This window comes from Lithobates pipiens, unplaced genomic scaffold, assembly GCF_037356315.1.
Source record: "Lithobates pipiens isolate NorthernLeopardFrog02 unplaced genomic scaffold, aLitPip1_a1.2 Scaffold_22, whole genome shotgun sequence".
In the NCBI taxonomy this organism is placed as follows: domain Eukaryota; kingdom Metazoa; phylum Chordata; class Amphibia; order Anura; family Ranidae; genus Lithobates; species Lithobates pipiens.
The window spans coordinates 1,243,976-1,315,585 of NW_027507784.1; the positions used below are offsets into that span (position 1 = coordinate 1,243,976).

Genomic DNA, 71,610 nt, shown 5'->3' on the forward strand with positions numbered 1-71,610 from the left:
TATTCTGTATGTATGGACTCTGCACAGTACTACTTCTCTTGTCCTGTATGTCGGGTGTAATTCTCGGTATCTCTTCTTATCCTGTATGTATGGACTCTGCACAGTACTACTTCTCTTGTCCTGTATGTCGGGTGTAATTCTCGGTATCTGTTCTTATTCTGTATGTATGGACTCTGCACAGTACCACTTCTCTTGTCCTGTATGTTGGTGTAATTCTCGGTATCTCTTCTTATTCTGTATGTATGGACTCTGCACAGTACTACTTCTCTTGTCCTGTATGTCGGGTGTAATTCTCGGTATCTGTTCTTATTCTGTATGTATGGACTCTGCACAGTACTACTTCTCTTGTCCTGTATGTCGGGTGTAATTCTCGGTATCTGTTCTTATTCTGTATGTATGGACTCTGCACAGTACTACTTCTCTTGTCCTGTATGTCGGGTGTAATTCTCGGTATCTGTTCTTATTCTGTATGTATGGACTCTGCACAGTACCACTTCTCTTGTCCTGTATGTCGGGTGTAATTCTCGGTATCTCTTCTTATTCTGTATGTATGGACTCTGCACAGTACCACTTCTCTTGTCCTGTATGTCGGGTGTAATTCTCGGTATCTGTTCTTATTCTGTATGTATGGACTCTGCACAGTACTACTTCTCTTGTCCTGTATGTCGGGTGTAATTCTCGGTATCTGTTCTTATTCTGTATGTATGGACTCTGCACAGTACTACTTCTCTTGTCCTGTATGTCGGGTGTAATTCTCGGTATCTCTTCTTATTCTGTATGTATGGACTCTGCACAGTACCACTTCTCTTGTCCTGTATGTCGGGTGTAATTCTCGGTATCTGTTCTTATTCTGTATGTATGGACTCTGCACAGTACTACTTCTCTTGTCCTGTATGTCGGGTGTAATTCTCGGTATCTGTTCTTATTCTGTATGTATGGACTCTGCACAGTACCACTTCTCTTGTCCTGTATGTCGGGTGTAATTCTCGGTATCTCTTCTTATTCTGTATGTATGGACTCTGCACAGTACTACTTCTCTGTCCTGTATGTCGGGTGTAATTCTCGGTATCTCTTCTTATTCTGTATGTATGGACTCTGCACAGTACTACTTCTCTTGTCCTGTATGTCGGGTGTAATTCTCGGTATCTCTTCTTATTCTGTATGTATGGACTCTGCACAGTACCACTTCTCTTGTCCTGTATGTCGGGTGTAATTCTCGGTATCTGTTCTTATTCTGTATGTATGGACTCTGCACAGTACTACTTCTCTTGTCCTGTATGTCGGGTGTAATTCTCGGTATCTGTTCTTATTCTGTATGTATGGACTCTGCACAGTACTACTTCTCTTGTCCTGTATGTCGGGTGTAATTCTCGGTATCTCTTCTTATTCTGTATGTATGGACTCTGCACAGTACCACTTCTCTTGTCCTGTATGTCGGGTGTAATTCTCGGTATCTGTTCTTATTCTGTATGTATGGACTCTGCACAGTACCACTTCTCTTGTCCTGTATGTCGGGTGTAATTCTCGGTATCTGTTCTTATTCTGTATGTATGGACTCTGCACAGTACCACTTCTCTTGTCCTGTATGTCGGGTGTAATTCTCGGTATCTCTTCTTATTCTGTATGTATGGACTCTGCACAGTACCACTTCTCTTGTCCTGTATGTCGGGTGTAATTCTCGGTATCTCTTCTTATTCTGTATGTATGGACTCTGCACAGTACCACTTCTCTTGTCCTGTATGTCGGGTGTAATTCTCGGTATCTCTTCTTATTCTGTATGTATGGACTCTGCACAGTACTACTTCTCTTGTCCTGTATGTCGGGTGTAATTCTCGGTATCTGTCCTTATTCTGTATGTATGGACTCTGCACAGTACTACTTCTCTTGTCCTGTATGTCGGGTGTAATTCTCGGTATCTGTTCTTATTCTGTATGTATGGACTCTGCACAGTACCACTTCTCTTGTCCTGTATGTCGGGTGTAATTCTCGGTATCTCTTCTTATTCTGTATGTATGGACTCTGCACAGTACTACTTCTCTTGTCCTGTATGTCGGGTGTAATTCTCGGTATCTGTTCTTATTCTGTATGTATGGACTCTGCACAGTACTACTTCTCTTGTCCTGTATGTCGGGTGTAATTCTCGGTATCTGTCCTTATTCTGTATGTATGGACTCTGCACAGTACCACTTCTCTTGTCCTGTATGTCGGGTGTAATTCTCGGTATCTCTTCTTATTCTGTATGTATGGACTCTGCACAGTACTACTTCTCTTGTCCTGTATGTCGGGTGTAATTCTCGGTATCTGTTCTTATTCTGTATGTATGGACTCTGCACAGTACCACTTCTCTTGTCCTGTATGTCGGGTGTAATTCTCGGTATCTCTTCTTATTCTGTATGTATGGACTCTGCACAGTACTACTTCTCTTGTCCTGTATGTCGGGTGTAATTCTCGGTATCTCTTCTTATTCTGTATGTATGGACTCTGCACAGTACCACTTCTCTTGTCCTGTATGTCGGGTGTAATTCTCGGTATCTGTCCTTATTCTGTATGTATGGACTCTGCACAGTACCACTTCTCTTGTCCTGTATGTCGGGTGTAATTCTCGGTATCTCTTCTTATTCTGTATGTATGGACTCTGCACAGTACTACTTCTCTTGTCCTGTATGTCGGGTGTAATTCTCGGTATCTCTTCTTATTCTGTATGTATGGACTCTGCACAGTACTACTTCTCTTGTCCTGTATGTCGGGTGTAATTCTCGGTATCTCTTCTTATTCTGTATGTATGGACTCTGCACAGTACTACTTCTCTTGTCCTGTATGTCGGGTGTAATTCTCGGTATCTGTCCTTATTCTGTATGTATGGACTCTGCACAGTACTACTTCTCTTGTCCTGTATGTCGGGTGTAATTCTCGGTATCTGTTCTTATTCTGTATGTATGGACTCTGCACAGTACCACTTCTCTTGTCCTGTATGTCGGGTGTAATTCTCGGTATCTGTTCTTATTCTGTATGTATGGACTCTGCACAGTACTACTTCTCTTGTCCTGTATGTCGGGTGTAATTCTCGGTATCTGTTCTTATTCTGTATGTATGGACTCTGCACAGTACCACTTCTCTTGTCCTGTATGTCGGGTGTAATTCTCGGTATCTCTTCTTATTCTGTATGTATGGACTCTGCACAGTACTACTTCTCTTGTCCTGTATGTCGGGTGTAATTCTCGGTATCTGTTCTTATTCTGTATGTATGGACTCTGCACAGTACTACTTCTCTTGTCCTGTATGTCGGGTGTAATTCTCGGTATCTGCTCTTATTCTGTATGTATGGACTCTGCACAGTACTACTTCTCTTGTCCTGTATGTCGGGTGTAATTCTCGGTATCTGTCCTTATTCTGTATGTATGGACTCTGCACAGTACTACTTCTCTTGTCCTGTATGTCGGGTGTAATTCTCGGTATCTCTTCTTATTCTGTATGTATGGACTCTGCACAGTACCACTTCTCTTGTCCTGTATGTTGGGTGTAATTCTCGGTATCTCTTCTTATTCTGTATGTATGGACTCTGCACAGTACCACTTCTCTTGTCCTGTATGTCGGGTGTAATTCTCGGTATCTGTTCTTATTCTGTATGTATGGACTCTGCACAGTACCACTTCTCTTGTCCTGTATGTCGGGTGTAATTCTCGGTATCTGTTCTTATTCTGTATGTATGGACTCTGCACAGTACTACTTCTCTTGTCCTGTATGTCGGGTGTAATTCTCGGTATCTCTTCTTATTCTGTATGTATGGACTCTGCACAGTACTACTTCTCTTGTCCTGTATGTCGGGTGTAATTCTCGGTATCTGTTCTTATTCTGTATGTATGGACTCTGCACAGTACCACTTCTCTTGTCCTGTATGTCAGGTGTAATTCTCGGTATCTCTTCTTATTCTGTATGTATGGGCTCTGCACAGTACTACTTCTCTTGTCCTGTATGTCGGGTGTAATTCTCGGTATCTCTTCTTATTCTGTATGTATGGACTCTGCACAGTAACACTTCTCTTGTCCTGTATGTCGGGTGTAATTCTCGGTATCTCTTCTTATTCTGTATGTATGGGCTCTGCACAGTACTACTTCTCTTGTCCTGTATGTCGGGTGTAATTCTCGGTATCTCTTCTTATTCTGTATGTATGGACTCTGCACAGTACTACTTCTCTTGTCCTGTATGTCGGGTGTAATTCTCGGTATCTCTTCTTATTCTGTATGTATGGACTCTGCACAGTACCACTTCTCTTGTCCTGTATGTCGGGTGTAATTCTCGGTATCTGTTCTTATCCTGTATGTATGGACTCTGCACAGTACTACTTCTCTTGTCCTGTATGTCGGGTGTAATTCTCGGTATCTCTTCTTATTCTGTATGTATGGACTCTGCACAGTACTACTTCTCTTGTCCTGTATGTCGGGTGTAATTCTCGGTATCTCTTCTTATTCTGTATGTATGGACTCTGCATAGTACCACTTCTCTTGTCCTGTATGTCGGGTGTAATTCTCGGTATCTCTTCTTATTCTGTATGTATGGACTCTGCACAGTACCACTTCTCTTGTCCTGTATGTCGGGTGTAATTCTCGGTATCTCTTCTTATTCTGTATGTATGGACTCTGCACAGTACTACTTCTCTTGTCCTGTATGTCGGGTGTAATTCTCGGTATCTGTCCTTATTCTGTATGTATGGACTCTGCACAGTACCACTTCTCTTGTCCTGTATGTCGGGTGTAATTCTCGGTATCTCTTCTTATTCTGTATGTATGGACTCTGCACAGTACTACTTCTCTTGTCCTGTATGTCGGGTGTAATTCTCGGTATCTGTTCTTATTCTGTATGTATGGACTCTGCACAGTACTACTTCTCTTGTCCTGTATGTCGGGTGTAATTCTCGGTATCTCTTCTTATTCTGTATGTATGGACTCTGCACAGTACTACTTCTCTTGTCCTGTATGTCGGGTGTAATTCTCGGTATCTGTTCTTATTCTGTATGTATGGACTCTGCACAGTACTACTTCTCTTGTCCTGTATGTCGGGTGTAATTCTCGGTATCTCTTCTTATCCTGTATGTATGGTCTCTGCACAGTACCACTTCTCTTGTCCTGTATGTCGGGTGTAATTCTCGGTATCTCTTCTTATTCTGTATGTATGGTCTCTGCACAGTACTACTTCTCTTGTCCTGTATGTCGGGTGTAATTCTCGGTATCTCTTCTTATTCTGTATGTATGGACTCTGCACAGTACTACTTCTCTTGTCCTGTATGTCGGGTGTAATTCTCGGTATCTCTTCTTATTCTGTATGTATGGACTCTGCACAGTACTACTTCTCTTGTCCTGTATGTCGGGTGTAATTCTCGGTATCTGTTCTTATTCTGTATGTATGGACTCTGCACAGTACCACTTCTCTTGTCCTGTATGTCGGGTGTAATTCTCGGTATCTGTCCTTATTCTGTATGTATGGACTCTGCACAGTACTACTTCTCTTGTCCTGTATGTCGGGTGTAATTCTCGGTATCTCTTCTTATTCTGTATGTATGGACTCTGCACAGTACTACTTCTCTTGTCCTGTATGTCGGGTGTAATTCTCGGTATCTCTTCTTATTCTGTATGTATGGACTCTGCACAGTACTACTTCTCTTGTCCTGTATGTCGGGTGTAATTCTCGGTATCTCTTCTTATTCTGTATGTATGGACTCTGCACAGTACTACTTCTCTTGTCCTGTATGTCGGGTGTAATTCTCGGTATCTCTTCTTATTCTGTATGTATGGACTCTGCACAGTACTACTTCTCTTGTCCTGTATGTCGGGTGTAATTCTCGGTATCTGTCCTTATTCTGTATGTATGGACTCTGCACAGTACTACTTCTCTTGTCCTGTATGTCGGGTGTAATTCTCGGTATCTGTTCTTATTCTGTATGTATGGGCTCTGCACAGTACCACTTCTCTTGTCCTGTATGTCGGGTGTAATTCTCGGTATCTCTTCTTATTCTGTATGAATGGACTCTGCACAGTACCACTTCTCTTGTCCTGTATGTCGGGTGTAATTCTCGGTATCTGTTCTTATTCTGTATGTATGGACTCTGCACAGTACTACTTCTCTTGTCCTGTATGTCGGGTGTAATTCTCGGTATCTCTTCTTATTCTGTATGAATGGACTCTGCACAGTACCACTTCTCTTGTCCTGTATGTCGGGTGTAATTCTCGGTATCTCTTCTTATTCTGTATGTATGGACTCTGCACAGTACTACTTCTCTTGTCCTGTATGTCGGGTGTAATTCTCGGTATCTGTTCTTATTCTGTATGTATGGACTCTGCACAGTACCACTTCTCTTGTCCTGTATGTCGGGTGTAATTCTCGGTATCTCTTCTTATTCTGTATGTATGGACTCTGCACAGTACCACTTCTCTTGTCCTGTATGTCGGGTGTAATTCTCGGTATCTCTTCTTATTCTGTATGTATGGACTCTGCACAGTACCACTTCTCTTGTCCTGTATGTCGGGTGTAATTCTCGGTATCTGTTCTTATTCTGTATGTATGGACTCTGCATAGTACCACTTCTCTTGTCCTGTATGTCGGGTGTAATTCTCAGTATCTGTTCTTATTCTGTATGTATGGACTCTGCACAGTACTACTTCTCTTGTCCTGTATGTCGGGTGTAATTCTCGGTATCTGTTCTTATTCTGTATGTATGGACTCTGCATAGTACCACTTCTCTTGTCCTGTATGTCGGGTGTAATTCTCAGTATCTGTTCTTATTCTGTATGTATGGACTCTGCACAGTACTACTTCTCTTGTCCTGTATGTCGGGTGTAATTCTCGGTATCTGTTCTTATTCTGTATGTATGGACTCTGCACAGTACTACTTCTCTTGTCCTGTATGTCGGGTGTAATTCTCGGTATCTGTTCTTATTCTGTATGTATGGACTCTGCACAGTACTACTTCTCTTGTCCTGTATGTCGGGTGTAATTCTCGGTATCTCTTCTTATTCTGTATGTGTGGACTCTGCACAGTACCACTTCTCTTGTCCTGTATGTCGGGTGTAATTCTCGGTATCTCTTCTTATTCTGTATGTATGGACTCTGCACAGTACCACTTCTCTTGTCCTGTATGTCGGGTGTAATTCTCGGTATCTGTTCTTATTCTGTTTGTATGGGCTCTGCACAGTACCACTTCTCTTGTCCTGTATGTCGGGTGTAATTCTCGGTATCTCTTCTTATCCTGTATGTATGGACTCTGCACAGTACTACTTCTCTTGTCCTGTATGTCGGGTGTAATTCTCGGTATCTGTTCTTATCCTGTATGTATGGACTCTGCACAGTACCACTTCTCTTGTCCTGTATGTCGGGTGTAATTCTCGGTATCTGTTCTTATCCTGTATGTATGGACTCTGCACAGTACCACTTCTCTTGTCCTGTATGTCGGGTGTAATTCTCGGTATCTGTTCTTATTCTGTATGTATGGACTCTGCACAGTACTACTTCTCTTGTCCTGTATGTCGGGTGTAATTCTCGGTATCTCTTCTTATTCTGTATGTATGGACTCTGCACAGTACTACTTCTCTTGTCCTGTATGTCGGGAGTAATTCTCGGTATCTGTTCTTATTCTGTATGTATGGGCTCTGCACAGTATGACATATATTTATATTTGATATCTGGATGACAATGACAGATTTTTACACACAGAAGTTCTCTAATCTGAGTTTATTGAATGCTATTTCATTACATTGGTGACATTGATGTCTGTCTCCTCCTGGTGGTGCTCTCAGGCATTGCACAGGGACTTCTGGCAGCACTCTACTGTGACTTTGAGTTTTCTCTTCATGTTCGTCTCTTTTTCTTTCTCACATTTTGCTTTGGTGCTGCAACCACGTCCCCAGACTGGAGGAAAGAGATCAGGGGGTCAGTAGGTGATGGTCTGGGTATGGGGGTACAGAGTGTGTGTGTGGGTTGGGGTAGGGAGGAGATCGGGGGGGTCAGTAGGTGATGGTCTGGGTATGGGGGTACAGAGTGTGTGTGTGGGTTGGGGTAGGGAGGAGATCGGGGGGGTCGGTAAGTGATGGTCTGGGTATGGGGGTACAGAGTGTGTGGGTTGAGGTAGGGAGGAGGAGATCAGGGGGTCAGTAGGTGATGGTCTGCGTATGGGGGTACAGAGTGTGTGTGTGGGTTGGGGTAGGGAGGAGATCGGGGGGGTCAGTAGGTGATGGTCTGGGTATGGGGGTACAGAGTGTGTGGGTTGGGGTAGGGGTGAGGAGATCAGGGGGTCGGTAAGTGATGGTCTGGGTATGGGGTACAGAGTGTGTGGGTTGGGGTAGGGAGGAGGAGATTGGGGGGGTCATTAAGTGATGGTCTGGGTATGGGGGTACAGAGTGTGTGGGTTAGGGTAGGGAGGAGGAGATCGGGGGGTTCATTAAGTGATGGTCTGGGTATGGGGGTACAGAGTGTGTGTGTGGGTTGGGGTAGGGAGGAGGAGATCAGGGGGTCAGTAGGTGATGGTCTGGGTATAAGGGTACAGAGTGTGTGGGTTGGGGTAGGGAGGAGGAGATCGGGGGGGTCAGTAGGTGATGGTCTGGGTATGGGGGGTACAGAGTGTGTGGGTTGAGGTAGGTAGGAGGAGATCGGGGGGGTCAGTAGGTGATGGTCTGGGTATGGGGGTACAGAGTGTGTGGGTTGGGGTAGGGAGGAGGAGATCAGGGGGTCAGTAGGTGATGGTCTGGGTATGGGGGTACAGAGTGTGTGGGTTGGGGTAGGGAGGAGGAGATCAGGGGGTCGGTAAGTGATGGTCTGGTTATGGGGGTACAGAGTGTGTGTGTGGGTTGGGGTAGGGAGGAGGAGATCGGGGGGGTCAGTAGGTGATGGTCTGGGTATGGGGGTACAGAGTGTGTGGGTTGAGGTAGGGAGGAGGAGATCAGGGGGTCGGTAAGTGATGGTCTGGTTATGGGGGTACAGTGTGTGTGGGTTGGGGTAGGGAGGAGGAGATCAGGGGGTCGGTAAGTGATGGTCTGGTTATGGGGGTACAGAGTGTGTGTGTGGGTTGGGGTAGGGAGGAGGAGATCGGGGGGTCAGTAGGTGATGGTCTGGGTATGGGGGTACAGAGTGTGTGGGTTGGGGTAGGGGTGAGGAGATCAGGGGGTCGGTAAGTGATGGTCTGGGTATGGGGTACAGAGTGTGTGGGTTGGGGTAGGGAGGAGGAGATTGGGGGGGTCATTAAGTGATGGTCTGGGTATGGGGGTACAGAGTGTGTGGGTTGGGGTAGGGAGGAGGAGATCAGGGGGTCAGTAGGTGATGGTCTGGGTATGGGGGTACAGAGTGTGTGGGTTGGGGTAGGGGTGAGGAGATCAGGGGGTCAGTAGGCGATGGTCTGGGGGTACTGAGTGTGTGTGTGGGTTGGGGTAGGGAGGAGGAGATCGGGGGGTAAGTAGGTGATGGTCTGGGTATGGGGGTACAGAGTGTGTGGGTTGAGGTAGGGAGGAGGAGATCGGCGGGTCAGTAGGTGATGGTCTGCGTATGGGGGTACAGAGTGTGTGTGTGGGTTGGGGTAGGGAGGAGGAGATCGGGGGGGTCAGTAGGTGATGGTCTGGGTATGGGGTACAGAGTGTGTGGGTTGGGGTAGGGAGGAGGAGATTGGGGGGGTCATTAAGTGATGGTCTGGGTATGGGGGTACAGAGTGTGTGTGTGGGTTGAGGTAGGGAGGAGGAGATCGGGGGGTCAGTAGGTGATGGTCTGCGTATGGGGGTACAGAGTGTGTGTGTGGGTTGGGGTAGGGAGGAGGAGATCGGGGGGGGTCAGTAGGTGATGGTCTGGGTATGGGGGTACAGAGTGTGTGGGTTGGGGTAGGGGGAGGAGATCAGGGGGTTGGTAAGTGATGGTCTGGGTATGGGGGTACAGAGTGTGTGGGTTGGGGTAGGGAGGAGGAGATCAGGGGGGGTCAGTAGGTGATGGTCTGGGTATGGGGGTACAGAGTGTGTGGGTTGGGGTAGGGAGGAGGAGATCAGGGGGGGTCGGTAAGTGATGGTCTGGGTATGGGGGTACAGAGTGTGTGGGTTGAGGTAGGGAGGAGGACATCGGGGGGGGCAGTAGGTGAAAGTCTGGGTATGGGGGTACAGAGTGTGTGTGTGGGTTGGGGTAGGGAGGAGATCGGGGGGTCAGTAGGTGATGGTCTGGGTATGGGGGTACAGAGTGTGTGGGTTGAGGTAGGGAGGAGGAGATCGGGGGGGGCAGTAGGTGAAAGTCTGGGTATGGGGGTACAGAGTGTGTGTGTGGGTTGGGGTAGGGAGGAGATCGGGGGGTCAGTAGGTGATGGTCTGGGTATGGGGGTACAGTGTGTGTGGGTTGGGGTAGGGGGGAGGAGATCGGGGGGGTCAGTAGGTGATGGTCTGGGTATGGGGGTACAGTGTGTGTGGGTTGGGGTAGGGGGAGGAGATCAGGGGGTCGGTAAGTGATGGTCTGGGTATGGGGGTACAGAGTGTGTGGGTTGAGGTAGGGAGGAGGAGATCGGGGGGGGCAGTAGGTGATGGTCTGGGTATGGGGGTACAGAGTGTGTGGGTTGGGGTAGGGAGGAGGAGATCGGGGGGGTCAGTAGGTGATGGTCTGGGTATGGGGGTACAGAGTGTGTGGGTTGGGGTAGGGAGGAGTTTAGGGGTGTGGTAGAGTGGGGGTTGGGATTTTTGAAAGGGGGGATGTAATGGGGTCGGGGTGTTTTGGTGGGGGTGTAATGGAGGCTGCTTACCCATAATGCCCTTGGCGTACTCGGCGTAGTAGTTGTACTTGTTCTCGGTCCCGCTGGGGTCTTGGATGGGTCGGTGGATCTTCACACAGGTGTCCTCGTTCCTCGCACAGTTCACCTCCTTGTGGCGTTTGCACCCCTCCGGCATCTCACAGAAATGACATCTCAGTGCTGAGGATGGAGAGAGAATTAGGAGACTCCGCCTCCATTATACATCACTGTATATAGAGGTACAATTCAGAATCGGGGAGGAGGTGAGGCCAAAAGAAGAGGGAGGCTGGGGTGAAGGGTGAGAAAAGTAGAGTGGAGGCTGGGGTGAAGGGTGAGCGAAGTAGAGTGGAGGCTGGGGTGAAGGGTGAGCGAAGTAGAGTAGAGGCTGGGGTGAAGGGTGAGCGAAGTAGAGTAGAGGCTGGGGTGAAGGGTGAGAAAAGTAGAGTGGAGGCTGAGGTGAAGGGTGAGCGAAGTAGAGTGGAGGCTGGGGTGAAGGGTGAGAAAAGTAGAGTGGAGGCTGGGGTGAAGGGTGAGAAAAGTAGAGTGGAGGCTGGGGTGAAGGGTGAGCAAAGTAGAGTGGAGGCTGGGGTGAAGGGTGAGAAAAGTAGAGTGGAGGCTGGGGTGAAGGGTGAGCAAAGTAGAGTAGAGGCTGGGGTGAAGGGTGAGCAAAGTAGAGTGGAGGCTGGGGTGAAGGGTGAGAAAAGTAGAGTGGAGGCTGAGGTGAAGGGTGAGCGAAGTAGAGTGGAGGCTGGGGTGAAGGGTGAGAAAAGTAGAGTGGAGGCTGGGGTGAAGGGTGAGCAAAGTAGAGTGGAGGCTGGGGTGAAGGGTGAGCGAAGTAGAGTGGAGGCTGGGGTGAAGGGTGAGCGAAGTAGAGTGGAGGCTGGGGTGAAGGGTGAGAAAAGTAGAGTGGAGGCTGGGGTGAAGGGTGAGCAAAGTAGAGTAGAGGCTGGGGTGAAGGGTGAGCAAAGTAGAGTGGAGGCTGGGGTGAAGGGTGAGAAAAGTAGAGTGGAGGCTGGGGTGAAGGGTGAGCAAAGTAGAGTAGAGGCTGGGGTGAAGGGTGAGCAAAGTAGAGTGGAGGCTGGGGTGAAGGGTGAGAAAAGTAGAGTGGAGGCTGGGGTGAAGGGTGAGCAAAGTAGAGTAGAGGCTGGGGTGAAGGGTGAGCAAAGTAGAGTGGAGGCTGGGGTGAAGGGTGAGAAAAGTAGAGTGGAGGCTGGGGTGAAGGGTGAGCGAAGTAGAGTGGAGGCTGGGGTGAAGGGTGAGAAAAGTAGAGTGGAGGCTGGGGTGAAGGGTGAGCAAAGTAGAGTGGAGGCTGGGGTGAAGGGTGAGCGAAGTAGAGTGGAGGCTGGGGTGAAGGGTGAGCGAAGTAGAGTGGAGGCTGGGGTGAAGGGTGAGAAAAGTAGAGTGGAGGCTGGGGTGAAGGGTGAGAAAAGTAGAGAGCGGAGGATAAGATGAATTTTGGGGTGACAGTGGAAGCTAGAATGGAAGTGGGAGGAAAGTGTGGAGGCTGGGATGGAAGTTGGAGGAGGCATTAGAATGGCAGTGTGAGGAATCGGGGGAGGCTGGGGTGAAAGTAGGAAGAGGCAGCAGACTCTGGAAAGGTGATGGGAGGAAGCAGTGGACGCTGGGGTGGAGGTGAGAGGAAATGGTGAAGGCTGGTATGAAAGTACGAGGAGGCTGTGAAAGCTGTCCTGGCAAGGGGTGGAAGTAGTAGAGACTGGAAATGTGGTGGGAGGAAGCAGAGGAAGCTGGAATGGAGGTTGGAGGAAGCCGTAGAGACTGGAATGGTAATAGGAGGAAGCAGTGGAGGCTGGAATGGTAATAGGAGGAAGCAGTGGAGGCTGGAATGGTAATAGGAGGAAGCAGTGGAGGCAGGGTAGTAGTGAAGTTGGAGGAGGCAGCAGAAGCTGGGATGGTGGTGGGAGGAGACAATGGAGGCTAGGATGGAAGTATGAGGAGGCAGTAGAGGTTGGAAAGGTGGGATGGGGAAGTAGTGGAGGCTGGAATAGAAGTAGGAGAGACCGTAGAGGATGGAATGATGGTAGGAAGAAGAGGAGGCTTAATTGGAAGTTGGAGGAGGCGGCAGAGGCTGGAATTGCAATAGGGGGAAGCAGTGGAGGTGAGAAGAAACAGCAGAGGCTGGTGGTAGAGTAGGAGGAGGCAATGAAAGCTGGGATGGAAGTTGGAGGGAGGCAGCAGAAGCTGAAAACGGCAAGGGATGAAAGTAGTGGAGACTGGAATTGTGGTGAGTGGAAGCAAGAATGGAGAGGAGGAAGTGGTGGAGGCTGGAATGAAAGTAGGAGGAAATAATAGAGGCTGGAATAGTGATCGGAGCAAGCAGTAGAGGCTGGGATGGAGGAAGCAGTGGAGACTGTGATGGGGGGAAGGGGTGGAGACTGGGATGGAAGTTGGAGGAATGGTGATGGGAGCAAGCAGTGGAGGCTGGGATGGCGATGAGTGTAAGCAATGGAGGTTGGGATGGGGGGAAGGGGTGGAGACTGTGATGGGGGGAAGGGGTGGAGGCTGGGATGGGGGGAAGGGGTGGAGGCTGGGATGGAAGAAGCAGTAGAGGCTGGGATGGAAGAAGCAGTAGAGGCTGGGATGGAAGAAGCAGTAGAGGCTGGGATGGAAGAAGCAGTAGAGGCTGGGATGGAAGAAGCAGTAGAGGCTGGGATGGAAGAAGCAGTAGAGGCTGGGATGGAAGAAGCAGTAGAGGCTGCGATGGAAGAAGCAGTAGAGGCTGCGATGGAAGAAGCAGTAGAGGCTGCGATGGAAGAAGCAGTGGAGGCTGGGATGGAGGAAGCAGTGGAGGCTGGGATGGAGGAAGCAGTAGAGGCTGGAATGGAAGAAGCAGTGGAGGCTGGGATGGAGGAAGCAGTGGAGGCTGGGATGGAGGAAGCAGTGGAGACTGTGATGGGGGGAAGGGGTGGAGGCTGGGATGGAAGAAGCAGTAGAGGCAGGGATGGGGGAAGGGGTGGAGGCTGGGATGGAAGAAGCAATGGGAAGGATGCAGAAACTGTTGGAGGCCAGGAAGTGGACACTTCAGTGGAAGAGAAGGTCGCTCTGAAGTTTTGTTTTACTTACGGGATTTTGCTGTGGTCGCAGATTCCACCACTAGGAGAAAAGAGAAGTTTTTTTTTTTAGTATCCCGGCTATGACCCCCCCCCGTACATCACTCTGTTCCCTGTATCTCCCCCTCCACTTCCTATGTTATTATCACAGGGGGCACTCCTGGCTCTGCTCGGCCTCATCCCTGGTGGAAACCTCTCTGGAGGCCCTTCTGTATGAGAAAAGTAGAGTGGAGGCTGGGGTGAAGGGTGAGCGAAGTAGAGTGGAGGCTGGGGTGAAGGGTGAGCGAAGTAGAGTGGAGGCTGGGGTGAAGGGTGAGCGAAGTAGAGTGGAGGCTGGGGTGAAGGGTGAGCAAAGTAGAGTGGAGGCTGGGGTGAAGGGTGAGCAAAGTAGAGAGCGGAGGATAAGATGAATTTTGGGGTGACAGTGGAAGCTAGAATGGAAGTGGGAGGAAAGTGTGGAGGCTGGGATGGAAGTTGGAGGAGGCATTAGAATGGCAGTGTGAGGAATCGGGGGAGGCTGGGGTGAAAGTAGGAAGAGGCAGTAGACTCTGGAAAGGTGATGGGAGGAAGCAGTGGAAGCTGGGGTGGAGGTGAGAGGAAATGGTGAAGGCTGGTATGAAAGTACGAGGAGGCTGTGAAAGCTGTCCTGGCAAGGGGTGGAAGTAGTAGAGACTGGAAATGTGGTGGGAGGAAGCAGAGGAAGCTGGAATGGAGGTTGGAGGAAGCCGTAGAGACTGGAATGGTAATAGGAGGAAGCAGTGGAGGCTGGAATGGTAATAGGAGGAAGCAGTGGAGGCAGGGTAGTAGTGAAGTTGGAGGAGGCAGCAGAAGCTGGGATGGTGGTGGGAGGAGACAATGGAGGCTAGGATGGAAGTATGAGGAGGCAGTAGAGGTTGGAAAGGTGGGATGCGGAAGTAGTGGAGGCTGGAATAGAAGTAGGAGAGACCGTAGAGGATGGAATGATGGTAGGAAGAAGAGGAGGCTTAATTGGAAGTTGGAGGAGGCGGCAGAGGCTGGAATTGCAATAGGGGGAAGCAGTGGAGGTGAGAAGAAACAGCAGAGGCTGGTGGTAGAGTAGGAGGAGGCAATGAAAGCTGGGATGGAAGTTGGAGGGAGGCAGCAGAAGCTGAAAACGGCAAGAGAGGAAAGTAGTGGAGACTGGAATTGTGGTGAGTGGGAGCAAGAATGGAGAGGAGGAAGTGGTGGAGGCTGGAATGAAAGTAGGAGGAAATAATAGAGGCTGGAATAGTGATCGGAGCAAGCAGTATAGGCTGGGATGGAGGAAGCAGTGGAGGCTAGGATGGAGGAAGCAGTGGAGGCTGGGATGGAGGAAGCAGTGGAGGTTGGGATGGAGGAGACACTGGAGGCTGGGATGGAGGAGACACTGGAGGCTGGGATGGAAGAAGCAGTGGAGACTGTGATGGGGGGAAGGGGTGGAGGCTGGGATGGAAGTTGGAGGAATGGTGATGGGAGCAAGCAGTGGAGGCTGGGATGGCGATGACTGTAAGCAATGGAGGTTGGGATGGAGGAAACAGTGGAGACTGTGATGGGGGGAAGGGGTGGAGGCTGGGATGGAAGAAGCAGTAGAGGCTGGGATGGAAGAAGCAGTAGAGGCTGGGATGGCGATGAGTGTAAGCAGTGGAGGTTGGGATGGAGGAAGCAGTGGAGACTGTGATGGGGGGAAGGGGTGGAGGCTGGGATGGAAGAAGCAGTGGAGGCTGGGATGGAAGAAGCAGTGGAGGCTGGGATGGAAGAAGCAGTAGAGGCTGGGATGGAAGAAGCAGTGGAGGCTGGGATGGAAGAAGCAGTAGAGGCTGGGATGGCGATGAGTGGAAGCAGTGGAGGCTGGGATGGAAGAAGCAGTAGAGGCTGGGATGGAAGAAGCAGTGGAGGCTGGGATGGAAGAAGCTGGGATGGAAGAAGCAGTGGAGGCTGGGATGGAAGAAGCAGTAGAGGCTGGGATGGAAGAAGCAGTAGAGGCTGGGATGGAAGAAGCAGTAGAGGCTGGGATGGCGATGAGTGTAAGCAGTGGAGGTTGGGATGGAGGAAGCAGTGGAGACTGTGATGGGGGGAAGGGGTGGAGGCTGGGATGGAAGAAGCAGTAGAGGCTGGGATGGAAGAAGCAGTAGAGGCTGGGATGGAAGAAGCAGTAGAGGCTGGGATGGAAGAAGCAGTGGAGGCTGGGATGGAAGAAGCTGGGATGGAAGAAGCAGTAGAGGCTGGGATGGAAGAAGCAGTAGAGGCTGGGATGGAAGAAGCAGTAGAGGCTGGGATGGAAGAAGCAGTAGAGGCTGGGATGGAAGAAGCAGTAGAGGCTGGGATGGAAGAAGCAGTAGAGGCTGGGATGGAAGAAGCAGTAGAGGCTGGGATGGAAGAAGCAGTGGAGGCTGGGATGGAGGAAGCAGTGGAGGCTGGGATGGAGGAAGCAGTGGAGGCTGGGATGGAGGAAGCAGTGGAGGCTGGGATGGAAGAAGCAGTGGAGGCTGGGATGGAGGAAGCACTAGAGGCTGGGATGGAAGAAGCAATGGGAAGGATGCAGAAACTGTTGGAGGCCAGGAAGTGGACACTTCAGTGGAAGAGAAGGTCGCTCTGAAGTTTTGTTTTACTTACGGGATTTTGCTGTGGTCGCAGATTCCACCACTAGGAGAAAAGAGAAGATTTTTTTTTAGTATCCCGGCTATGACCCCCCCCCGTACATCACTCTGTTCCCTGCATCTCCCCCTCCACTTCCTATGTTATTATCACAGGGGGCCCTTCTGGCTCTGCTCGGCCTCATCCCTGGTGGAAACCTCTCTGGAGGCCCTTCTGTATGAGAAAAGTAGAGTGGAGGCTGGGGTGAAGGGTGAGCTAAGTAGAGTGGAGGTTGGGGTGAAGGGTGAGCGAAGTAGAGTGGAGGCTGGGGTGAAGGGTGAGCAAAGTAGAGTGGAGGCTGGGGTGAAGGGTGAGCGAAGTAGAGTGGAGGCTGGGGTGAAGGGTGAGCGAAGTAGAGTGGAGGCTGGGGTGAAGAGTGAGCAAAGTAGAGTGGAGGCTGGGGTGAAGGGTGAACGAAGTAGAGTGGAGGCTGGGGTGAAGGGTGAGCGAAGTAGAGTGGAGGCTGGGGTGAAGGGTGAGCGAAGTAGAGTGGAGGCTGGGGTGAAGGGTGAGAAAAGTAGAGTGGAGGCTGGGGTGAAGGGTGAGCGAAGTAGAGTGGAGGCTGGGGTGAAGGGTGAGCAAAGTAGAGTGGAGGCTGGGGTGAAGGGTGAGCGAAGTAGAGTGGAGGCTGGGGTGAAGGGTGAGCGAAGTAGAGTGGAGGCTGGGGTGAAGGGTGAGCAAAGTAGAGTGGAGGCTGGGGTGTAGGGTGAGAAAAGTAGAGTGGAGGCTGGGGTGAAGGGTGAGAAAAGTAGAGTGGAGGCTGGGGTGAAGGGTGAGCAAAGTAGAGTGGAGGCTGGGGTGTAGGGTGAGAAAAGTAGAGTGGAGGCTGGGGTGAAGGGTGAGCGAAGTAGAGTGGAGGCTGGGGTGAAGGGTGAGAAAAGTAGAGTGGAGGCTGGGGTGAAGGGTGAGCAAAGTAGAGTGGAGGCTGGGGTGTAGGGTGAGAAAAGTAGAGTGGAGGCTGGGGTGAAGGGTGAGCGAAGTAGAGTGGAGGCTGGGGTGAAGGGTGAGAAAAGTAGAGTGGAGGCTGGGGTGTAGGGTGAGAAAAGTAGAGTGGAGGCTGGGGTGAAGGGTGAGAAAAGTAGAGAGCGGAGGATAAGATGAATTTTGGGGTGACAGTGGAAGCTAGAATGGAAGTGGGAGGAAAGTGTGGAGGCTGGGATGGAAGTTGGAGGAGGCATTAGAATGGCAGTGTGAGGAATCGGGGGAGGCTGGGGTGAAAGTAGGAAGAGGCAGCAGACTCTGGAAAGGTGATGGGAGGAAGCAGTGGAAGCTGGGGTGGAGGTGAGAGGAAATGGTGAAGGCTGGTATGAAAGTACGAGGAGGCTGTGAAAGCTGTCCTGGCAAGGGGTGGAAGTAGTAGAGACTGGAAATGTGGTGGGAGGAAGCAGAGGAAGCTGGAATGGAGGTTGGAGGAAGCCGTAGAGACTGGAATGGTAATAGGAGGAAGCAGTGGAGGCTGGAATGGTAATAGGAGGAAGCAGTGGAGGCTGGAATGGTAATAGGAGGAAGCAGTGGAGGCAGGGTAGTAGTGAAAGTTGGAGGAGGCAGCAGAAGCTGGGATGGTGGTGGGAGGAGACAATGGAGGCTAGGATGGAAGTATGAGGAGGCAGTAGAGGTTGGAAAGGTGGGATGGGGAAGTAGTGGAGGCTGGAATAGAAGTAGGAGAGACCGTAGAGGATGGAATGATGGTAGGAAGAAGAGGAGGCTTAATTGGAAGTTGGAGGAGGCGGCAGAGGCTGCAATTGCAATAGGGGGAAGCAGTGGAGGTGAGAAGAAACAGCAGAGGCTGGTGGTAGAGTAGGAGGAGGCAATGAAAGCTGGGATGGAAGTTGGAGGGAGGCAGCAGAAGCTGAAAACGGCAAGGGATGAAAGTAGTGGAGACTGGAATTGTGGTGAGTGGAAGCAAGAATGGAGAGGAGGAAGTGGTGGAGGCTGGAATGAAAGTAGGAGGAAATAATAGAGGCTGGAATAGTGATCGGAGCAAGCAGTAGAGGCTGGGATGGAGGAAGCAGTGGAGGTTGGGATGGAGGAGACACTGGAGGCTGGGATGGAAGATGCAGTGGAGACTGTGATGGGGGGAAGGGGTGGAGGCTGGGATGGAAGTTGGAGGAATGGTGATGGGAGCAAGCAGTAGAGGCTGGGATGGAAGAAGCAGTAGAGGCTGGGATGGAAGAAGCAGTAGAGGCTGGGATGGAGGAAGCAGTGGAGGTTGGGATGGAGGAAGCAGTGGAGACTGTGATGTGGGGGAGGGGTGGAGGCTGGGATGGAAGAAGCAGTAGAGGCTGGGATGGAAGAAGCAGTGGAGGCTGGGATGGAAGAAGCAGTGGAAGCTGGGATGGCGATGAGTGGAAGCAGTGGAGGCTGGGATGGAAGAAGCAGTAGAGGCTGGGATGGAAGAAGCAGTAGAGGCTGGGATGGCGATGAGTGGAAGCAGTGGAGGCTGGGGATGGAAGAAGCAGTAGAGGCTGGGATGGAAGAAGCAGTAGAGGCTGGGATGGAGGAAGCAGTAGAGGCTGGGATGGAGGAAGCAGTGGAGGCTGGGATGGAGGATGCAGTGGAGGCTGGGATGGAAGAAGCAGTAGAGGCTGGGATGGAGGAAGCAGTGGAGGCTGGGATGGAGGAAGCAGTGGAGGCTGGGATGGAGGAAGCAGTGGAGGCTGGGATGGAAGAAGCAGTGGAGGCTGGGATGGAGGAAGCAGTGGAGGCTGGGATGGAGGAAGCAGTGGAAGCAGTGGAGGCTGGGATGGAGGAAGCAGTGGAGGCTGGGATGGAGGAAGCAGTGGAGGCTGGGATGGAGGAAGCAGTGGAGGCTGGGATGGAGGAAGCAGTGGAGGCTGGGATGGAGGAAGCAGTGGAGGCTGGGATGGAGGAAGCAGTGGAGGCTGGGATGGAAGGAGCAGTGGAGGCTGGGATGGAGGAAGCAGTGGAGGCTGGGATGGAAGAAGCAGTGGAGGCTGGGATGGAAGAAGCAGTGGAGGCTGGGATGGAGGAAGCAGTGGAGGCTGGGATGGAGGAAGCAGTGGAGGCTGGGATGGAGGAAGCAGTGGAGGCTGGGATGGAAGGAGCAGTGGAGGCTGGGATGGAGGAAGCAGTGGAGGCTGGGATGGAAGAAGCAGTGGAGGCTGGGATGGAAGAAGCAGTGGAGGCTGGGATGGAGGAAGCAGTGGAGGCTGGGATGGAGGAAGCAGTGGAGGCTGGGATGGAGGAAGCAGTGGAGGCTGGGATGGAAGGAGCAGTGGAGGCTGGGATGGAAGAAGCAATGGGAAGGATGCAGAAACTGTTGGAGGCCAGGAAGTGGACACTTCAGTGGAAGAGAAGGTCGCTCTGAAGTTTTGTTTTACTTACGGGATTTTGCTGTGGTCGCAGATTCCACCACTAGGAGAAAAGAGAAGATTTTTTTTTAGTATCCCGGCTATGACCCCCCCCCCCCCCCCCCCGTACATCACTCTGTTCCCTGCATCTCCCCCTCCACTTCCTATGTTATTATCACAGGGGGCCCTTCTGGCTCTGCTCGGCCTCATCCCTGGTGGAAACCTCTCTGGAGGCCCTTCTGTATGAGACCTCCTAACCTGATACAATGGTCCCCTCTCGGCCTCTCTCGGCACCCAATGGTAGGACCTGAGTTGGAGGTCGGCTTGGGGGGAAGGGCACTTTCCTCTCGGTGGAGGTCTATGGGTCGGGTCTCTACACTATAATATCGAGTCTCCACAGCTAATAATGCAGAATTCCGAAACCTGTTTTATGTTGTCTCATTTTATCACCTTCTTTTAGTACCGCGATCTTCTAAAGCCACCGAAATATCGAAGCGTTTCCTTCCTTGCAATATGGCGATTGGCTGTCCGCCTTTCCCTGAGCTACAGGTCACATGACAGCCATCCCCTGCAGTAGGAGAAGGTTCATGCTCAGGTGGGTCTAATGAAGGCCATCAGTCCTCACAACGGTCATCACGGCACAGCTGGAGGGGAATAGTGATCTTATGTATAGATCATGGTACGACGCGTTTCATTAGAGTGTGGGGGAGGGGGGTCTCTCCCCCCTTGGCGCTTATCAAATTTTCCATTCCCTGGTATAGCGCAGGGCAGTACTGTCCCCTGAGGGCGCCTGCCTACCAATCCAGATCCTGGTGCTGGTCCACGCCCTGACACCAATTGGAGGGTGTGGGAACATTCTGGGTGTGTCACATGGCCTCGGGGCGGGGCAGGGTCTGACACAATCTTCTGGGGGTTGGGTTTAGGTTTGGATATTTTTGGCCCCGCCCAGATTCAGAGGCAAAACTTAGGGATTTTTATTTTTGTAAAGGGTGGAAGAGCCAGACGGGATGTTTGGCAATGAAAACTCCCTGAGGGCTGGGTGGGAAGGAGCTGCATGGAGTGTGTCTGGAAGGGTGAGAATGACAAACTCAATGCTGCTCTTGTTTGCAACTATTTCCCATAGGAGGCTCATCAGCTATGGGATCACTACAAGGACCAGCATGCACTCTCTCACTTTGACTGTTTACCTCCCATGTGTAACCCAATATTACCATCTATTGGTCATCACCTCCCATGTGTAACCCAATATTACCATCTATTGGTCATCATCCCCCATGTGTAACCCAATATTACCATCTATTGGTCATCACCTCCCATGTGTAACCCAATATTACCATCTATTGGTCATCCTCCCCCATGTGTAACCCAATATTACCATCTATTGGTCATCACCTCCTCCATGTGTAACCCAATATTACCATCTATTGGTCATCACCTCCCATGTGTGACCCAATATTACCATCTATTGGTCATCCTCCTCCATGTGTGACCCAATATTATCATCTATTGGTCATCCTGCCCCATGTGTAACCCAATATTACCATCTATTGGTCATCCTCCCCCATGTGTAACCCAATATTACCATCTATTGGTCATCATCTCCCGTGTGTAACCCAATATTACCATCTATTGGTCATCACCTCCCATGTGTGACCCAATATTACAATCTATTGGTCATCACCTCCCGTGTGTAACCCAATATTACCATCTATTGGTCATCACCTCCCATGTGTAACCCAATATTACCATCTATTGGTCATCATCTCCCGTGTGTAACCCAATATTACCATCTATTGGTCATCACCTCCTCCATGTATAACCCAATATTACCATCTATTGGTCATCATCTCCCGTGTGTAACCCAATATTACCATCTATTGGTCATCATCTCCCGTGTGTAACCCAATATTACCATCTATTGGTCATCATCCCCCATGTGTAACCCAATATTAGCATCTATTGTTCATCACCTCCTCCATGTGTGACCCAATATTACCATCTATTGGTCATCATCCCCCATGTGTAACCCAATATTACCATCTATTGGTCATCACCTCCCATGTGTGACCCAATATTACAATCTATTGGTCATCACCTCCCGTGTGTAACCCAATATTACCATCTATTGGTCATCACCTCCCATGTGTAACCCAATATTACCATCTATTGGTCATCATCTCCCGTGTGTAACCCAATATTACCATCTATTGGTCATCACCTCCTCCATGTATAACCCAATATTACCATCTATTGGTCATCATCTCCCGTGTGTAACCCAATATTACCATCTATTGGTCATCATCTCCCGTGTGTCACCCAATATTACCATCTATTGGTCATCATCTCCCGTGTGTAACCCAATATTACCATCTATTGGTCATCATCCCCCATGTGTAACCCAATATTACCATCTATTGTTCATCACCTCCTCCATGTGTGACCCAATATTACCATCTATTGGTCATCACCTCCCATGTGTAACCCAATATTACCATCTATTGGTCATCACCTCCCATGTGTGACCCAATATTACCATCTATTGGTCATCCTCCTCCATGTGTGACCCAATATTACCATCTATTGGTCATCACCTCCTCCATGTGTAACCCAATATTACCATCTATTGGTCATCACCTCCTCCATGTGTGACCCAATATTACCATCTATTGGTCATCACCTCCCATGTGTGACCCAATATTACCATCTATTGGTCATCACCTCCCATGTGTGACCCAATATTACCATCTATTGGTCATCACCTCCCATGTGTGACCCAATATTACCATCTATTGGTCATCATCCCCCATGTATAACCCAATATTACCATCTATTGGTCATCATCTCCCATGTGTAACCCAATATTATCATCTATTGGTCATCATCTCCCATGTGTAACCCAATATTACCATCTATTGGTCATCATCCCCCATGTATAACCCAATATTACCACCTTGTGGTCATCATCTCCCATGTGTAACCCAATATTATCATCTATTGGTCATCATCTCCCATGTGTAACCCAATATTACCATCTATTGGTCATCATCTCCCGTGTGTAACCCAATATTACCATCTATTGGTCATCATCTCCCATGTGTAACCCAATATTACCATCTATTGGTCATCATCTCCCATGTGTAACCCAATATTATCATTTATTGGTCATCACCTCCCGTGTGTAACCCAATATTACCATCTATTGGTCATCATCCCCCATGTGTAACCCAATATTACCATCTATTGGTCATCATCCCCCATGTGTAACCCAATATTACCATCTATTGGTCATCATCTCCCGTGTGTAACCCAATATTACCATCTATTGGTCATCACCTCCTCCATGTGTGACCCAATATTACCATCTATTGGTCATCATCCCCCATGTGTAACCCAATATTACCATCTATTGGTCATCACCTCCCATGTGTGACCCAATATTACCATCTATTGGTCATCCTCCTCCATGTGTGACCCAATATTACCATCTATTGGTCATCACCTCCTCCATGTGTAACCCAATATTACCATCTATTGGTCATCACCTCCTCCATGTGTGACCCAATATTACCATCTATTGGTCATCACCTCCTCCATGTGTAACCCAATATTACCATCTATTGGTCATCACCTCCTCCATGTGTAACCCAATATTACCATCTATTGGTCATCACCTCCTCCATGTGTGACCCAATATTACCATCTATTGGTCATCACCTCCCATGTGTGACCCAATATTACCATCTATTGGTCATCACCTCCTCCATGTGTGACCCAATATTACCATCTATTGGTCATCATCCCCCATGTATAACCCAATATTACCACCTATTGGTCATCACCTCCCATGTGTAACCCAATATTACCATCTATTGGTCATCCTCCTCCATGTGTGACCCAATATTACCATCTATTGGTCATCCTCCTCCATGTGTAACCCAATATTACCATCTATTGGTCATCCTCCTCCATGTGTGACCCAATATTACCATCTATTGGTCATCCTCCTCCATGTGTGACCCAATATTACCACCTATTGGTCATCACCTCCCCCATGTGTAACCCAATATTATCATCTATTGGTCATCATCTCCCATGTGTGACCCAATATTACCATCTATTGGTCATCACCTCCCATGTGTGACCCAATATTACCATCTATTGGTCATCATCTCCCGTGTGTGACCCAATATTACCATCTATTGGTCATCACCTCCCGTGTGTAACCCAATATTACCATCTATTGGTCATCCTCCTCCATGTGTGACCCAATATTACCACCTATTGGTCATCACCTCCCATGTGTGACCCATTATTATCATCTATTGGTCATCATCCCCCATGTGTAACCCAATATTACCACCTATTGGTCATCACCTCCCATGTGTAACCCAATATTATCATCTATTGGTCATCATCTCCCATGTGTAACCCAATATTACCATCTATTGGTCATTTAATGGGGAGGCACAGTGGTGTAGTGGGTGGCACAGTGGTGTAGTGGGTGGCACAGTGGTGTAGTGGTTAGCACTCTCGCTTAGCAGAAAAAAGGGGTTGCTGGTTCGAATTCCAACCACGACACTACCTGCCTGGAGTTTGCATGTTCTCTCTGTGCCTGCATGAGCCTCCTGGTATCCCAATTTCCTCCCACACTCCAAAGACTGGCAGGTAGGCTAATTGGCCCTAATATATGAATGTGAGTTGGGGACCTTGGATTGTGGCTCCTTGAGGGCGGGGGCCGATGTGAGTGTGTGATGTATGTGTGGAGTACTGTGTAAATTGATGGCACTATATGAGTACCTTAAATAATGATATAGTAGACGAGCATCTTATTGAGACACAATGTACGGGGATGGGGACAATTGTAAACACTCACTCTGGATGGACTGGTGTCTTTTTCAACCTTACTATGTAATTACCCCCCCCCCCCCTCCTCCATCTGTAACCCAATATTACCATCTATTGTATATCACACCCGTGTGTACCCTGTTATTACCATCTATTGTATATCACACCCGTGTGTACCCTGTTATTACCATCTATTGTATATCACACCCGTGTGTACCCTGTTATTACCAACTATCCTCCATCTCCTACTCTCTACTTATTGGCTGACCCTTACACAGACTCCTCCCCCTTCAGTCTATTATGAATGCTGCTGCTAGACTAATACACCTCACTAACCAATCTGTGACTTCTTCCCCTCCCCCACCGCATGAAATTCAAAATGCTAACCACAACATACAAGGCCATCCACATCACCCCCCATCTACATCACCAACCTCATCTGTAGATATCACCCAAATTGTCCCCTCCACTCCTCCCAGGACCTCCTGCTCTCTAGCTCCCTTGTTACCTCCTCCCATACCCTCCTTCAAGACTTCTCCAGAGCCTCTCCCTTCCTCTGGAACTCCCTGCCCCAGTATGTCCGATCAGCCCCTACCCTGTCCACCTTTAGGAGATCCCTGAAAACTCATTTATTCAGGGAAGCCTCCCCACCCCCACCTAACAACTGTCCCCGAGCCACCCCCATCTATTACCTTTTGTACCACCTCCCCCTCCCTTTTAGAATGTAAGCTCCATGGGCCCTCTTGCCCCTTCTGTATTGTATTGTAATTGTGCTGTTCCCCCCTCTACATTGTAAAGCGCTGCGTAAATTGTTGGCCCTATATAAATTGTGTATAATAATTGCCCCAATGCGTAGGCCACTGTTATAGTCTCTTGTCTATTGCCCCACCCTCATGTGTACCTCATTATTATTGTTCATCACCCTCATATTTACCCCCAAATTATTGTCCATCACCCCCATGTATATGCCACTATTACCGTCTATTGTCCATCACCCCCATCTGTCCTCCCCTATTACCGTCTATTGTCCATCACCCCCATCCGTCCTCCCCTATTACCACCTATTGTCCATCACCCCCATCTGTCCTCCCCTATTACCGTCTATTGTCCATCACCCCCATCTGTCCTCCCCTATTACCGTCTATTGTCCATCACCCCCATCTGTCCTCCCCTATTACCGTCTATTGTCCATCACCCCCATCTGTCCTCCCCTATTACCGTCTATTGTCCATCACCCCCATCTGTCCTCCCCTATTACCGTCTATTGTCCATCACCCCCATCTGTCCTCCCCTATTACCGTCTATTGTCCATCACCCCCATCTGTCCTCCCCTATTACCGTCTATTGTCCATCACCCCCCATCCATCCTCCCCTATTACCGTCTATTGTCCATCACCCCCATCCGTCCTCCCCTATTACCGTCTATTGTCCATCACCCCCATCCATCCTCCCCTATTACCGTCTATTGTCCATCACCCCCATCTGTCCTCCCCTATTACCGTCTATTGTCCATCACCCCCCATCCTCCCCTATTACCGTCTATTGTCCATCACCCCCATCCGTCCTCCCCTATTACCGTCTATTGTCCATCACCCACCATCTGTCCTCCCCTATTACCGTCTATTGTCCATCACCCCCATCTGTCCTCCCCTATTACCGTCTATTGTCCATCACCCCCCATCCATCCTCCCCTATTACCGTCTATTGTCCATCACCCCCATCTGTCCTCCCCTATTACCGTCTATTGTCCATCACCCCCATCTGTCCTCCCCTATTACCGTCTATTGTCCATCACCCCCATCTGTCCTCCCCTATTACCGTCTATTGTCCATCACCCCCATCTGTCCTCCCCTATTACCGTCTATTGTCCATCACCCCCATCTGTCCTCCCCTATTACCGTCTATTGTCCATCACCCCCCATCCATCCTCCCCTATTACCGTCTATTGTCCATCACCCCCATCCGTCCTCCCCTATTACCGTCTATTGTCCATCACCCCCATCCATCCTCCCCTATTACCGTCTATTGTCCATCACCCCCATCTGTCCTCCCCTATTACCGTCTATTGTCCATCACCCCCATCTGTCCTCCCCTATTACCGTCTATTGTCCATCACCCCCATCCGTCCTCCCCTATTACCGTCTATTGTCCATCACCACCATCTGTCCTCCCCTATTACCGTCTATTGTCCATCACCCCCATCCATCCTCCCCTATTACCGTCTATTGTCCATCACCCCCATCTGTCCTCCCCTATTACCGTCTATTGTCCATCACCCCCCATCCTCCCCTATTACCGTCTATTGTCCATCACCCCCATCCGTCCTCCCCTATTACCGTCTATTGTCCATCACCCACCATCTGTCCTCCCCTATTACCGTCTATTGTCCATCACCCCCATCTGTCCTCCCCTATTACCGTCTATTGTCCATCACCCCCCATCCATCCTCCCCTATTACCGTCTATTGTCCATCACCCCCATCTGTCCTCCCCTATTACCGTCTATTGTCCATCACCCCCATCTGTCCTCCCCTATTACCGTCTATTGTCCATCACCCCCATCTGTCCTCCCCTATTACCGTCTATTGTCCATCACCCCCATCCGTCCTCCCCTATTACCGTCTATTGTCCATCACCACCATCTGTCCTCCCCTATTACCGTCTATTGTCCATCACCCCCATCTGTCCTCCCCTATTACCGTCTATTGTCCATCACCCCCATCCGTCCTCCCCTATTACCGTCTATTGTCCATCACCCTCCATCCGTCCTCCCCTATTACCGTCTATTGTCCATCACCCCCATCCGTCCTCCCCTATTACCGTCTATTGTCCATCACCCCCCATCTGTCCTCCCCTATTACCGTCTATTGTCCATCACCCCCATCCGTCCTCCCCTATTACCGTCTATTGTCCATCACCCCCCATCCGTCCTCCCCTATTACCGTCTATTGTCCATCACCCACCATCTGTCCTCCCCTATTACCGTCTATTGTCCATCACCCCCATCCGTCCTCCCCTATTACCGTCTATTGTCCATCACCCACCATCTGTCCTCCCCTATTACCGTCTATTGTCCATCACCCCCATCTGTCCTCCCCTATTACTGTCTATTGTCCATCACCCCCCATCCGTCCTCCCCTATTACCGTCTATTGTCCATCACCCACCATCTGTCCTCCCCTATTACCGTCTATTGTCCATCACCCCCATCCGTCCTCCCCTATTACCGTCTATTGTCCATCACCCACCATCTGTCCTCCCCTATTACCGTCTATTGTCCATCACCCCCATCCGTCCTCCCCTATTACCGTCTATTGTCCATCACCCCCCATCCGTCCTCCCCTATTACCGTCTATTGTCCATCACCCACCATCTGTCCTCCCCTATTACCGTCTATTGTCCATCACCCCCATCCGTCCTCCCCTATTACCGTCTATTGTCCATCACCCACCATCTGTCCTCCCCTATTACCGTCTATTGTCCATCACCCCCATCTGTCCTCCCCTATTACCGTCTATTGTCCATCACCCCCCATCCGTCCTCCCCTATTACCGTCTATTGTCCATCACCCACCATCTGTCCTCCCCTATTACCGTCTATTGTCCATCACCCCCATCCGTCCTCCCCTATTACCGTCTATTGTCCATCACCCACCATCTGTCCTCCCCTATTACCGTCTATTGTCCATCACCCACATCTGTCCTCCCCTATTACCGTCTATTGTCCATCACCCTCCATCCGTCCTCCCCTATTACCGTCTATTGTCCATCACCCCCATCCGTCCTCCCCTATTACCGTCTATTGTCCATCACCCACATCTGTCCTCCCCTATTACCGTCTATTGTCCATCACCCCCATCCGTCCTCCCCTATTACCGTCTATTGTCCATCACCCCCATCCGTCCTCCCCTATTACCGTCTATTGTCCATCACCCCCCATCTGTCCTCCCCTATTACCGTCTATTGTCCATCACCCACATCTGTCCTCCCCTATTACCGTCTATTGTCCATCACCCCCATCTGTCCTCCCCTATTACCGTCTATTGTCCATCACCCACATCTGTCCTCCCCTATTACCGTCTATTGTCCATCACCCCCCATCCGTCCTCCCCTATTACCGTCTATTGTCCATCACCCTCCATCCGTCCTCCCCTATTACCGTCTATTGTCCATCACCCCCCATCTGTCCTCCCCTATTACCGTCTATTGTCCATCACCCCCCATCCGTCCTCCCCTATTACCCCCTATTGTCCATCACCCTCCATCCGTCCTCCCCTATTACCGTCTATTGTCCATCACCCTCCATCCGTCCTCCCCTATTACCGTCTATTGTCCATCACCCCCCATCTGTCCTCCCCTATTACCGTCTATTGTCCATCACCCCCCATCTGTCCTCCCCTATTACCGTCTATTGTCCATCACCCCCCATCCTCCCCTATTACCGTCTATTGTCCATCACCCCCATCCGTCCTCCCCTATTACCGTCTATTGTCCATCACCCCCCATCTGTCCTCCCCTATTACCGTCTATTGTCCATCACCCCCCATCCGTCCTCCCCTATTACCGTCTATTGTCCATCACCCCCCATCCGTCCTCCCCTATTACCGTCTATTGTCCATCACCCCCATCCGTCCTCCCCTATTACCGTCTATTGTCCATCACCCCCCATCCATCCTCCCCTATTACCGTCTATTGTCCATCACCCCCCATCCTCCCCTATTACCGTCTATTGTCCATCACCCCCATCCGTCCTCCCCTATTACCGTCTATTGTCCATCACCCCCCATCTGTCCTCCCCTATTACCGTCTATTGTCCATCACCCCCCATCCGTCCTCCCCTATTACCGTCTATTGTCCATCACCCCCCATCCGTCCTCCCCTATTACCGTCTATTGTCCATCACCCCCATCTGTCCTCCCCTATTACCGTCTATTGTCCATCGCCCCCCATCTGTCCTCCCCTATTACCGTCTATTGTCCATCACCCCCATCTGTCCTCCCCTATTACCGTCTATTGCCCATCACCCCCCATCTGTCCTCCCCTATTACCGTCTATTGTCCATCACCCCCATCCGTCCTCCCCTATTACCGTCTATTGTCCATCACCCCCCATCCGTCCTCCCCTATTACCGTCTATTGTCCATCACCCCCCATCCGTCCTCCCCTATTACCGTCTATTGTCCATCACCCCCCATCCTCCCCTATTACCGTCTATTGTCCATCACCCCCATCCGTCCTCCCCTATTACCGTCTATTGTCCATCACCCCCCATCTGTCCTCCCCTATTACCGTCTATTGTCCATCACCCCCATCTGTCCTCCCCTATTACCGTCTATTGTCCATCACCCCCATCCGTCCTCCCCTATTACCGTCTATTGTCCATCACCCCCATCCGTCCTCCCCTATTACCGTCTATTGTCCATCACCCCCCATCTGTCCTCCCCTATTACCGTCTATTGTCCATCACCCCCCATCCGTCCTCCCCTATTACCGTCTATTGTCCATCACCCCCATCCGTCCTCCCCTATTACCGTCTATTGTCCATCACCCCCCATCCGTCCTCCCCTATTACCGTCTATTGTCCATCACCCCCATCCGTCCTCCCCTATTACCGTCTATTGTCCATCACCCCCCATCCGTCCTCCCCTATTACCGTCTATTGTCCATCACCCCCATCTGTCCTCCCCTATTACCGTCTATTGTCCATCGCCCCCCATCTGTCCTCCCCTATTACCGTCTATTGTCCATCACCCCCATCTGTCCTCCCCTATTACCGTCTATTGCCCATCACCCCCCATCTGTCCTCCCCTATTACCGTCTATTGTCCATCACCCCCATCCGTCCTCCCCTATTACCGTCTATTGTCCATCACCCCCCATCCGTCCTCCCCTATTACCGTCTATTGTCCATCACCCCCCATCCGTCCTCCCCTATTACCGTCTATTGTCCATCACCCCCCATCCTCCCCTATTACCGTCTATTGTCCATCACCCCCATCCGTCCTCCCCTATTACCGTCTATTGTCCATCACCCCCCATCTGTCCTCCCCTATTACCGTCTATTGTCCATCACCCCCCATCCGTCCTCCCCTATTACCGTCTATTGTCCATCACCCCCCATCCGTCCTCCCCTATTACCGTCTATTGTCCATCACCCCCCATCCGTCCTCCCCTATTACCGTCTATTGTCCATCACCCCCATCCGTCCTCCCCTATTACCGTCTATTGTCCATCACCCCCCATCCGTCCTCCCCTATTACCGTCTATTGTCCATCACCCCCATCCGTCCTCCCCTATTACCGTCTATTGTCCATCACCCCCATCCGTCCTCCCCTATTACCGTCTATTGTCCATCACCCCCCATCCGTCCTCCCCTATTACCGTCTATTGTCCATCACCCCCATCTGTCCTCCCCTATTACCGTCTATTGTCCATCGCCCCCCATCTGTCCTCCCCTATTACCGTCTATTGTCCATCACCCCCATCTGTCCTCCCCTATTACCGTCTATTGCCCATCACCCCCCATCTGTCCTCCCCTATTACCGTCTATTGTCCATCACCCCCATCCGTCCTCCCCTATTACCGTCTATTGTCCATCACCCCCCATCCGTCCTCCCCTATTACCGTCTATTGTCCATCACCCCCCATCCGTCCTCCCCTATTACCGTCTATTGTCCATCACCCCCATCTGTCCTCCCCTATTACCGTCTATTGTCCATCACCCCCCATCCGTCCTCCCCTATTACCCCCTATTGTCCATCACCCCCATCTGTCCTCCCCTATTACCGTCTATTGTCCATCACCCCCCATCCTCCCCTATTACCGTCTATTGTCCATCACCCCCCATCCGTCCTCCCCTATTACCCCCTATTGTCCATCACCCCCATCTGTCCTCCCCTATTACCGTCTATTGTCCATCACCCCCATCTGTCCTCCCCTATTACCGTCAATTGTCCATCACCCCCCATCCGTCCTCCCCTATTACCCCCTATTGTCCATCACCCCCCATCTGTCCTCCCCTATTACCGTCTATTGTCCATCACCCCCATCTGTCCTCCCCTATTACCGTCTATTGTCCATCACCCCCATCTGTCCTACCCTATTACCGTCTATTGTCCATCACCCCCATCTGTCCTCCCCTATTACCGTCTATTGTCCATCACCCCCCATCCGTCCTCCCCTATTACCCCCTATTGTCCATCACCCCCATCTGTCCTCCCCTATTACCGTCTATTGTCCATCACCCCCCATCCGTCCTCCCCTATTACCGTCTATTGTCCATCACCCCCCATCCGTCCTCCCCTATTACCGTCTATTGTCCATCACCCCCCATCCTCCCCTATTACCGTCTATTGTCCATCACCCCCATCCGTCCTCCCCTATTACCGTCTATTGTCCATCACCCTCCATCTGTCCTCCCCTATTACCGTCTATTGTCCATCACCCTCCATCTGTCCTCCCCTATTACCGTCTATTGTCCATCACCCTCCATCTGTCCTCCCCTATTACCGTCTATTGTCCATCACCCCCCATCCTCCCCTATTACCGTCTATTGTCCATCACCCCCATCTGTCCTCCCCTATTACCATCTATTGTCCATCACCCCCCATCTGTCCTCCCCTATTACCGTCTATTGTCCATCACCCCCCATCCGTCCTCCCCTATTACCGTCTATTGTCCATCACCCCCATCCGTCCTCCCCTATTACCGTCTATTGTCCATCACCCCCCATCCGTCCTCCCCTATTACTGTCTATTGTCCATCACCCCCCATCCGTCCTCCCCTATTACCCCCTATTGTCCATCACCCCCCATCTGTCCTCCCCTATTACCGTCTATTGTCCATCACCCTCCATCTGTCCTCCCCTATTACCGTCTATTGTCCATCACCCCCATCCGTCCTCCCCTATTACCGTCTATTGTCCATCACCCCCCATCCGTCCTCCCCTATTACCCCCTATTGTCCATCACCCCCATCCGTCCTCCCCTATTACCGTCTATTGTCCATCACCCCCATCTGTCCTCCCCTATTACCATCTATTGTCCATCACCCCCATCTGTCCTCCCCTATTACCATCTATTGTCCATCACCCCCATCCGTCCTCCCCTATTACCGTCTATTGTCCATCACCCCCATCCGTCCTCCCCTATTACCGTCTATTGTCCATCACCCCCCATCCGTCCTCCCCTATTACTGTCTATTGTCCATCACCCCCCATCCGTCCTCCCCTATTACCCCCTATTGTCCATCACCCCCCATCTGTCCTCCCCTATTACCGTCTATTGTCCATCACCCTCCATCTGTCCTCCCCTATTACCGTCTATTGTCCATCACCCCCATCCGTCCTCCCCTATTACCGTCTATTGTCCATCACCCCCCATCCGTCCTCCCCTATTACCCCCTATTGTCCATCACCCCCATCCGTCCTCCCCTATTACCGTCTATTGTCCATCACCCCCATCTGTCCTCCCCTATTACCATCTATTGTCCATCACCCCCATCTGTCCTCCCCTATTACCGTCTATTGTCCATCACCCCCCATCCGTCCTCCCCTATTACCGTCTATTGCCCATCACCCCCATGTATATGCCACTATTACCGTCTATTGTCCATCACCCCCATCTGTCCTCCCCTATTACCGTCTATTGCCCATCACCCCCATGTATATGCCACTATTACCGTCTATTGTCCATCACCCCCATCCGTCCTCCCCTATTACCGTCTATTGTCCATCACCCCCATGTATATGCCACTATTACCGTCTATTGTCCATCACCCCCATCTGTCCTCCCCTATTACCGTCTATTGCCCATCACCCCCATGTATATGCCACTATTACCGTCTATTGTCCATCACCCCCATCTGTCCTCCCCTATTACCATCTATTGTCCATCACCCCCCATCTGTCCTCCCCTATTACCGTCTATTGTCCATCACCCCCCATCCGTCCTCCCCTATTACCGTCTATTGTCCATCACCCCCATCCGTCCTCCCCTATTACCGTCTATTGTCCATCACCCTCCATCCGTCCTCCCCTATTACCCCCTATTGTCCATCACCCCCCATCTGTCCTCCCCTATTACCGTCTATTGTCCATCACCCCCCATCCGTCCTCCCCTATTACCGTCTATTGTCCATCACCCCCCATCCGTCCTCCCCTATTACCCCCTATTGTCCATCACCCTCCATCCGTCCTCCCCTATTACCGTCTATTGTCCATCACCCCCATCCGTCCTCCCCTATTACCCCCTATTGTCCATCACCCCCATCCGTCCTTCCCTATTACCGTCTATTGTCCATCACCCCCCATCTGTCCTCCCCTATTACCGTCTATTGTCCATCACCCCCCATCCGTCCTCCCCTATTACCGTCTATTGTCCATCACCCCCCATCCGTCCTCCCCTATTACCGTCTATTGTCCATCACCCTCCATCCGTCCTCCCCTATTACCGTCTATTGTCCATCACCCCCCATCCGTCCTCCCCTATTACCGTCTATTGTCCATCACCCTCCATCCGTCCTCCCCTATTACCGTCTATTGTCCATCACCCTCCATCCGTCCTCCCCTATTACCCCCTATTGTCCATCACCCCCCATCTGTCCTCCCCTATTACCGTCTATTGTCCATCACCCCCCATCCGTCCTCCCCTATTACCGTCTATTGTCCATCACCCCCCATCCGTCCTCCCCTATTACCCCCTATTGTCCATCACCCTCCATCCGTCCTCCCCTATTACCCCCTATTGTCCATCACCCCCCATCTGTCCTCCCCTATTACCGTCTATTGTCCATCACCCCCCATCCGTCCTCCCCTATTACCGTCTATTGTCCATCACCCCCATCTGTCCTCCCCTATTACCATCTATTGTCCATCACCCCCATCTGTCCTCCCCTATTACCGTCTATTGTCCATCACCCCCCATCCGTCCTCCCCTATTACCCCCTATTGTCCATCACCCCCATCTGTCCTCCCCTATTACCGTCTATTGTCCATCACCCCCCATCCGTCCTCCCCTATTACCGTCTATTGTCCATCACCCCCCATCCGTCCTCCCCTATTACCGTCTATTGTCCATCACCCCCCATCCTCCCCTATTACCGTCTATTGTCCATCACCCCCATCCGTCCTCCCCTATTACCGTCTATTGTCCATCACCCCCCATCTGTCCTCCCCTATTACCGTCTATTGTCCATCACCCCCCATCCGTCCTCCCCTATTACCGTCTATTGTCCATCACCCCCCATCCTCCCCTATTACCGTCTATTGTCCATCACCCCCATCCGTCCTCCCCTATTACCGTCTATTGTCCATCACCCCCCATCCGTCCTCCCCTATTACCGTCTATTGTCCATCACCCTCCATCTGTCCTCCCCTATTACCGTCTATTGTCCATCACCCCCATCTGTCCTCCCCTATTACCGTCTATTGTCCATCACCCCCCATCCTCCCCTATTACCGTCTATTGTCCATCACCCCCCATCCGTCCTCCCCTATTACCGTCTATTGTCCATCACCCCCATCTGTCCTCCCCTATTACCGTCTATTGTCCATCACCCTCCATCTGTCCTCCCCTATTACCGTCTATTGTCCATCACCCCCCATCCGTCCTCCCCTATTACCGTCTATTGTCCATCACCCCCCATCCGTCCTCCCCTATTACCCCCTATTGTCCATCACCCTCCATCCGTCCTCCCCTATTACCCCCTATTGTCCATCACCCCCCATCTGTCCTCCCCTATTACCGTCTATTGTCCATCACCCCCCATCCGTCCTCCCCTATTACCGTCTATTGTCCATCACCCTCCATCCGTCCTCCCCTATTACCCCCTATTGTCCATCACCCCCCATCTGTCCTCCCCTATCACCGTCTATTGTCCATCACCCCCCCATCCGTCCTCCCCTATCACCGTCTATTGTCCATCACCCCCCCATCCGTCCTCCCCTATCACCGTCTATTGTCCATCACCCCCATCCGTCCTCCCCTATTACCGTCTATTGTCCATCACCCCCATGTATATGCCACTTTTACCGTCTATTGTCCATCACCCCCCATCTGTCCTCCCCTATTACCGTCTATTTTCCATCACCCCCATCCGTCCTCCCCTATTACCGTCTATTGTCCATCACCCCCCATCTGTCCTCCCCTATTACCGTCTATTGTCCATCACCCCCCATCCGTCCTCCCCTATTACCGTCTATTGTCCATCACCCCCCATCCGTCCTCCCCTATTACCGTCTATTGTCCATCACCCCCCATCCGTCCTCCCCTATTACCGTCTATTGTCCATCACCCCCATCCGTCCTCCCCTATTACCGTCTATTGTCCATCACCCCCATCCGTCCTCCCCTATTACCGTCTATTGTCCATCACCCTCCATCCGTCCTCCCCTATTACCGTCTATTGTCCATCACCCCCCATCCGTCCTCCCCTATTACCGTCTATTGTCCATCACCCCCCATCCGTCCTCCCCTATTACCGTCTATTGTCCATCACCCTCCATCCGTCCTCCCCTATTACCCCCTATTGTCCATCACCCCCCATCTGTCCTCCCCTATTACCGTCTATTGTCCATCACCCTCCATCCGTCCTCCCCTATTACCCCCTATTGTCCATCACCCCCCATCCGTCCTCCCTTATTACCACCTATTGTCCATCACCCCCATCCGTCCTCCCCTATTACCGTCTATTGTCCATCACCCCCCATCCGTCCTCCCCTATTACCGTCTATTGTCCATCACCCCCATCCGTCCTCCCCTATTACCACCTATTGTCCATCACCCCCATCCATCCTCCCCTATTACCGTCTATTGTCCATCACCCCCCATCTGTCCTCCCCTATTACCACCTATTGTCCATCACCCCCATCTGTCCTCCCCTATTACCGCCTATTGTCCATCGTATTCTCCTCCTACCCCCAGTATCTCTTACCCTGAATCAGGAGGACGGCCAGCAGTGCGCTCAGTACAATCGCCTTCATGTTGTGATTGCAGGATGATGACTCGGAGATCTTATATATCCGATGAGCAGCCTCCACCCTCCTTTATTAATGCTCCACCCGGGGTGTGTCCGATGTTCTTCAGGATAAGCATGGGCACGTAGCAACACGTGGAGGACCAATTATGATGTGTTATCAGAAGAGGAGATGATGATCGTGCACTTCAGCTGACCTGGGTGGTGGTGGTGGTGGTGGAAGACAATAGGAGCTCTGTATGTATGTGTGGTATATTGTATGGACCCCGGCAGAGGCAGAATGTGACTTTAGTGTTTTTGTCCTTACAATGAGTAGTAAGGCTGAGGACCATCTGAGGGTTCCCAACCACACGGTGCTGACGGGTAGTGATGGACGAACTTCCGACGGGACGTTTCGCGAACGCGAAACGCGAACGGACACAAACGTTCGCGAAAACGACCGTTCGCCGCGGGCTCCATTGACTTCAATGGGAGGCGAATTTCGCAAACCTTTAGGTCGAATTTGCGGCCACGGGGTAATTATTAGGGGGTAGCACGTAGTCCCACCACCTGGACAATAGCATAATACATGTATGAGGTGAATTTGGGATCGATAACTACAAGCATTTTTTTTTTATTTGGGAAATTGTTCTGACAATTCAGGACTATGGAGCTAATGAAGGCAATGGAGGAGAGGGAAGGTCAGGGACCAGGGTAGGCAAACAAGAGGGTGCAGGAGATACAGAGCACTGACAGCAGCACCGTAATACAGAGCACTGACATCAGCACCGTGACATACAGCGCTGACAGCAGCTCCGTGACATACAGCGCTGACAGCAGCTCCGTGACATACAGCGCTGACAGCAGCTCCGTGACATACAGCGCTGACAGCAGCTCCGTGACATACAGCGCTGACAGCAGCTCCGTGACATACAGCGCTGACAGCAGCACCGTGACATACAGCGCTGACAGCAGCTCCGTGACATACAGCGCTGACAGCAGCTCCGTGACATACAGCGCTGACAGCAGCTCCGTGACATACAGCACTGACAGCAGCTCCGTGACATACAGCGCTGACAGCAGCTCCGTGACATACAGCGCTGACAGCAGCACCGTGACATACAGCGCTGACAGCAGCTCCGTGACATACAGCGCTGACAGCAGCTCCGTGACATACAGCGCTGACAGCAGCTCCGTGACATACAGCGCTGACAGCAGCTCCGTGACATACAGCGCTGACAGCAGCTCCGTGACATACAGCGCTGACAGCAGCTCCGTGACATACAGCGCTGACAGCAGCTCCGTGACATACAGCGCTGACAGCAGCTCCGTGACATACAGCGCTGACAGCAGCTCCGTGACATACAGCGCTGACAGCAGCTCCGTGACATACAGCGCTGACAGCAGCTCCGTGACATACAGCGCTGACAGCAGCTCCGTGACATACAGCGCTGACAGCAGCACCGTGACATACAGCGCTGACAGCAGCTCCGTGACATACAGCGCTGACAGCAGCTCCGTGACATACAGCGCTGACAGCAGCTCCGTGACATACAGCACTGACAGCAGCTCCGTGACATACAGCGCTGACAGCAGCTCCGTGACATACAGCGCTGACAGCAGCACCGTGACATACAGCGCTGACAGCAGCTCCGTGACATACAGCGCTGACAGCAGCTCCGTGACATACAGCGCTGACAGCAGCTCCGTGACATACAGCGCTGACAGCAGCTCCGTGACATACAGCGCTGACAGCAGCTCCGTGACATACAGCGCTGACAGCAGCTCCGTGACATACAGCGCTGACAGCAGCTCCGTGACATACAGCGCTGACAGCAGCTCCGTGACATACAGCGCTGACAGCAGCTCCGTGACATACAGCGCTGACAGCAGCACCGTAAGCAGCCCCAGGAGGAAGTCAGCACAGCACAGGGATGGTGTGATCCCCTCATAATAAGAACCCCCAGGAGGAAGTCAGCACAGCACAGGGATGGTGGGAGCCCCTCATAATAAGAACACCCAGGAGGAAGTCAGCACAGCACAGGGATGGTGGGAACCCCTCATAATAAGCAGCCCCAGTAGAAATATGACACCGCTCAACCTCTTCAAAGAGGAGGGTAGGGGCATATAGTACGGTGTGCTTTTTTGGGTCAGGGAAGTGAGCCAAATGAATTAAGAAGGTCTGTGTGCTTGATTCCAAAAATTGTTTATAGACATATACATGGTCTACTGATCACATGTGTTGAATTCCTCCGAGATCCATGCCTCATTCATTTTTAGAAATGTGAGGTAGTTAACACTGTGGTGAGCTAGGCGAGTACGCTTATCGGTCACAATCCCCCCTGCTGCGCTGAACGTCCTTTCGGACAGGACACTGGATGAGGGGCAAGCCAACAGTTCGATTGCAAATTGGGCAAGCTCTGGCCAGAGGTCAAGCCTGCCCACCCAGTAGTCTAGGGGTTCATCACTCCTCAGAGCGTCCACATCGGCCGTTAACCCAATGTAGTCGGACACCTGACGGTCTAGGCGTTCCCTGATGCTGGATCCGGATGACACCTGTCGATGGGTCGGCTGAAAGAATGACCTCATATCCGAAGTCACCAACACATCTTCAAACCGGCCTCTTCTTGCAGGCGCTGTTGGATTGGTACCCGCAAATCCTTCTCTGGGAGTGGGAATTGCTCCTCTGCCAGCGCACGCAAAAGCAGAATGCAGCATTTCTCGAAGCAAGGCCTGGAAGTGCTGCATTCTGACAGCCCTCTGCGACGGCGGTAACATTTCCGCCATTTTGTGTTTGTACCGGGGGTCTAAGTACGTTGCCACCCAGTACTGGTCCTTGACCCTCATGCTTTTTATACGGGGGTCCCTATTAAAACACTGGAGCATGAAGGCCCCCATTTGCACTAAAGTGGAAGCGGTGTGGTGGCCTGGCTCCTGCTCATCATCCAGGATAATGTCGTCCTCTTCATTCTCCTCTCCCCATCCTCGCACAACAGGGATCCCAGAAAGGTTTAAAGCATGCTCTTCTTGCTCCTGCTCATCCGCCCCGGCACCATCCTCCTCTGACTCCTCATCAGACTCCTGTTGTTGACTTGTCTCAGATAGAGTAGCCCCCCCTGGGAATTCATCCAGCATTGCGACTTCCTCATCTTCCCGCTCCTGCTCCTCCACAGCCTGATCAATGACACGACGCAATGCACGCTCCAGAAAGAAGGCATAAGGTACCATGTCACTGATGGCGCCATGGCTGCGACTGACCAGTTTGGTGATCTCCTCAAATGGCCGCAGAAGTCTGCATGTGTCGCGCATGAGCAGCCACTGGCGCGGTGAAAAAAAACCCAGCTCCCCAGAACCGTTTCTTTCGCAGAGTTCATACAGGTAGACGTTAACTGCACGTTTCTGCTGGAGCAGCCTATCAAGCATATAGAAGGTTGAGTTCCATCGCGTCGGGCAATCGCAAATAAGACGTCTGACCGGCAGATGGTGTCGCCGCTGAATGTCAGCAAGGCGAGCCATGGCCGTGTAAGATCTTCTGAAATGGGCCGAGATTTTCCTTGCCTGCCGCAAGATGTCCTGGACCCCAGGGTATTTGACAAGGAATCGCTGCACGACCAAGTTTAAGACGTGTGCCATGCACGGCACGTGCGTGATTTTGCCCTGTTTCAATGCGCTAAGCAGATTGGCACCGTTGTCACACACCACTTTACCAACTGTCAAATTGAGCGGTGTTAGCCACTCATCTGCCTGTGAACGCAAAGCTGAAAGGAGTGCCGGGCCAGTGTGGCTCTTTGCTTCCAGGCACAACAGACGCAGCACGGCATGGCAACGTCTCACCTGGCATGTGGAATAGGTTCTGGGGAGCTTGGGCGGTGCAGTGGAAGAGACGCTAGCAGCGGAAAAGGAGGAGGCAGCTGAGGAGGAGAGGGAGGAGGATGGAGTAGGAGGAGGAGAAGAAGAGTCAGGCCTGCATGCAATCCGTGGCGGTAAAACCAAATCTACACGGGTGCCACGGGTTACATGCTTGACGGCCGTCAGAAGGTTCACCCAGTGGGCAGTAAAACTGATATACCTTCCCTGCCCGTGTTTGCTAGACCACGTGTCTGTGGTCAGATGTATCTTGGCACCGACACTGTGTGCCAGAGATACATTCACTTGCCGCTGAACATGGCCATATAGCTCTGGGATGCCCTTCTCTGAGAAATACTTCCTTCCTGGGACCTTCCATTGTGGTGTTCCAATGGCCACAAATTTGCGAAAGGCCTCCGAGTCCACCAGTTTATATGGCAGTAGTTGGCGGGCTATGAGTTCTGACAAGCCAGCCGCCAACCGTTGGGCAAGAGGGTTATCCGGCGTCATCATTTTTTTACGCTCAAACATTAGGCCCACGGAAGCCTGCCTTTTTGCAGAAAAATGTGAGCTTGGCGTGATGGAAGGTGGAGTGGAGGACAATTGTGAGGAGAGAGGAGAAGGAGAAGTAGAAGACGAGGCTGGACGGTGAGAGCCTGCAGTGTGGCTTTGTGTGTTCCGTTGCTCCCACTGGGCTCGGTGATGGCTGCTCATGTGCCTTCTTAAGGCGGTCGTCCCTAGGTGAGTATTGGGCTTACCGCGACTAACGCGTTGACTGCAAAGATTGCAGATGGCAACGCTATTGTCAGCAGCGGACACGTTAAAAAAAGCCCACACTGCGGAGCCATGTGCCGGTGTCCTGGGAGCGCCAGATGTGACCGTACATGGTCGATGACTCGCTCCTGATACATTTGCAGTCTGCTTTGTCCCTGCTGTGCAATGTAAGTCATTGCTGCTTCTCCTCCCTATCTGCTGGTCCATATCTCCCTCTGAACTCCCCTCCTCTTCCTCTCTTGTGGGCACCCACGTGACATCACTAGACACGTCATCATCAACGTCACCTTCCCCACCGCTATAAGTAGAGTAGGCAGCAACACCGGGGACCAACCTCCTCCTTGGGCTGATCTGGGTACTGGCGTCAGACTGCTGAGTAGCGCTTGTTGCTACCTCCTCTTCCTGATCCAATACCAAGAGTGGCTGCGCATCAGAAATGTCCTCTTGATATGGATCGGAAAATAATTCCAGTGACTCAAGCGGAAGGTATGTGGTGGTGGTGGTGGTGGTCGTGTTGTTGGTGGTAGTGTCTTTGGGGGTGCACATAGCAGAGAGTGAAGAAGAGGGTGCAGATCGAGAGGATGAGGAGGGTGCAGAAGAGTAAGGCTGAGCGAGCCACTCAACCAAGTCTGGTGCATCCTTTAAAGTAATTGAACGCACCTTCTGCAACTTCCCACTTTGGCTCAAGCCTGTTGCTCCTGCCCTACCCCTACCACCCCTGCGGAAGGGCCTGCCTCTTCCTCTGCATGTCATTTTTTAAATGACCCTGTGACAAAACTCTTAGTCCCTATACCGCTGAAGGACTGCTGCAGTATAGGTGAGCGGTCAGCAGTGGTGCACGTCAACCCTATCTATTGTGGACCTATAGCGGTCCTTACAGAACAGCAGACTGTACCGCACTCAAGCCTATGTACCGTAGCACCCTATACCAAGTTACCAGTCCTTATAAGAACTTTTGTGGACCAAGCAGGTTGTGTATTAGTGTTTAGCAGACTGTACGTCAGTCCCTATACCGCTGAAGGACTGCTGCAGTATAGGGCAGCGGTCAGCAGTGGTGCACGTCAACCCTATCTATTGTGGACCGATAGCGGTCCTTACAGAACAGCAGACTGTACCGCACTCAAGCCTATGTACCGTAGCACCCTATACCAAGTTACCAGTCCTTATAAGAACTTTTGTGGACCAAGCAGGTTGTGTATTAGTGTTTAGCAGACTGTACGTCAGTCCCTATACCGCTGAAGGACTGCTGCAGTATAGGGCAGCGGTCAGCAGTGGTGCACGTCAACCCTATCTATTGTGGACCGATAGCGGTCCTTACAGAACAGCAGACTGTACCGCACTCAAGCCTATGTACCGTAGCACCCTATACCAAGTTACCAGTCCTTATAAGAACTTTTGTGGAACAAGCAGGTTGTGTGTTAGTGATTAGCAGACTGTACGTCAGTCCCTATACCAATGAAGGACTGCTGCAGTATAGGGCAGCGGTCAGCAGTAGTGCACGGCAACCCTATGTATTGTGGACCGATAGCGGTCCTTACAGAACAGCAGACTGTACTGCACTCAGGCCTATGTACCGTAGCACCCTATACCAAGTTATCAGTCCTTATAAGAACTTTTGTGGACCAAGCAGGTTGTGTGTTAGTGTTTAGCAGACTGTGCGTCAGTCCCTATACCGCTGAAGGACTGCTGCAGTATAGGGCAGCGGTCAGCAGTAGTGCACGGCAACCCTATGTATTGTGGACCGATAGCGGTCCTTACAGAACAGCAGACTGTAACGCACTCAGGCCTATGTACCGTAGCACCCTATACCAAGTTACCAGTCCTTATAAGAACTTTTGTGGACCAAGCAGGTTGTGTGTTAGTGATTAGCAGACTGTACGTCAGTCCCTATACCAATGAAGGACTGCTGCAGTATAGGGCAGCGGTCAGCAGTAGTGCACGGCAACCCTATGTATTGTGGACCGATAGCGGTCCTTACAGAACAGCAGACTGTAACGCACTCAGGCCTATGTACCGTAGCACCCTATACCAAGTTACCAGTCCTTATAAAAACTTTTGTGGACCAAGCAGGTTGTGTGTTAGTGTTTAGCAGACTGTGCGTCAGTCCCTATACCGCTGAAGGACTGCTGCAGTATAGGGCAGCGGTCAGCAGTGGTGCACGTCAACCCTATCTATTGTGGACCGATAGCGGTCCTTACAGAACAGCAGACTGTACCGCACTCAAGCCTATGTACCGTAGCACCCTATACCAAGTTACCAGTCCTTATAAGAACTTTTGTGGACCAAGCAGGTTGTGTATTAGTGTTTAGCAGACTGTACGTCAGTCCCTATACCGCTGAAGGACTGCTGCAGTATAGGGCAGCGGTCAGCAGTGGTGCACGTCAACCCTATGTATTGTGGACCGATAGCGGTCCTTACAGAACAGCAGACTGTAACGCACTCAGGCCTATGTACCGTAGCACCCTATACCAAGTTACCAGTCCTTATAAGAACTTTTGTGGACCAAGCAGGTTGTGTGTTAGTGATTAGCAGACTGTACGTCAGTCCCTATACCAATGAAGGACTGCTGCAGTATAGGGCAGCGGTCAGCAGTAGTGCACGGCAACCCTATGTATTGTGGACCGATAGCGGTCCTTACAGAACAGCAGACTGTACTGCACTCAGGCCTATGTACCGTAGCACCCTATACCAAGTTACCAGTCCTTATAAAAACTTTTGTGGACCAAGCAGGTTGTGTGTTAGTGTTTAGCAGACTGTGCGTCAGTCCCTATACCGCTGAAGGACTGCTGCAGTATAGGGCAGCGGTCAGCAGTAGTGCACGGCAACCCTATGTATTGTGGACCGATAGCGGTCCTTACAGAACAGCAGACTGTAACGCACTCAGGCCTATGTACCGTAGCACCCTATACCAAGTTACCAGTCCTTATAAGAACTTTTGTGGACCAAGCAGGTTGTGTGTTAGTGATTAGCAGACTGTACGTCAGTCCCTATACCAATGAAGGACTGCTGCAGTATAGGGCAGCGGTCAGCAGTAGTGCACGGCAACCCTATGTATTGTGGACCGATAGCGGTCCTTACAGAACAGCAGACTGTACCGCACCCAAGCCTATGTACCGTAGCACCCTAGACAGACCAAGTTACCAGTCCTGATAAAGAGCTTTGTGGAACAAGTGAGTTGTGAATGATTAGCAGACTGCAGCAGAAGGGCAGCAGTCAAGTATAATATTCTTTCTATATTTGGAAGAAAGAATATTATACGTGTACAAGCCTATTACCGTACCACTGATACCAGTCCTGAAAAGAACCTTTGTGGAACTAATAGTAACAGCAAGTCTTTAAAATTATCCTCACTGCCTGACACACTGCTTCCTGCCTGTCCCTATACAAATTGGCAAAAAAGAGTAGGCTGGAACGATTAGCTGGAACAGCTCTTTTGTGGACCTGATAGTAACAGCTAATGATGATGATGATGATGATGATGAAGAAAGACTAATCTGGCTGAGCTGTCCCTAAAATAGCAGCATACAGCGCTCTGTCCCTTTATCTAAACTGACAAAAGAAACTCAGGCTGCTGACCTAACACCTATACCAGTCCTGAAAAGAACTTTTGTGTACCAAATAGCTAGCGTTTTCTCTGTCCCTACTCCACACAGGATCCTTTCCCTACAGTGACAGAAGAAAGAATGTAAAATGGCCACCGGATCGGGTGTATTTATAGGTTAGGGGGAATGTCCAAGTGTCCATGAGCTGTCATGTCTCAATTGGTTGTCCTGTAACACATGATAAACGTGTCACGAAAGGTTAAAGTTCTTGTATACATTAAACACGTAAGTCCGCCGGGGCGAACGACGGAAAAAGGCGTTCGAACCCGCGGACGGCGAAAGTCGGAAATTCGCCGCGAAACGACCGCCGGGCGAACCGTTCGGCCATCACTACTGACGGGTCCTCCTAGCCACTGATGGGCTCCAAGTAGGTCAGCAGGGTTACCATTCTGCATTGTGACTATATCAGCCAATCGCTGGTCCTGGTGAGGTGATCAGTATCTGGGACTGACCTTTGTAGGGGGTTCTCTTCCAGGGGCCTCTGCCCAGGTGGGTTAGGTGTTGAGAGGTCATCTTTTACAATGTTGGACTACGTATAGAGAATGTGAAAGTTGCTCTAAAATTAGGGGAGTGCCTGGGACCCCACATAGAAGAGATGAGTGACTGCCCAAGGGAACCTTCTCAGATGTCCACCATGACACCTCTGGAGCCTACACTACTGAATCCCACCTAGTCTGTGAGGGCAGGGAGACCCTTCTGTGGACATACAGAGACCGGGCCTGAGATCTGTGAGATTTGGGGTGTCCTGTGTTCCCTCACCCTCCTTCTGAACATTAACTCTGATGACATTCTCCTTTCAATATACAAATATAATCCAGACCTTGGGGAGGTGGAAGGGCCGGGGAACTTCTGAGAAGTACCTGGACTGGACATCTCCTGTGGTTCCCCACACCTTCCGAGGGGCAAAGAATAGATCTCCATGGTGGTGTTACAATAGTAATCACTGGGGGGCAGAATTCTCTATACACTGATACATTGTATACATCAGAGTGCCTCTTAACATAAAATGTGCCCAACAGAGTAACCCATATATACTGAGCACATTTGACTCCGTAATAGAGTCCTGCAACTCTGGTAAGAATCCATCTTGCACTGGGTGGTGGATTTTGCTCACTTTCCAAACACTTGATTTTTTCACAACCTTATGAACTATTTTCGGTTGTTTTTTTGTTGGATTTTTGTTTGACACAATTTTTATCATCGTTGATTCACCAATTTATGGACTTTATTTGTTTTTATATGCGCTGCATTATTTTTAGTATTATTTGTACCATAGCACCTTCCCAGTTTGTTCCCTTCCCCCCCCCCCCCCCCTTCCAAAACTGTCTTTTTATGGGATGCCCTTGCACCTGGGAGCACCCTTTTTGTAAATTCCCAGCCATGGAGATAGGCTGGACGTTGAGGGGGAGGGGTAGTGTAGCACACCCTAGGGTGGCTAGAGTGCTAAGTGATAGGGTTTTTATTAGGTTAGGTACATTTTCAGGCTTGGCTGGCAGTCCAGCCGATTGTGTTTTTCTGGGTTGAGTAAGTGACTTCGGTAGGCTGGGTGACTCAGCAGCAGCTTCTCTGGTAACTCCTCCCTGCTTGCTGGAAACTTGGAGAAGATTCCAGAAGTAGTTGAGAGGGGTCCAGGAGGAGCTGGCTGGAGTCTTCTGAGGACCCTGACCATTCCCCAACAGAAGGGTTGGCAGGGGACAGGCCCCCTCAAATACTCAGCGCCAGCCCAGCTGTGGTGGGGTGAGTTTGGGTGAAAGATGGAGACTCAGTGTTAGGCTGTCAGAGGCCTTTGAGATTAACCCCCTAGTCTGGGTGGGTGAACTCGGGACTGGGCTCGGGTGTGGAAGAGAAACACCAAGGGATCCTGACCAGGAGGCACAGGAGCAAGGAGAGGACAACAGAAGGACAATGCCGGGCTTCCTGTAACAACCCTTCCCCATCCACGTTTAATCCCCCTAAATAAAAAAAAACAAAGCTGCAAGGACTGCTTCTTGACTCCGGGGAGAGTGGAAAATTCATGTGCCTGGCTGTGCAGGGTGGGATATAACCATGTTCAACAGCGGCTCCTGCGGGGGTAGCGCTACATGTATGTATGGACTCTGCACAGTACTACTGCCTGTATAATGCCCCATTGAAGACAATAACTGATCTCTGGGTATGGAAATGTTTTATTGTATAGAATGTTTTATAATTTTATGAGTTGGGGACATTCTTGTCTGTCGCCTCCTGGTGATGGTCTCAGGCATTGCAGAGCGACCCCTGGCAGCAATCTACAGACATACGGCTCAGCATCCTCTTCTTGGCGTTCTCACATCGTTTTTTAGTTGTACATAAACGCTCCAAAACTGGAAGGAAATAAGGAGAAGCCATGAAGAGTCAGTGAACAATGTTTGGGCTATGGGGGTACAATGTGTGAGGGGGGGTGAGGGGTTTTAGTGTGTGTGTGTGGGGAGGGGGGGGTATGGGGGTACAGTGTGTGTGTTGGTTAAGAAGGCATGGGGTACACTGTGTGTGTTGGTGAAGGAGGTATAGGGGTACAGTGTGTGTTGGTGAAGGAGGTATAGGGGTACAGTGTGTGTTGGTGAAGGAGGTATAGGGGTACAGTGTGTGTTGGTGAAGGAGGTATAGGGGTACAGTGTGTGTTGGTATGGGGGATACAGTGTGTGTGTTGGAGGAGGTTTTAAAGTATTTGATGTGGATTGGAAAATCTAGTTGGTGGAGTTATGGAAAATAAGAGGATGTTGCTGTTTCCTGGCTAATGCAGAAGTATGGAGAATAAGTGGAGGCGGGTGGGTCCTGTTTGGTGAGGATCAGGATATGGTGGAAGTATGGAGAATACGTGGTTAGGGTGAGTCCTGATAGACAGGGGTTAGCCTATGGTGGAAGTATGGAGAATAAGTGGATGTGCTTGGGTCCTGGTAGGCGGGGTCGGGATAATGTGGAAGCATGAAGAATAAACGGATCTGGGTTGGTCCTGGTTGGCCAGGGTCGGGATATGGCAGAACAGAAGTATGGAGAATAAGTAAATGTGAGTAGGTCCTTCTTGGTGGGGATTGGGATATGGTAGAAGGATTGAGAATAAGTAGATGTGGATGTTTCCTGGTAGGCGGGGTTGAAATGGTGGAAGGAGGGCGAATAAGTGGAGGTGAGTGGGTACTGGTTGATGGGGTTGTAATATTTTGGAATGATAAAGAATAAGTGGATGTGGGTCAAGATATTGTGGAAGGAGAGAAAATAAGTGGATGTGGGTGGTTTGTGGTTGGGGGGGTTGGGATATGGTGGAAGGATGGAGAATACATAGATGTGGGTGGTTTGGGTATGATAGAGATGGTGGAAGTTGGCATATATGGAGATTGGTGGTAGCGTAGGGATATATATGGAGATTGGTGGTAGTGTTGGGTTATGGAGTTTGGTATTGGTGACAGGATTGTGTTATAGAGCTCAGTATTCGTGGTGGGGTGGGATATGGAGATCAGCGACGGTGATGGGGATTGGTATATGAAGCTTGGTGCTGAGGGTTGGGATATGGAGCTCTGTGTTGGTGGTGAAGGTTATGATACGGAGCTCAGTGTTGGTGCTGAGGGTTGGGATATGGAGCTCTGTGTTGGTGGTGAAGGTTATGATATGGGGTGAGGGTTGGGATATGGTATATAGAGTTCGGTGTTGGTGGTGAGGGTTGTGATACAAAGCTTGGTATTGGTGAGGAGGGTTGGGATATTGAGCTCGGTAGCTGGATTGGGATATGGAGCTTGGTATTGGTGGGGAGGGTTGGCATATAGAGCTTGGGGTTGGTACATGGAGCTCGGGTTGGTTGTAAGAGTTGGAATACAGAGCTCTGTGTTGGTGGTGGGATTTAGATATGGAGCTTGGTATTGGTGGTGAGGGTTGGAATATGGAGCTCGGTGTTGGTAGTGAGGATTGGGATACCGAGCTCAGCATTGGTGCTGAGGGTTGGGATATTGAGCTTGGTGTTGGTGGCTGGATTGGGATACGGAGCTCGGTATTGGTGGTGAGGGTTGGGATATTGAGCTCGGTCTTAGTGGTGAGGGTTGGAATACAGAGTTTGAAAATTGGTGGTGAGAGTTGAGATATGGAGCTCGATGTTGGTGGCTGAGTTAGGATATGGAGCGCAGTATTGGTGGTGAGGGTTGAGCTATGGAGCTCTGTGTTGGTGGTGAAGGTTGGGATATGAAGCTCGGTGTTGGTGGTTAAGGTTATGATACGGAGCCCAGTGTTGGTGGCTGGGTTGGGATATGGTGCTCGGTATTGGTGGTGAGGGTCGGAATATAGAGCTTGGTGTTAGTGGTGAGGGTTGGGATACAAAGCTTGGTATTGGTGGTGAGGGTTGAGATATTGAGCTTGATATCAGTTGCTGGGTTGGGATATTGAGCTTGGTATTGGTGGTGAGGGTTGGGATACGGAGCTCATTATTGGTGGTGAGGGTTTGGATAAGAGCTCGGTATTGGTGGTGGTGAGGTTGGTATACGCAGCTCAATATTGGTGGTGAGGGTTGGGATACACAGCTCAGTATTGGTGGTAAAGGTTGGGATACAGAGCTCAGTATTGGTGGTGAGGGTTGGGATACGGAGCTCGGTATTGGTGGTGGTGAGGTTGGGATATGGAGCTCACTATTGGTGGTGGTTGGGTTGGGATGCAGAGCTCGGTATTGGTGGTCGTGAGGGTTGGGATATGGAGCTCACTATTGGTAGTGGTGAGGGTTGGGATACGGAGCTCGCTATTGGTGGTGGTGAGGGTTGGGATACGGAGGTCGCTATTGGGGGTGGTGAGGGTTGGGATACGGAGCTCGCTATTGGTGGTGGTTGGGTTGGCATACGGAGCTCGCTATTGGGGGTGGTGAGGGTTGGGATACGGAGCTCGCTATTGGTGGCGGTTGGGTTGGGATACGAAGCTCACTATTGGTGGTGGTTGGGATACAGAGCTCGGTATTGGTGGTGGTGAGGGTTGGGATTCGGAGCTCACTATTGGTGGTGGTTGGGTTGGGATACGGAGCTCGCTATTGGGGGTGGTGAGGGTTGGGATACAGAGCTCGCTATTGGTGGCAGTTGGGTTTGGATACGAAGCTCACTATTGGTGGTGGTTGGGATACGGAGCTCGGTATTGGTGGTGGTGAGGGTTGGGATTCGGAGCTCACTATTGGTGGTGGTTGGGTTGGGATACGGAGCTCGGTATTGGTTGTGGTTGGGATACGGAGCTCACTATTGGTGGTGGTTGGGATACAGAGCTCGGTATTGGTGGTGGTGAGGGTTGGGATTCGGAGCTCACTATTGGTGGTGGTTGGGTTGGGATACGGAGCTCGCTATTGGGGGTGGTGAGGGTTGGGATACAGAGCTCGCTATTGGTGGCAGTTGGGTTTGGATACGAAGCTCACTATTGGTGGTGGTTGGGATACGGAGCTCGGTATTGGTGGTGGTGAGGGTTGGGATTCGGAGCTCACTATTGGTGGTGGTTGGGTTGGGATACGGAGCTCGGTATTGGTTGTGGTTGGGATACAGAGCTCACTATTGGTGGTGGTTGGGTTGGGATACGGAGCTCGTTATTGGTGGTGGTTGGGATACGGAGCTCACTATTAGTGGTGGTTGGGTGGGGATTCGGAGCTCACTATTGGTGGTGGTTGGGTTGGGATACGGAGCTCGGTATTGGTGGTGGTTGGGATACGGAGCTCACTATCGGTGGTGGTTGGGTTGGGATACGGAGCTCATTATTGGTGGTGGTTGGGTTGGGATACAGAGCTCGGTATTGGTGGTGAGGGTTGGGATACGGAGCTCACTATTGGTGGTGGTGAGGGTTGGGATACGGAGCTCACTATTGGTGGTGGTGAGGGTTGGGATGCAGAGCTCGGTATTGGTGGTCATGAGGGTTGGGATACGGAGCTCACTATTGGTGGTGGTGAGGGTTGGGATACGGAGCTCACTATTGGTGGTGGTTGGGTTGGGATACGGAGCTCACTATTGGAGGTGGTGAGGGTTGGGATATGGAGCTCGCTATTGGTGGTGGTTGGGTTGGGATACGGAGCTCGCTATTGGGGGTGGTGAGGGTTGGGATACGGAGCTCGCTATTGGTGGCGGTTGGGTTGGGATACGAAGCTCACTATTGGTGGTGGTTGGGATACGGATCTCGGTATTGGTGGTGGTGAGGGTTGGGATTCAGAGCTCACTATTGGTGGTGGTTGGGTTGGGATACGGAGCTCGCTATTGGTGGTTGGGTTGGGATACGGAGCTCGCTATTGGTGGTGGTTGGGATACGGAGCTCACTATTGGTGGTGGTTGGGTTGGGATTCGGAGCTCACTATTGGTGGTGGTTGGGTTGGGATACGGAGCTTGGTATTGGTGGTGGTTGGGATACGGAGCTCACTATTGGTGGTGGTTGGGTTGGGATTCGGAGCTCACTATTGGTGGTGGTTGGGTTGGGATACGGAGCTTGGTATTGGTGGTGGTTGGGATATGGAGCTCACTATTGGTGGTGGTTGGGTTGGTATATGGAGCTCACTATTGGTGGTGAGGGTTGGGATACGGAGCTCGCTATTGGTGGTGGTTGGGATACGGAGCTCACTATTGGTGGTGGTTGGGTTGGGATACGGAGCTTGGTATTGGTGGTGGTTGGGATTCGGAGCTCACTATTGGTGGTGGTTGGGTTGGGATTCGGAGCTCACTATTGGTGGTGGTTGGGTTGGGATACGGAGCTTGGTATTGGTGGTGGTTGGGATATGGAGCTCACTATTGGTGGTGGTTGGGTTGGTATACGGAGCTCACTATTGGTGGTGGTTGGGTTGGTATACGGAGCTCACTATTGGTGGTGGTTGGGTTGGTATACGGAGCTCACTATTGGTGGTGGTTGGGTTGGTATATGGAGCTCACTATTGGTGGTGGTTGGGTTGGGATACGGAGCTCACTATTGGTGGTGGTTGGGTTGGTATACGGAGCTCACTATTGGTGGTGGTTGGGTTGGGATACGAAGCTCACTATTGGTGGTGGTTGGGTTGGGATATGGAGCTCACTATTGGTGGTGGTTGGGTTGGTATACGGAGCTCACTATTGGTGGTGGTTGGGTTGGTATATGGAGCTCACTATTGGTGGTGGTTGGGTTGGGATACGGAGCTCACTATTGGTGGTGGTTGGGTTGGGATACGGAGCTCACTATTGGTGGTGGTTGGGTTGGGATACGGAGCTCGCTATTGGTGGTGGTTGGCTTGGTATATGGAGCTCACTATTGGTGGTGAGGGTTGGGATACGGAGCTCGCTATTGGTGGTGGTTGGGATATGGTCTGGAGGAAGATTAGATTATTGTACAGTGACTGGTGTTTGAAATGGGAGCTTACCTATAATGCCCTCGCTGGTGCTGGCATAGTAGTTGTTTCTGTTCTCATTGCCGCTCGGGTCCGTTATGGGCATGTGTGTCCTCTGACAGGTGTCCTGATCACTGCGACATTCCACTTCATTGTGTTTTTTACATGCGGGTGGGGACATACAGGAATGGCATCGCAATCCTGAGGATGTAGAAAGAACAGGCAAACATCAGGAGGCTCCACAATGCATCCTCAGGGGCTATTGTGCTCAGTAGGAAAGGAGGTTAAGTCTAGAGTATAGAGGAGGATGCAGAGAAGGCTTGGAGGGAGGGGAGAGGAGGCGATTGAGGTGGGAGGAGACAATTGGGGATGGGATGGAGGGAGGAGAGAATTGGAGGGGAGGGGTAAGGAGGCAGTTGAGGCTGGGAGGGAATCGGTAGAAGGCAGTGGAGGGGAGGCAGTTGAGGCTGGGATGGGGGGGTGGAGGCAGTGGAGGGGAGAAGAGGCAGTTGAGGCTGGGGTGAGGAGAAGATAGTGAAGGCTAGGATGGAGGTGAAAGAGAAGGCTTGGATGGAGGTGGGTGGAGGGGAGAAGAGGCAGTTGAGGCTGGGATGGAGGGGGAAGAGGCAGTTGAGGCTGGGATGGAGGGGGAAGAGAAGGCAGTGGATAGTAGAGGAGGCAGTTGAGGCTGGGATGGAGGAAAAGGTAGTGAAGGCTGGGATGGAGGGGGAAGAGGTGGGAGGAGGCAGTGGAGGGGAGAAGAGGCAGATGAGGCTGGGATGGAGGGGCAAGAGAAGGCAGTGGATAGTAGAGGAGGCGATTGAGGTGGGAGGAGGCAGTTGAGGCTGGGATGGAGGAAAGCAGGGAGGAGAAGGTAGTGGAGGCTGGGATAGAGGGGAAGAGATGGCTGCAATAGAGGTGGAAGGAGGAAGTGGAGGGGGGGAAGAGGCAGTTGAGGCTGGGATGGAGGGGGAAGAGAAGGCAAGTGGATAGTAGAGGAGGCGATTGAGGTGGGAGGAGGCAGTTGAGGCTGGGATGGAGGAAAGCAGGGAGGAGAAGGTAGTGGAGGCTGGGATAGAGGGGAAGAGATGGCTGCAATAGAGGTGGAAGGAGGAAGTGGAGGGGGGGGGAAGAGGCAGTTGAGGCTGGGATGGAGGGGGAAGAGAAGGCAAGTGGATAGTAGAGGAGGCGATTGAGGCTGGGATGGAGGAAAGCAGGGAGGAGAAGGTAGTGGAGGCTGGGATGGAGGTGGCAGGAGGCCATGGGAAGGGTACAGGCCTCAATGGAGGCCAGGAAGAATACAAATGGTCCGTATTTTACTCACTCTGATTTGTCGCGGCTGGCTCCACCACTAAGAGAAAACGAGAAGACTGAGTTAGAATCTGATCCTCTTCACAAGTCTGACATGTCACAGGGAGCCCGAAATGGAGAAACTGGAACTGATTGCCTTCTGAAAATGCCAGCTTCCTGGCTGTCTATAGCTGCAGTACATTCTGGTGCCCTGTGCTGGCAGAGGATGTGCAGCCTCACCTTGTATGATGGCTCTCAGGACTCCCAGCCCTCCTCATCTTTAGAATTGGCTGAAGCCAGAGGACCAGCTTTAACCCTTACAAACCACTTTGACCTACAGGTGAGCCTAGATTAAGGCCAAGATTAAGGCTCACCTGTAGGTCCAAGAAATATCTCCCAAACCTACACGGTTTAGGAGATATTTACAAAAAGACAGGCACCGCTGTCTACTGAGCACGCCGCAGTTTACGGCGATATGCCGCTCGTGTCGGCTGCCATGCGCATGTGCGGGAGTGACGTCATCGCGGCTCCGGCAAATCACAGCGCCAGAGCAGCGAGACCCGGAAGTCACTCCGGGATACATGGCAGCGGTGAAGATAAAGGAGGAGGAGCGCTTCGGGGGCTTTGTTCTCAGGTAAGTTATTCATAATGAGCTAGTATGCTATGCATACTAGCTCATTATGCCTTTGTCTTGCAGGGTGCATTAAAAAAAAAAAAAGTGCCTTTACTTCCTATTTAAGAGCCAGGCACCCAGGATATCCCGACAGATCCTGGGACGTAGGGTGGACTCCATCTTAATCTATGTATAGGGGGGGGCAGCAGATTTTCTCTACATCCAGTCACGGCAGTTTTACTACCCCCCCCCCCCCCTCGTCTCAGTACAAGTTTGTAGGTTGGGAATACATTTTATAACGATCCAATCCCTTCCCCCAACATACAGATCTCCACATTACATACAAGGATCAAAATATGGGACAGCAAAGTCCTCTGTACTATTCACATCAACAATAATAAAGGGAAAGAATGAATGAAGAAGTGACGTGGCGGGCGTACGGGTGGGTGGGTGGGGTGCGCCCAGACAGTAATTGGAGGGTGTGAGGCCACAAGTACATTGAGTGCCGTACATTGACACACGGCGGCCCCTCCCACCCAGGCACACCGGATTGTTCACATAGAGAGACGTTCCCAACTCCGCCCTTATTATTCATAATAGAGAAGAGTCTGTACATGATATCAGGGCTCAAAATAGTCCTGAGCTACTGGCCAGGCCTCAAGGGGTTCTCACCACCAGTTGCCCCGCCCAAACCCTACTCTGCCCCGCCCCTAATCCCACCCCCATAAATGATCTCATGAAATGGCACTTAAATGTTTTATGCAGAATTAAGTTCTAAAAATAAATATTAACAACAACTTTATCTGTGCCCACAATGCTGCCTATCTGTGCCCACCAGTGCAGCCTATCTGTGCCCACCAATGCAGCCTATCTGTGCCCGCAATGCTGCCTATCTGTGCCCACCAGTGCAGCCTATCTGTGCCCACCAGTGCAGCCTATCTGTGCCCACCAATGCAGCCTATCTGTGCCCACCAATGCAGCCTATCTGTGCCCGCAATGCTGCCTATCTGTGCCCAGCAGTGCAGCCTATCTGTGCCCACAATGCTGCCTATCTGTGCCCACCAGTGCAGCCTATCTGTGCCCACCAGTGCAGCCTATCTGTGCCCACAATGCTGCCTATCTGTGCCCACCAGTGCAGCCTATCTGTGCCCAGCAGTGCAGCCTATCTGTGCCCACAAATGCAGCCTATCTGTGCCCACCAATGCAGCCTATCTGTGCCCACAATGCAGCCTATCTGTGCCCACCAGTGTAGCTTATCTGTGCCCACCAATGCAGCCTATCTGTGCCCACCAATGCAGCCTATCTGTGCCCACCAGTGCAGCCTATCTGTGCCCACCAGTGCAGCCTATCTGTGCCCACAATGCTGCCTATCTGTGTCCACAATGCTGCCTCTCTGTGTCCACAATGCTGCCTCTCTGTGCCCACCAGTGCAGCCTATCTGTGCCCACAATGCTGCCTATCTGTGTCCACAATGCTGCCTCTCTGTGTCCACAATGCTGCCTCTCTGTGCCCACCAATGCAGCCTATCTGTGCCCACCAGTGCAGCCTATCTGTGCCCACCAGTGCAGCCTATCTGTGCCCACAATGCTGCCTATCTGTGTCCACAATGCTGCCTCTCTGTGTCCACAATGCAGCCTATCTGTGCCCACCATGCAGGGGAACAGAGGAGAGGAAGCAGACCACCACCTGAATGATGAGCGCCGAGGAACATCAAAGCTTTCATTTCAATAGCAGTGTGTTCCCGCCGATCGCCGTCACATACAGCCCCACCCCTTGGTCGGGGAACTTTGAAACATGTCACTCGTGATTGGACGGGTCGGGTCTATCAAAGTCCCGGGATCAGGGGGCGGGGCTGTGTGTGACAGCGAGTGCGGGGAACACTCTGCTATTGAAATGAAAGCTGCCAGTGATGTTCCTGGCAGTCTGATGATCCGGCCGCCTGCTCTCCTCTCTTCCCCTCCGCGAGTGCTGGGCAAAGGACTCCCATACAACTCGCCTGCCAACGGTTCCCCCTCTCCCCCTGCGCCCAGGCAGCCATGGCTCGCCAGCCCTCAAAATCCACTCGCAAAATGTGAGCAGGCGAGTGGAATTTATGAGGGCTGCGCTATATAAACCGTCCACAAGGTTTAGGAGTGTGTCTATGGGAATGTTTGTCCCCCCCCCATTACTGTCTATTGTCCATCACCCCCCCCATCTGTCCCCCCCATTACCATCTAATGTCCATTACCCCCCTTGTCTGCCCCCCCCTTATTACCATCTAATGTCCATTACCCCCCTTGTCTGTCTCCCCCCATTACCATCTAATGTCCATTACCCCCCTTGTCTGTCTCCCCCTATTACCATCTATTGTCCATGCCCCCCCATTACCATCATTTTCCATCATCACCCCGATGTTGGCGTCTCTTACCCTGAATCAGGACGATGGCCAGCAGTGCGCTCAATACAATTGCCTTCATGTTGTTTTTGCAGGACAAAGTCTGGTGGCTCTTATATATCTGATGATCCCCCTCCCCGTCCACCCTGCCCCCCCCCCCCCCCCCCCAGCCGGTATAATCTGCTTACTGTTAATTCTCCACCCAGGAGACCGGCTCTGGATTTTGTCCTTCAGAGTAAACAATGAGTTGGATATCACACAAAGTCCAAATAGGAAAGAGACATTTGAGGACATTTCACAATATAAAAGGACAAAACCACCAGTTCATAGGAATCTCTGCCCATCCTCCAATCACTGAGCCAAACCACTACCATGGGGGGGGGGGGGGGTCAGTTGTCCCTAATTATAGGGGTTCATCCAGTGTTATGGTTACATGAAGGTTTATAGTTGTGTTCAGTTTGGGCTGTTAAGGTTCATTGTATGTCATCTCCATTCCTCATCCGATGTACTATACTCAGACTTACTCATTCTCTGTACCATCGATGGGGGTGAGCGGGGCGGAGGAGGAGATGTATCGATGGTGGGCCTTGGATGGGGGTGAGCGGGGCTGAGGCGGAGGTGTAACAATGGAGGGTCATGGATGGGGGTGAATGGGACTGAGAAGGGGATGTATCAGTGGTGGGGGCATAGATGGGGGTGAGTGGGACTGAGATGGAGGTGTAACAATGGGTACCTTGGATGGGGGTGAGTGGAACTGAGGAGGAGGAGTAACAATTGAGGGTCATGGATGGGGATGAGCGGGACTTGGGAGGTGTAACAATGGAGAGTCATGGATGGGGGGGGTTGAGCAGGACAGAGGAGGAGGCGTAACAGTGGAGAGTCATGGATGGGGGTGAGCGGGACTGAGAAGGAGATGTGTTAATGGGGGGGCCATGGATGGGGGTGAGCGGGACTGAGATGAAGGTGTAACAATGGGGGGCCATGGATGGGGGTGAGTGGGACTGAGGAGGAGATGTAACACTGGTAGGCCATGGATGGGGGTGAGTGGGACTGAGGAGGAGATATAACAATGGTAGGCCATGGATGGGGGTGAGTGGGACTGAGAAGGAGATGTATCAATGGGCGGACTTAGATGGGGATGAGCAGGAATGAGGAGGAGGAGTAACAATTGAGGTTCATGGATGGGGGTGAGTGGGACTGAGGAAGTGTAACAATGGAGAGTCATGGATGGGGTTGAGCGGGACTGAGAAGGAGATGTAACAATGATGGGTCATGTATGAGTGTGAGTGGGACTGAGGAGGAGATGTAACAATGGTGGTTCATGTATGAGGGTGAGCGGGACTGAGGAGGAGGAGATGTAACAATGGTGGGTCATGTATGAGGGTGAGCGGGACTGAGGAGGAGGAGATGTAACAATGGTAGGCCATGGATGGGGGTGAGTGGGACTGAGAAGGAGATGGATCAATGGGAGCGCTTGGATGGGGGTGAGCAGGACTGAGGAGGAGGAGTAACAATTGAGGGTCATGGATGGGGGTGAGTGGGACTGGGGAGGTGTAATAATGGAGAGTCATGGATGGGGGGTGAGTGGGACTGAGGAGTAGGTGAAACAATGGAGAGCCCTTTGTTACCCCTCCTTTTTGCCATTGCCATGGAACCATTGGCATCCCTTCTCCGGACGGCTTCTGACGTAACATGTTTGGTCAGAGGAAATATGGAAGAAAATGTAGCATTATATGCTGACGATGTTATTCTATTTTTTATCAAATCTTCGGTCCTCTGTGACAGCGACTTTGAGCTACATGGATGAGTTTGTGGGGTTCTCAGGGCTTGCTATTAACTGGGAGAAGTCTGTGCTTTTGCCGTTGGACTCACTCCTGAAGGATTTGCCATCAATATGCCCACAACTTGTAATTATTTCCTCTTTCAAATATCTGGAAGTTACTATGACGGCATCCCCTGTGTCATATATAGCGGACAACATTGCCCCATTATTGACAAGATTTCAAATGCAGGATTTGGTCTAAACTTCCCTCTCAGTGATAGGCTGTAAAAATTGGATTAACCACTTGCGATCCGCACTATAGCCGAATGCGTCTACTGCGCAGACCTTCTTTGTCGGGACTACGTCTATTCACGTTGTCCCGTGGCCGAGCGGGCTGTGTGCCCCCTGCAGGGCGCGCGCGCCACACTCTGTGATCAGCGAGTCTATGACACCCCAGAATGACGACACCAACTCTGCTTGGCTACGGGAGGGGCTCCTTGTCCACAGTCACTCCTTCCATAGCCCCACCATCATGCACTGAGGAGTCCCCAGAATTATTCAACCACAGTGTTAGGTACGTGCTGCTGGAGGATGCTCAGTGATTTGAAGGCTCCAAAGTTGGTTCCCAGGTTGAGGAAAGGAATAACGTGAGCCTAGAGAGAGGGGGTGCCACAGATGGACAAAAAACTGGTTCCCCCACCTGCAGCATACTGCCAAGTTTGCTCCAGTGATGAGGAGGGAGGGGATGATGAGGTCACTAACTGTACTTGGGTGCCTGATAGAAGAGAGGAGGAGGCACATCTCCAATGAGGTAGGATGTCCTCTAGGAGGCAGCTTAAGGGCAGCCATCCTAATGCATCACACCACAGAGCTCCACAGGTGAAGGGCACTGCTGACTCCCTGCTGATTTTTAAAAGGTATGTTCCTTGGTGTGGGCCTTTTTCAACATGTGTGCAGCAGATCACGATGTCTGAAGCGGATCAAGCGTGGCCAGAAAAGCAGCCGCATGGGCACCACATGCTTGACCAGACATATGACAACCTGCAATGCAGTCCATTGGCAACAGCACTTGAAAGACCCACATCAAAGAAAAGGGCGGTCTTCTCCTTGCTCCTCATCTGGGATCTCCAACCCCACTATACCTCCAGTCCTCTCAAAAACCTGCATTGAGAGGAATGAAGGTATAGCAATAGGCAGGGCAGCTGTTAGAAATCATGGGGCCCCATACAGCCTACCTGATGGGGCCCCATTGACCCCGCCCACAACCCATCCTGGCTCCGCCCATAACCCCACCCCTGCCTCCACGCTGTCAGGGCAGGAGGCAGGAGCTGGAACATTTAACATTTACAGCGCCCCACCAATCATAACTGCATCTGAATGGGAGATGTCAGTGTTTGACATCTGTGCCCATTCAGTTTGTGTCTTCATACGGAGCTTTCAGTCAGGTCTGCATGAAAAAGGACCTAATTGCAAAGCTTGGGTGAAAGGTTATGAAAGGGGAGTGGTTTGGGGGGTGGTAAAAATGCAGCTTGCCTATGTATTTTTACTATCCCTTCCCCCATCACATGTGTAAAAGTAGCATCTCACTATGTGCTCATGGTCATTATCATTATGATGATCAGAGCACAGCAGGTGCTGTGTGGCTCTGTCAGTGTAACATGGCTGTGTGGTGCTGACTTTGTTATGGCTGTGCTGAGTTATAGTCTGTAACACACAGTACAGCCATATATCAGGAAAGTCAGCACCACACAGTCATGTTACACTGACAGAGCCATACAGCACCTACTGTGCTCTGATCATCATAATGATAATAACCATGAGCACACAGTCTGGGGACTGCACATGCTACAATAGTGTGACCTGTCAGTGTATGTGCAGGGGACTGCTTGCCTGTGTACCACTGCCATTGTCCAGATTACTCCTGCTGCTCTGTCTGTCTCAGCCGCCTCAGTGATAAGTCCCTCAAGCTGCAGCACTTACTGAATGAAGGGAGCTGTATAACAGTAATATCCATCCGCCGGAGAGGCATACAGTGAGCAGGAAGAACTTTAGTTTATGCAGGTATACTGAGAGCAGCATGCGGCACAGCATTGTATCCCTGCACCCAAAAATGGAAAAAAGTCCCTCTTCTGCTTTCACCTCCTGGGCCCCTCTGGTAACCTGATGGGGCCCAGGAAATGAATATATATCCTTATATATGTTAGTAATCAAGTGGGTGCAGGTTAATATAGTTATTTCGTGTTTTTTTAGCTAGAAGTTAAAAGCTGCTCGGGCCCCCCCTGCTGGCCGGGCCCGGTACAACAGGGCTGGTTGTACTGCCCTATCAGCGGCCCTGGCAATAGGTGTCCCAAGTACTTGCAGCCAATCTGCTAGCAGTACACCACCATCTGATTTTAGCAGGGAAATTTCCCTACCCCAGTTGCTGAACCGTAAAAAGAAATTCGGTCCTAGCCATCCACATGCTCAGCATCTGAATGCTAGCTTGGCCAAATTGCTAGCACTGCAACCGCTGCCTTTTCAGCTTGTAGACTCTGCCCCCTTTCGTGAATTTGTGGAATGTGCGGTAACTCAGTGGCAGGTTCCAAAATGCCATATCTTTTCATTAAAGGCTATTCCAGCTCTCTACCGGCAGGTGGAGGGCAATGTTTTGGCCTCGGTGGACAGGGCGGTCAGTGGTAAGGTGCATATTACCGCCGACTCACAATCCAGCAGGCATGGACAGGGACGTTACCTTTCCTTCACAGTGCACAGGGTAACTCTGCTGGAAGCTGGGAAGGATGCAGGACAGGCTTCAGTATTGTTTGAGCTTGTTCCGCCACCACGCCTCCAAAATGCTGGTGGTGATTCTTCCACAGCTCTCTCCTCCACCCCTCTTCTTCTTCTATGGCCTCTTCTGCAGATTTGTCCCCATGAACCAGCGGTGCTCCGTAAGCGTTCAAAGGGGCTACACAAGCAGTCAGACTAAAGATGCCATATGGTGCTTAATTTGGTCTACCTAGAGGACAGGAGCCACACTGGGGCAGAGATTCTGGTAGCTCTGCAGGGGCAGGCTCAGGGGTGGTTGATGCCACACCAGCTTCAGCCAGGAATGGTTGTATGCGACAATGGCACCAAACTTCTCTCTGCCCTCCGACAGGGACACTTGACCCATGTTCCATGTTTGGCTCACGTCCTGAATTTGGTGGTGGAGCGTTTCTTAAGCAGGTATCCAGGCTTACAGGATCTCTTGAGGCAGGCCAGAAAAGTCTGTGGTCATTTCCGCCGGTCATACAATGCCAGTGCTCGGCTGGCTGACATCCAAAGAGAATGCAACCTGCCCACCAACCGCCTCATTTGTGACATGCCCACAAGGTGGAACTCAGTGTTGGAAATGCACACGCAGCAGAGGGCCATCAATGAGTACCTGTGTGAGTATGGCATTAGGACAGGGTCAGGGGGGCTTGGCTTCTTTTCGCCACACCAGTGGCTACTGATCAAGGATGCATGCACTGTCCTGTCACCACTTGAGGACACCACAAGGATGGTGAGCAGTGACAATGCATGCACCAGTGACACTGTCCCTCTAGTCTTCCTGTTGAAGCACACGCTTCGTGGAATAATGGACAGGGCACTTGAGGCAGAACAGCGGGAGGAAGAGGAGGACTTTCTTACCTCTCAGGGCCCCCTTTATCCAGATACAATTTCTGTGGGCCCGCCAAACACACAGGAAGAAGAAGAGGAGGAGGAGGAGGATTGTGTCAGCATGGATGTAGAGGATAACACTCAGCAGCAGTCTTCAAGGGATGGTTTTCAGCCCCTCAGAAACCCAAGGAGTTGTACGTGGCTGGGAGGAGGTAGTTATGGATCATGTGACCCTTAGTGACCCAGAGGACTCGGAATCTAATGCCTCTGCAAACTTACACTACATGGCCTCCCTGATTCTGCAAAGCCTGCGAAAGGACCCTAGGATTCGTGGTATCAATGAGAGGGATGATTACTGGCTGTCAACCCTTCTTGATCCACGTTACAAGGGTAAGGTTGCAGAACTCATCCTGCCTTTGCAGAAGGAGCAGAGGATGAAGCATCTTCAGGAGGCCATGAAGAAAGGTCTGTGCAACGCATTTACAGACCCTGGGAGGTTACAATTTCCGGGTGCTGGACAACATGTTGCTGAGGCTTTGTTCAGTCAGAGGAAGAGCGGTGGAGAAGGCGGCCCTCTGACCGACGCCTTTTAAACTATTTTTGAGTCCTCGGCACCAAGGTCTGATCAGTTCAAGTGACCATCGCCAGCGTCTGCATTACATGGTGAAAGAATATCTGGGGGCAAGAGCAGACTTGGAGACCTTTCCAACAGACCATCCACTGGGTTACTGGGTCCTGAGGATGGACCACTGGCCAGAACTTGCTCATTATGCAATAGAGCTACTGACCTGTCCTGCATCCAGCGTTCTTTCTGAACGCACATTCAGTGCTGCTGGAGGGTTTGTACCGGATCAAAGAGTGCGCCTGTCCACAGACTCTGTTGATAGGCTCACGATCATAAAAATGAATCAGTCTTGGATCAGCAGCTATCAAGCACCTGATGCTGATGTAACTGATTGAATTTGCTATAGGTTTGGGATCCCTAGACGACTGCCTATGCTGACTATCCTATTCCTCCTCAATCTCGATGATTCTAGCTTCCAACAATATTTTTGGTTTAGGACACCACCACCACCAAGGCCTAATTTTTCTGCCCCTGTTTAACAGGGGCATGTAGTTACAATTTTTGATATAATATTTCAAGTCAGGACCCATTCCTGCGCCCACCAAGAGTATCTGTGAGGGGTTACAGTGTTGTGGTACCACCACCCAAGGCCCAATTTTTCTGCCCTTGTTTAACAGGGGCGTGTAATTACAGTTCTTGATCTAATATTTCACAGCAGGGCCCGTTCTTGCGCCCAACAAAAGTATCTGTGTATGGTGTTCTGGTTCCACCAACACCTAAGGCCCAATTTTCTGCAGAGTATATAGGGCAGGCCATATAGTATATGTACTGCTGTTCAGAGTATATAGTGCCTGGGGGACCCCCATGCCATTTTTTTTTTATTAATTTGGGCACCGTTTTTTATAAACGATTTTCATGTATATTGCCGACAATTCATTACAGCTGCAATCAGTTTTAAATTAGTTTTTTTCGGCCCATCCCTATATACTGGTGAAAAAAGTGATGACAGCAGAAGATGAAGAGAAATTCAGCAATTCAAGTGAAAACTGTGGAAGATTTTACCGCTACACTGTTACTCACTGCTTCACTTTACACGAATGCCTGGACTTGTCCAGGTTTCAATTAGCTGATGACTGAATCCTATCCTTCAGTTATGAAGATAATTAGGCTCCCGCTCGTGTTAATTGTCATCATATCTTGAAGTTGAATTAGGCTAATGGCTGGGAATTTCAATTTAGCAGTAATAGCCATGTATATATTTAGTGCCATCTAGTGGTTACATAGTAGATGTGGTTGAAAAAAGACACAAGTCCATCAAGTCCAACCTATGTGTGTGATTATATGTCAGTATTACATTGTATATCCTGTATGTTGCGGTCGTTCAGGTGATTATCTAATAGTTTCTTGAAACTATTGATGCTCCCTGCTGAGACCACAGCCTGTGGGAGGGAATCCCACATCCTTGCCACTATTACAGTAAAGAACCCTCTACATAGTTTAAGGTTAAACCTCTTTTCTTCTAATTTTAATGAGTGGCCACAAGTCTTGTTAAATTCCCTTTTGCAAAAAAGTTTTCTCCCTATTGTGGGGTCACCAGTCCGGTATTTATATATTGTGGGGTCACCAGTCCGGTATTTATATATTGTGGGGTCAGCAGTCTGGTATTTATATATTGTGGGGTCAGCAGTCCGGTATTTATATATTGTGGGGTCACCAGTCCGGTATTTATATATTGTGGGGTCACCAGTCCGGTATTTATATATTGTGGGGTCAGCAGTCTGGTATTTATATATTGTGGGGTCAGCAGTCTGGTATTTATATATTGGGGGGTCACCAGTCCGGTATTTATATATTGTGGGGTCACCAGTCCGGTATTTATATATTGTGGGGTCACCAGTCCGGTATTTATATATTGTGGGGTCAGCAGTCTGGTATTTATATATTGTGGGGGTCACCAGTCCGGTATTTATATATTGTGGGGTCACCAGTCCGGTATTTATATAATGAAATCATATCCCCTCTCAGGCGTCTCTTCTCCAGAGAGAATAAGTTCAGAGCTCACAACCTTTCCTCATAACTAATATCCTCCAGACCCTTTATTAGCTTTGTTGCCCTTCTTTGTAGTCGCTCCATTTCCAGTACATCCTTCCTGAGGACTGGTGCCCAGAACTGGACAGTATACTCCAGGTGCGGCCGGACCAGAGTCTTGTAGAGGGGAGAATTATCCTTTTATCTCTGGAATTGATCCTTTTTAATGCCAATATTCTGTTTGCTTTGTTAGCAGCAGCTTGGCATTGCTGAGCCCATCATCTACTAGGACCCCCAGGTCCTTCTCCATCCTAGACCCCCCCCCAGAGGTTCCCCTCCCCCCAGTCTATAGATTGCATTCAGATTTTTGCCACCCAAATGCATTATTTTACATTTTTCTACATTGAACCTCATTTGCCATGTAGTTGCCCCTCTCCCCATTCATTTGTTCAGATCTTCTTGCAAGGTTTCCACATCCTGCGGAGAAGTTATTTCCCTGCTTAGCTTATTATCATCCGCAAATACAGAGATTGAGCTGTTTACCCCATCCCCATCCTCCAGGTCATCTATGAATAAATTACATAGGATTGGTCCCAGCACAGAACCCTGGGGGACCCCACTACCCTCCCCCAACCATTCCGAGTACTCCCCATTTATCACCACCCTCTGAACTCGCCCTTGTAGCCAGTTTTCAATCCATGTACTCACCCTATGGTCCATGCCAACCCACCTTACTTTGTACAGTAAATGTTTATGGGGAACTGTGTCAAATGCTTTTGCAAAATCCAGATACACCACGTCTACGGGCCTTCCTTTATCTAGATACACCACGTCTACGGACCTTCCTTTATCCAGATACACCACATCTACGGGCCTTCCTTTATCCAGATACAACACGTCTACGGGTCTTCCTTTATCTAGATACACCACGTCTACGGGTCTTCCTTTATCTAGATACACCACATCTACTGGCTTTCCTTTATCTAGATACACCACATCTACGGGCCTTCCTTTATCCAGATACACCACGTCTACGGGCCTTCCTTTATCTAGATACACCACGTCTATGGGCCTTCCTTTATCCAGATACACCACGTCTACGGGCCTTCCTTTATCTAGATATACCACGTCTACGGGCCTTCCTTTATCTAGATACACCACGTCTACGGGCCTTCCTTTATCTAGATACACCACGTCTACGGACCTTCCTTTATCTAGATACACCACGTCTACGGACCTTCCTTTATCTAGATACACCACGTCTACGGGCCTTCCTTTATCTAGATACACCACGTCTACGGGCCTTCCTTTATCTAGATACACCACGTCTACGGACCTTCCTTTATCTAGATACACCACGTCTACGGGCCTTCCTTTATCCAGATACACCACGTCTACGGACCTTCCTTTATCCAGATACACCACGTCTACGGGCCTTCCTTTATCTAGATATACCACATCTACGGGCCTTCCTTTATCCAGATACACCACGTCTACGGGCCTTCCTTTATCCAGATACACCACGTCTACGGACCTTCCTTTATCCAGATACACCACGTCTACGGACCTTCCTTTATCCAGATACACCACATCTACGGGCCTTCCTTTATCCAGATACAACACGTCTACGGGTCTTCCTTTATCTAGATACACCACGTCTACGGGTCTTCCTTTATCTAGATACACCACGTCTACAGGCCTTCCTTTATCTAGATACACCACGTCTACGGGCCTTCCTTTATCTACATACACCACATCTACAGGCCTTCCTTTATCTAGATACACCACGTCTACGGGCCTTCCTTTATCTAGATACACCTCCACATCTACGGGCCTTCCTTTATCTAGATACACCACGTCTACGGGTCTTCCTTTATCCAGATACAACACGTCTACGGGTCTTCCTTTATCTAGATACACCACATCTACTGGCTTTCCTTTATCTAGATACACCACATCTACGGGCCTTCCTTTATCCAGATACAACACGTCTACGGGTCTTCCTTTATCTAGATACAACACGTCTACGGGTCTTCCTTTATCTAGATACACCACGTCTACGGGCCTTCTTTTATCTAGATACACCACGTCTACGGGCCTTCCTTTATCCAGATACACCACGTCTACGGGCCTTCCTTTATCTAGATACACCACATCTACGGGCCTTCTTTTATCTAGATACACCACGTCTACGGGCCTTCCTTTATCTAGATACACCACGTCTACGGGCCTTCCTTTATCTAGATACACCACGTCTACGGGCCTTCCTTTATCTAGATACACCACGTCTACGGGCCTTCCTTTATCTAGATACACCACGTCTACGGGCCTTCCTTTATCTAGATACACCACGTCTACGGGCCTTCCTTTATCCAGATACACCACGTCTACGGGCCTTCCTTTATCTAGATACACCACGTCTACGGGCCTTCCTTTATCTAGATACACCACGTCTACGGGACTTCCTTTATCTAGATACACCACATCTACGGGCCTTCCTTTATCTAGATACACCACGTCTACGGACCTTCCTTTATCTAGATACACCACGTCTACGGACCTTCCTTTATCCAGGTACACCACGTCTACGGACCTTCCTTTATCTAGATACACCACGTCTACGGGCCTTCCTTTATCCAGATACACCACGTCTACGGACCTTCCTTTATCTAGATACACCACATCTACGGGCCTTCCTTTATCTAGATACACCACGTCTATGGGCCTTCCTTTATCTAGATACACCACGTCTACGGGACTTCCTTTATCAAGATACACCACATCTACGGGCCTTCCTTTATCTAGATACACCACGTCTACGGACCTTCCTTTATCTAGATACACCACGTCTACGGGCCTTCCTTTATCTACATACACCACATCTACAGGCCTTCCTTTATCTACATACACCACGTCTACGGGCCTTCCTTTATCTACATACACCACATCTACGGGCCTTCCTTTATCTACATACACCACATCTACGGGCCTTCCTTTATCTAGATACACCACGTCTACGGGCCTTCCTTTATCTAGATACACCACCACATCTACGGGCCTTCCTTTATCTACATACACCACGTCTACGGGCCTTCCTTTATCTAGATACACCACGTCTACGGGCCTTCCTTTATCTAGATACACCACGTCTACGGGTCTTCCTTTATCTAGATACACCACGTCTATGGGCCTTCCTTTATCTAGATACACCACGTCTATGGGCCTTCCTTTATCTAGATACACCACGTCTACGGGACTTCCTTTATCTAGATACACCACGTCTACGGACCTTCCTTTATCCAGATACACCGCGTCTACGGATCTTCCTTTATCTAGATACACCACATCTACGGGCCTTCCTTTATCTAGATACACCACGTCTACGGGCCTTCCTTTATCTAGATACACCACGTCTACGGGCCTTCCTTTATCTAGATACACCACGTCTACGGGCCTTCCTTTATCTAGATACGCCACATCTACGGGCCTTCCTTTATCTAGATACACCACGTCTACAGACCTTCCTTTATCTAGATGGCAACTCACCTCCTCATAGAAGATTAGTAGATTGGTTTGGCAAGAACGATTCTTCATGAATCCATGCTGATTACTGCTAATGATACCGTTCTCATTACTAAAATCTTGTATAGAGTCCCTTATCATCCCCTCCAAGAGTTTACATACTATTGATGTTGGGCTGACTGGTCTGTAATTCTCAGGGATATATTTTGGGCCCTTTTTAAATATTGGTGCTACATTGGCTTTTCTCCAATCAGCTGGTACCATTCCAGTCAGTAGACTGTCAGTAAAAATTAGGAACAATGGTCTGGCAATTACTTGACTGAGTTCCCTAAGTACCCTCGGGTGCAAACCATCTGGTCCCGGTGATTTATTAATGTTCAGTTTCCCAAGTCTAATTGTAATTCTGTCCTCTGATAACCATGGAGGGGCTTCCTGTGATGTGTCATGGAGGATAAACACTGCAGTTTTGGTTACTGAAGCCCCCCGATTCCCTCGTGAAGACTGAGGAGAAGAATAAATTCAATACCTTCACCATCCCCCATCCTTTGTAACCAGATGTCCTTCCTCATTCTTTATAGGGCCAATATGGTCTGTCCTCCCTTTTTTACTGTTTACTTACTTAACCACTTCACATCCGGTCCATAGTCAAATGACGTCCGCAGGAGGGATCTCCCATCCTAGGTGGGAGTCATATGACGTCCTGGGCTTCCCGGCCATTTAAGGGGCGTGTCCACTGTGTCACTCAGGAGCCAATGCGCGTTTCCGGCGGCCACAATGTCCGCCGGGCACCGATCTCTCTCCTCCCCTTTTGAGTCCCCTCCCCCTACAGTAAGAACACACATAGGGAACACGGTTAACTCCTTGATCGCCCTCCCCTATTGTTAACCCCTTCCCTGACAGTGACATTTATACAGTAATCGGTGCATTTTTATAGCACTGATCGCTGTGTAAATGTGAATGGTCCCAAAATTGTCCGATATGTCCGCCGCAATGTCGCAGTCACAATAAAAATATAAATAAATAATAATAATAAAAATGCCATAATACTATCCCCTATTTTGTAGACGCTATAACTTTTGTGCAAACCAATCACTATACCCTGATTGCGATTTTTAGTTTTTTTACCAAAAATATGTAGAAGAATACGTATCGGACTAAACCGAGGAAAACATATTTTGATTTTTGTTTTTAATTTGGGATATTTATTATAGCAGAAAGTAAAAAATAACGCGTTTTTTTTCTCCAAATTGTCGCTCTTCTTTTGTTTATAGCGCAAGAAATAAAAACCGCCGAGGTGATCAAATACCACCGAAAAGGAATCTCTATTTGTGGGGGAAAACAATGATTAGTTTGGGTACAGCGTTGTATGACCGCGCAATTCTCATTCAACGCGTGCCAGCGCTGAAAATTGGCCTGGGCAGGAAGGGGGTGGAAATGCCCGGTACTGAAGTGGTTAAAGGGGTTGTAAACCCCCCGCACATCCTATGCATTCAGGTGAAAAAACACCCGGCAGCCCCCCAACCCCCCTCCATTTTACTTACCTGAGCCCCGTATTTCCCTCAACGGAGGCGCGCTGTCCCTCCTTGGCACGAAATCCTGGCTCTTGATTGGATAGATTATTAGCAGCCATTGGCTCCCGCTGCTGTCAATCAAATCCAATGATGCGGGTGCTGGGGGGGGCGGGGTCGAGTCCGGCATTCGTGTCTATGGCGGCCGTATGCTGGACTCGGGAGTGCGCCCGCAAGGTGACCCCCCCGGGAAGGCGCTTCTCCTAGGGGGTTATGTGATGTGGGGAGGAGCCGCTGGGGGACTCCAAAAGAGGAGGATCGGGGGCCACTCTGTGCAAAACGAGGTGCACAGTGGAGGTAAGGGTGACGTGTTTGTTATTTTATATAAAAATAAAATGAAGGCTTACAATCACTTCATAGAATTTCTTGGGATTTCTTTGCTCTCCTCCGCTGTGTGTCCTTCATGTTCTATCTCAGCCGTCCTTATTGCACCCTTACATTTCTTGTTACATTCCTTGTAAAATCTGAATGCTGACTGTTATTCTGTCTCTCACTGTTATAATAAAGCAACCAATAAAATTATAGACGATCGTTTCTTTGTCAGTGGGGCGAACGAATAAAATCAGCAGCCGATCAAATCCATTTTCCCCCTCGCGGTATCAGTGAAGTTGGGGATAATGCTGAGCCATGGATATCAGTGCTGAGCACACACAGACTTTGCACCAATGTCCCAACTTCACAATAATATTTACACAGGAGATCCGTCACCGAGGACATCGCCTGCCCTCTGACCCCAACTGTCTATTGTCCAGCATGTTCCCAGAAGGCTGTATACTGACCGTCTGTTCATCTCTGTCTACATAGTACATGGGGCACCGCCATAGGGGAGGGGTTGTACACTAATACCCCCACAGTGGATGGATTGTACACTAATACCCCCAGAGTGGATGGATTGTACACTAATACCCCCACAGTGCATGGATTGTACACTAATACCCCCACAGTGCATGGATTGTACACTAATACCCCCACAGTGCATGGATTGTACACTAATACCCCCAGAGTGGATGGATTGTACACTAATACCCCAGAGTGGATGGATTGTACACTAATACCCCAGAGTGGATGGATTGTACACTAATACCCCCACAGTGCATGGATTGTACACTAATACCCCCACAGTGGATGGATTGTACACTAATACTCCCACAGTGCATGGATTGTACACTAATACCCCCACAGTGCATGGATTGTACACTAATACCCCCACAGTGCATGGATTGAACACTAATACCCCCACAGTGGATGGATTGTACACTAATACCCCCACAGTGCATGGATTGTACACTAATACCCCACAGTGGATGGATTGTACACTAATACCCCAGAGTGGATGGATTGTACACTAATACCCCCACAGTGCATGGATTGTACACTAATACCCCACAGTGGATGGATTGTACACTAATACCCCAGAGTGGATGGATTGTACACTAATACCCCCACAGTCCATGAATTGTACACTAATACTCCCACAGTGCATGGATTGTACACTAATACCCCCACAGTGCATGGATTTTACACTAATACCCCCACAGTGCATGGATTGTACACTAATACCCCCACAGTGGATGGATTGTACACTAATACTCCCACAGTGCATGGATTGAACACTAATACCCCCACAGTGGATGGATTGTACACTAATACCCCCACAGTGCATGGATTGTACACTAATACCCCCACAGTGCATGGATTGAACACTAATACCCCCACAGTGGATGGATTGTACACTAATACCCCAGAGTGGATGGATTGTACACTAATACCCCCACAGTCCATGAATTGTACACTAATACCCCCACAGTGCATGGATTATACACTAATACCCCCAGAGTGGATGGATTGTACACTAATACCCCAGAGTGGATGGATTGTACACTAATACTCCCACAGTGCATGGATTGTACACTAATACCCCCACAGTGCATGGATTGTACACTAATACCCCCACAGTGCATGGATTGAACACTAATACCCCCACAGTGGATGGATTGTACACTAATACCCCCACAGTGCATGGATTGTACACTAATACCCCACAGTGGATGGATTGTACACTAATACCCCAGAGTGGATGGATTGTACACTAATACCCCCACAGTCCATGAATTGTACACTAATACCCCCACAGTGCATGGATTATACACTAATACCCCCAGAGTGGATGGATTGTACACTAATACCCCAGAGTGGATGGATTGTACAC

At 50.5% G+C, this 71,610-nt stretch overlaps 2 protein-coding genes across 6 annotated transcripts; both read right to left on the reverse strand.

Annotated features, from left to right (window-relative positions):
- Positions 1 to 7,707: 7,707 nt before the first annotated feature.
- Positions 7,708 to 36,636, reverse strand: LOC144000307 (uncharacterized). Of its 4 annotated transcripts, XM_077494040.1 has the most exons (6): positions 36,516 to 36,635; positions 19,780 to 19,809; positions 16,414 to 16,443; positions 13,817 to 13,846; positions 10,748 to 10,915; positions 7,708 to 7,899 (listed from the first exon to the last, which is right to left on the reverse strand). In XM_077494040.1, exons 1-6 carry the CDS (start codon positions 36,562 to 36,564, stop codon positions 7,784 to 7,786), a joined length of 423 nt encoding a protein of 140 aa, XP_077350166.1. In that variant the 5' UTR covers positions 36,565 to 36,635; the 3' UTR covers positions 7,708 to 7,783. The 4 variants fall into 4 exon arrangements, with proteins under 4 accessions (XP_077350166.1, XP_077350168.1, XP_077350167.1 ...); XM_077494042.1 differs by lacking the exon at positions 13,817 to 13,846 and having other exon boundaries at positions 36,516 to 36,636; XM_077494041.1 differs by lacking the exon at positions 16,414 to 16,443 and having other exon boundaries at positions 36,516 to 36,634.
- Positions 36,637 to 46,905: 10,269 nt separating this feature from the next.
- Positions 46,906 to 56,644, reverse strand: LOC144000309 (uncharacterized). Of its 2 annotated transcripts, none has more exons than XM_077494044.1 (4): positions 56,524 to 56,644; positions 53,383 to 53,409; positions 52,092 to 52,259; positions 46,906 to 47,100 (listed from the first exon to the last, which is right to left on the reverse strand). In XM_077494044.1, exons 1-4 carry the CDS (start codon positions 56,627 to 56,629, stop codon positions 46,994 to 46,996), a joined length of 408 nt encoding a protein of 135 aa, XP_077350170.1. In that variant the 5' UTR covers positions 56,630 to 56,644; the 3' UTR covers positions 46,906 to 46,993. The 2 variants fall into 2 exon arrangements, with proteins under 2 accessions (XP_077350170.1, XP_077350171.1); XM_077494045.1 differs by lacking the exon at positions 56,524 to 56,644 and adding an exon at positions 56,369 to 56,467.
- Positions 56,645 to 71,610: the final 14,966 nt, after the last annotated feature.

Excerpts from the sequence above, each read along its gene's own strand:
- LOC144000307 (XM_077494040.1), bottom strand. The coding sequence starts at position 36,564 with ATGAAGGCGATTGTACTGAGCGCACTGCTGGCCGTCCTCCTGATTCAG. Across the intron at positions 19,810-36,515 it reads GGCCGTCCTCCTGATTCAGG|TGGTGGAATCTGCGACCACA; the intron begins GTAAGAGATACT and ends CTTTTCTCCTAG. Across the intron at positions 16,444-19,779 it reads TGCGACCACAGCAAAATCCC|TGGTGGAATCTGCGACCACA; the intron begins GTAAGTAAAACA and ends CTTTTCTCCTAG.
- LOC144000309 (XM_077494044.1), bottom strand. The coding sequence starts at position 56,629 with ATGTCCTCAAATGTCTCTTTCCTATTTGGACTTTGTGTGATATCCAAC. Across the intron at positions 53,410-56,523 it reads TCCTGGGTGGAGAATTAACA|TGGTGGAGCCAGCCGCGACA; the intron begins GTAAGCAGATTA and ends GTTTTCTCTTAG. Across the intron at positions 47,101-52,091 it reads CACCAGCGAGGGCATTATAG|TTTTGGAGCGTTTATGTACA; the intron begins GTAAGCTCCCAT and ends ATTTCCTTCCAG.